Raw genomic sequence first — 72,089 nt, forward strand, 5'->3', positions numbered from 1 at the left:
TGGGGCTGGATTCACAAAGAACCTGCGCCCTAAGTTACGGCGGCGTAGCGTACATCTGCCGGCGTAAGCGCGCCGAATTCAAATTCTGAAGAGGTGGGCGTGTTTTATGCAAATAAAACATGACCCCACGTAAATTACGTTTCTCACGAACGGCGCATGCGCCGTCCGTGAACGTATCCCAGTGCGCATGCTCCTAATCACGTCGCAAATAGTCAATGCTTTCGACGTGGACGTAATTTACGCAAAGCGAACGACTTATGCAAACAACGTAAAATTTTAAAAATTTGACGCGGGAACGACGTCCATACTTTTTTTTCCACAAAAAAAACGACGTCCATACTTAACATTGGCTATGCCATATATAGCAGGAGTAACGTTACGCCGGAAAAAGCCTTACGAAAACTACGTAAAAAAATCCGCCGGGCGCACGTTTCTGAATCGGCGTATTCAGCTCATTTGCATATTCTACGATGAAATCGACGGCTGCGCCACCTAGCGGCCAGCGTAAATATGCAACTAAGATACGACGGCGTAAGAGACTTACGCCAGTCGGATCTTAGCCTAATTTTGGCGTATCTTGCTTTCTGAATACAGAAAGAAGATACGCCGGCGCAGCTTTGAATCTACACGGCGTATCAATAGATACGCCGGCGTAAATTCTTGCTGAATCTAGCCCAGTGTGTATACTGGCCCAGATTCAAGAAGCAATTGCGCCTGTGTAACCATAGGTTACACAGCGCAATTGCTTACTTGCTCCGGCGTTACGAATGCTCCTGATTCAGGAACATCGTAACGCCGACTGCAGCCTAAAATCTGCGTGGCATAAGGCTCTTATGCCACGCATATTTTAGGCTGCATTCTTGCGATGACCGCTAGGGGGCGCTCCCATTGTGCTCAGTGTATAGTATGCAAATTGCATACTAACACCGATTCACAATGTTGCGCGAGCCCTGCGTACGCAAGTTACTTCGTTTCCGTACGGCGTGTTTAGCGTAAGGCTGCCCCTTCTAATAGTAGGGGCAGCCAATGCTAAAGTATACCCGTCGTTCCCGCGTCGTGAAATTTGAATTTCACGTCGTTTGCGTAAGTGATTTGTGAATGCCGCTGGACGCCATTCACATTCACTTGGAAGCAAATGACGTCCTTGCGACGTCATTTGCCGCAATGCACGTCGGGAAAGTTTCCCGACGGAGCATGCGCTCTACGCTCGGCGCGGGAGCGCGCCTAATTTAAATGATTCCCGCCCCCTACGGGATCATTTAAATTGCGTGCTGTAGCGCCAGGCAATTTTGCCGGCGCGCCCGCGCAATTCTGCTCCGTGAATCAAGGGCAGCAGAGCAAATTTGCGGGGGTGCAGGGCAAAATCGTTGCCCTGCGCCTCCGCAAAAAAAGCGCAAATCTCTTTGAATCCGGCCCGGGCCACTGTATATATCTTTGTTTACTTGCAACTTCAACGTTATACTTTTTTTTTTTCTGTTTTTTACAGTTACCTTTAACTTTATTTTCATTTAGCCTACAAATACAATTTTATAGCCGGGCACACTTTGCTAGTAGTTAAAATAATGTGCATTATGGAAATGAAGTCACTGTAATAGTACAGAACATGTTCTCTAGAGACCCATCCAAGTGAAAGCAATTAGGAGCCCATCCAGAATCAACACTTCAAGAGCTTCTACAGTCATCTGTAAATCACTAATTGCACCCAAACAATTCTGTTCTATGTTATTTCTCTTGGTGCATTACTAAGCAGTAAACCTGGAAGGGCAATAATAGCATTCAGTTTACTTGTTTGGAAATATATTTGCCTTCATAATTATGTCTGCCAAAGAGAATATAACAAACAATGACAAATACGGTTTTATTTTTGGTTTAGCTTAATAAAAAATCATACTGTAATTATATTGTGTAAGATCGGCCCTTCTCAACCAATAGGGTTCCTCCAGAGGTTCCAAGGGATTCCTTGAGCAATTTCTGCATTTAAAGCGGGAGTTCACCCGGAAATGTTTTTTAACATTAGATTAATGCTCGTTTTGTGAAGGGGAATCGGGTGTTTTTTTTTAAATTGAAGCAGTACTTACCGTTTTAGAGAGCGATCTTCTCCGCCGCTTCCGGGTATGGTCTTCGGGACTGGGCGTTCCTATTTGATCGACAGGCTTCCGACGGTCGCATCCATCGCGTCACGAGTAGCCGAAAGAAGCCGAACGTCGGTGCGGCTCTATACGGCGCCTGCGCACTGACGTTCGGCTACTTTCGGAAAATCGTGACGCGCTGTATGCGACCGTCGGAAGCCTGTCAATCAAATAGGAACACCCAGTCCCGCAGCCCATACCCGGAAGCGGCGGAGAAGATCGCTCTCTAAAACGGTAAGTACAGCTTCGATTTAAAAACAAAAACACCAGATTCTGCTTCCCAAAATGAGTCTCAATCTAATGTTAAAAATTTAGTTTTTGGGTGAACCTCCACTTTAAGATAAACAACCATTGTCATTAACCACTTAAGACCCGGACCATTATGCAGGTAAACGACCTGGCCCCTTTTTGAGATTCGGCACTGCGTCACTTTAACTGACAATTGCGTGGTCGTGCGATGTGGCTCCCAAACAAAATTGACGTCCTTTTTTCCCCACAAACAGAGCTTTCTTTTGGTGGTATTTGATCACCTCTGTGGTTTTTATTTTTTGCGCTATAAATGAAAATAGAGCGACAATTTTGGAAAAAAAACAATATTTTTAACTTTTTGCTGTAATAAATATCCCCCAAAAATATATAAAAAAAAACATTTTTTTCCTCAGTTTAGGCCGATACGTATTCTTCTACTTATTTCTGTTAAAAAAAATAAACGCAAAAAGCGTTTATTGATTGGTTTGTGCAAAACTTATAACGTTTACAAAATAGGGGATAGTTTTATGGCATTTTTATTAATAATATTTTTTTACTAGTAATGACGGCGATCAGCGATTTTTTTTTTCGTGACTGCGACATCATGGTGGACACATTTTCACAGCGAAAAGTGCTATAAAAATGCACTGATTACTGTGAAAATGACAATGGCAGTGAAGTGAAGGGGTTAGCCAGGAGGGGGCGCTAAGGGGTTAAGTGTGCCCTAAGGGAGTGATTCTTACTGTAGGAGGGCGGGGTTGGACGTGTGACATCACTGATCATCGTTCCCTATATCAGGGAACAGACGATCAGTGTCACTGCCACAGAGAAGAACGGGGAAGGTGTGTTTACACTCCCCGTTCCTCAGCTCCTGTGACCTGATCGCGGGGAACCGTTCTTCACAGTGGCAGTGGCAGTGTCATTGATCGTCTGTTCCCTGATATAGGGAAAAACGATCAATGACGTCACACGTCCAGCCCCCCCCCTACAGTTAGAAACACATATGAGGTCACACTTAACCCCTACAGCGCACCCTAGTGGTTAACTCCTAAACTGCAATTGAAATTTTCCCAGTAATCAATGCATTTTTATAGCACTTTTTGCTGTGAAAATGACAATGGTCCCAAAAATGCGTTAAAATTGTCCGATGTGTCCGCCATATTGTCGCAGTTATGAAAAAAATCGCTGATCCCCGCCATTAGTAGTAAAAAAATAATTATTAATAAAAATGCCATAAAACTATCCCCTATTTTGTAAACGCTATAAATTTTGCTCACACGTGTCGGGACACAGCTGCCATTGTTGACTTCATTTTGTAGAGGCACATTCCGGGGCTGTCATGTTTAGTTTACGTCTTGAGTAATGCCGCGTACACATGATAATTTTTCAGCATGAAAGAAAACGTTGTTTTTCAGCATGTCTAAAAAACAACGTTTTCCCAACTTCATCATTAAAACGATGTTGCCTACACACCATCGTTTTAAAAAAATGATCTAGCAAAGCACGGTGACGTACAACACGTACGACGGCACTATAAAGGGGAAGTTCCATTCGCCTTGGGGCTGCTTTAACTGATTCCGTGTTAGTAAAAGACGTTTTGCGCTTTTCTGTCTGTTACAGCGTGATGAATGTGCTTACTCCATTCAAAACGGTAGTTTTACCAGAACGAGCGCTCCCGTCTCATAACTTGCTTCTGAGCATGCGCAGGTTTTTTACGTCGTTTTAGCCCACACACGATCATTTTTTACAACCCGAAAAACGTCATTTTTTAAAATGATGTTAAAAAATGCAGCATGTTAGAAAAAAAATTTTGTCGTTTTTCAGAAACTGAAAAACGATGTGCAGCCCACACACGATCATTTGAAATGAAGTTTTTTAAAAACAAATAGGTAGATTCAGGTAGATGGGCGCATATTTGGGCCGGCGTAACGCAACGTATTTGCGCTACGCCGGCATAAGCCGGAGAGCAAAGTTGATGATTCACAAAGCATTTGCGCGCCAATGTGCGCCGGCCGAACCTAAAGTTGGAGGCTTAAGCCGGTGTAAGTGGAAGTGGGTGTGAACTTATGCAAATGATTGTCTGAGCGTGGTGCAGTGGCTTACGCCCGGCCTAACTGCAACGAAGCATGCGCAGTGATGTCTAAGCCGGATCGCTTTCTTGTGCTCATGCGCGCATCTAGGTCGGCCGACGGCCGAACTTCCCGTTGTACGCCGGCCTATTGGCTTGCGTCGAGCTCATAAATACGCCCAGACATGCGTCCGTCCGACGCAAAATTACATCTTGTTTCCCCCCCCCTGAGCGTGGTAATTTTGCCCCTTGCTTGTTTATTTTCCTGTATGATGGCTGCTTCCGTGGCTGCTCCTGTCAGCAAGAGGAAAAAAAAATGTACTGCCCAGGAGAGGGCTATCATCATCGCAGGGATGGAGGAGTTTGATAAGTTCCTCCATGGACCTGAAACTCGCAATACCACCCGTGCCAGGAAGCAGGAGATCCTGGAAACGATAGCCACTAGGGTCAATGCCCTTGGCAATGTCACCCGTATTGCAAAAGACATCAACAAAAAAATAAATGACATGCGGCTTCGTGTGCGGGAGAAGCTGGCCACAATAAACAAGCACCGGACTGGCACTGGGGGTGGACCACCCTGTGATGTAGAGCTGACCCCGGAGGATGAGCGGATCGCCTGGTGTCTGCATAGGGAGCAGGTGGAGGGTGTTGAGGGGTTTGATTCCCGGCAAGAGGTCTTGAGGACAGGTAAGTGTGTTTTATATTTCCTATCTGGTGTGTAGCATGTGTGGGTGGGGGAAGGGAACATGTGACAAGTGTGTGGGTCCCCCAACATGTGACTGCTTTATGTTATCCACAGATGTGCAGGAAGGGGCGGGCACATCTGGTGTCGGTGGCTGTCCCACCACATCGTCCGAGGAGCCTCATGAAGACCCCCAAGATGCTGTGGTGGAGGGGACTGTCCACACCACTCCTATAGAGGTGGTTTTGGATGAGTCTGTGGACCTTAGCCAGATTGGCATTATTATAGAGGAGTCCATGTTGATGGTTGGGCCCTCTGACACCTCCACCCCCATGATAGTAAGCCCCTCTCCATCACCCACCAGCAGGGCAACCACCTCCAGGGGCTCCCCATACACCAGCTCAGTCACCTCTTCTGGCCCCAGGAAGGCGACCAGTAAGACGAGGGGTGTAGTGGTCAATGTACAGGACCAGATAGCACCGGGATCAAAGCCTGCAGACCCGACATATGGGGGATATCGCCGGGCATCTGCAGAAGATTGCTGAGGATGCTGGTCAACTGAGGGAGACAGTTCAGGAGGTGAGCTGTAACAGCTCGGCAGTAGCCACCTGCATGGTTGACCTGCAGGCCACCACTGCCAACCTTGTCACCAAAGTGGATTTTTTGTTTTTGCTCAGGTGATGAGCTTTTTATGTTTTGTTTTTGCTCAGGTGATGAGTTCCTTTCATTTGTGCAAGCACACGGTGAGGAGTGCTGCTACAGTGTGACTGGTGTGTGAATGGGGGGGGGGGGTGTCACTCCTGCTGGCAAAGGGGTGTCACCCTCTGCCGTGTGAAAGGTGTATGAATGTACAGTGACATAATTGGAGCCTTGGCGTGGCGTTGCTGCTCCAAAGTCCCGTGCGGTGTACTTTGGTCTAATCCAATTAGACGAGGATGTGATGTGTCTGTGCTAGGGACCACAGTGGTGTGCATGCATGCATTCTCATTGTGCCATGATTAATGTGTGTTTTTAACGTGAAAAGATGTCTTCTGTGAGGCGTCTTCTGATTTCTGCTCCCACAGCAGACGGGTTATCCTCAGTTAAGGGGTCAGGTCATCACGTATGTCAATCTGCAGGCCCTTTCTCATGGCGTAGTTGTGCAGATCAAATGCAACATGCACCGATAGTCTGGCACACAAAGTTTGGGGAATACAACAGGGTACCCCCGGACTTATCCAGGCATCGGAAACGGGACTTCAGGAGGCCAAAGGTGCGTTCCACCACTCCACGGGTATGTGCATGTGCTTCATTGTATCTTCTCTCTCCTGGGGTTTGGGGAGTCCGGTATGGAGTCATAAGATGGGGTCCAAGTGCATATGCAGAGTCACCTGGAAGGGAAAAGACAGGAGGATGTCAGTCATGCATGTGCCCCTCGTGATGTCTGCATCATGGGGGGGCAGTCATGCCTGACACCCATGTCACTCACAAACCAGCCAGCTGTCCCCATACACGTTCTGTTCAAATTCTGTTGGGATGGGGCTTTGATAGTATATGTAGCTGTCATGGCTGGATCCTGGGTGTTTGGCACGGACGTGCCATATGAGGCATTGGGCATCGGCTATCACCTGTACGTTGATGGAATGCCAATGCTTCCGATTGCGGTATATGTGCTCTGTGTCACGGGGGGGCCGTAGTGCCAGATGTGTGCAATCAATGGCCCCCACGGTGCGTGGGAATCTGACAATTCTGTAGAAATCCTCCATTGCCTTCTGCTGCAGATGCTGCTGGGTGGGTCTGATGATTTGGTTGGCCATGCGTCTGAGGATTGCGGGGACAACCTGGCGCACACATCTGCTCATGGTGGATTGTGACATCCCAGACAAGACACCACTTGTGCGCTGAAAAGATCCACTGGCAAGGAAATGCAGTGTTGCTAATACCTTGACCAGTGGCTGCACTGCATGTGCACGATGTGTCTTGCTGGTGATGTCATCATGCAGGATTGTGGCTAAATCCTGGATAGCATCAGTGCTGAATCTGAAGATGCGATACACCTCTGATTCCCCCATGTCAAAGATGTTCATGCGCGTGCGGTATATCCGCTCCCGTGCCCTCCTACGAGTCCGTGGACCCATTAGTAGTGCAAGGAGCACGCCTGCCCCTGGCATGTTGGCACACAGACGTGTTGTCCTGCAAGTGTGGGTGCTCGGCTTGCTCAGCTCGTCCGTAACGCTGCTGCTGTAGCTGTTCTCCAGCTGACCTGTGTCCTGGTGCAAAGTTATTCCACCTTTTTGATGGAAAAACTTTAGGCCTGACGTAACACTTGCGCGCACCGGGCTTAGCCTACGTCGGGCGCACTTTCATTCGCGAATCGCCGTATCTCCGTAATTTGCATATTTAAATAGGAAATCAATGCGAGCGGAAGATGCGTCGTGCCTAAATATGCGCCCAAGTTAGGCCGGCTTAGAAAAGTTGCGTCGGTCGGAGAAAGCCTACTTTCAGGCGTATCTTGTTCAGTGGGTACGGAACAAAAGCGCGCCGGCGCATATTTTACACCTACGCCGCGTATCTGTAGATAAGCCAGCCTAACTCTTACTGAATCTACCTAAAAGTTTTTTTCATGCTGAAAAATGATCGTGTGTACGCGGCATGAGTCTCTTGAACAAGCATGAACCCCGTGGAGGTTCGGCAAACTCAATCTGCGTACATTTGCTTCACGTCCAAGCTGTTTCGCAAGGGAGCAGTAAGTGAAGGGGGAAACCGATACTGACGCTGTATGAAAGAAGCATGGAAGCCTGGTGGTAAAACAATGTATAGTTAGAACTTTTGCTGACAGGTTGTTTAATTGTTCTCTGGAAAACACAAGGAGCACAATGCCACAAGCCTAATAATACACAAACATAAGCTGGGCATCTGTAGGGCCGAGGGGCTAATTATAGCACAGCTGTCCTTCTATGTGTAAGGTGAACCAACACATGGCAAGGACACAAATCATCACTCCATACAGATATTACATGCATATAGCTACAAACAGTGGCCCAGATTCAAGAAGCAATTGCGCCCATGTAACCATAAGTTACACGGCGCAATTGCTTACTTGCTCTGGTGTAACGAATGCTCCTGATTCAGGAACCTTGTTACACCGACTGCAGCCTAAAATCTGCGCGGCATAAGGCTCTTATGCCACGCAGATTTTAGGCTGCATTCTTGCGTGGGCCGCTAGGGGGCGCTCCCATTGTGATCAGCGTGTAGTATGCAAATTGCATACTACCACTGATTCACAAACTTGCGCGGGCCCTGCGCAAGCTAGGTACGGAGTTTCCGTACGGCAACTTTAGCGCAAGGCTGCCCCTTCTAATAGTAGGGGCAGCCAATGCTAAAGTATATCCGCCGCTCCCGCGACGTGAAATTTTCATTTCACGTCGTTTGCGTAAGCGATTCGTGAATGGCGCTGGACGCCATTCACGTTCACTTTGAAGCAAATGACGTCCTTGCGACGTCATTTGCCGCAATGCACGTCGGGAAAGTTTCCCGACGGAGCATGCGCTGTACGCTCGGCGCGAGAGCGCGCCTAATTTAAATGATTCCCGCCCCCGGCGGGATCATTTACATTGCGCGCGCTTACGCCGGGCAATTTTGCCCGGCGCCCTCGCAATTTACGGAGCTACTGCTCCGTGAATCGAGGGCAGCGCAAAATATTTGCGGGGGCGCAGGGCAAAATCGTTGCCCTGCTCCCCCGCAAATATTGCGCAAATGTACCTGAATCTGGGCCATTGTAACATAAGAGGACCTGTTCTATTCCAGGTAGGTTTTGCTACTAAAGGACAACCTATCCACTTCACGATTATATATGTTGGCACTTTGAAGAGGGATATCTCTGTTATGGCAGCAGATAGCTGCCATAACCCAGGTATTCATCTCTTCAGGCGGAGGTCCGGTTTACGATAATGGTGGTCTTAGAGCGGATTCGCCGTGAGATCACCGTTATCAGCGGCGGGCTCCCCTCCCGCCGCTCTCCCGTGCCCTCCGCCACTTACCGGAGCCGTCGGCAGAGGCGATCGGGTCCTCTCTTGTGCTGATTATGGATACGAGTAAGGGCAAGATGGCCCCCACACGTCTGCATACCATAGCAGGGCGGAAGCAACATTAAAACGTCACTTCCGCCCTCTTCAAGGGACTTTTTTTTGTAATTTTTTTCAAATGACAACATTTGTTATTGCATTTTAGTCTAAATATAAAAATCTTTTTTGACCCCAGATCTCATATTTAAGGGGACCTGTCATGCTTTTTTCTATTACAAGGGATGTTTACATTCCTTATAATAGGAATACAGCGTAAAAACAAATTAAATAAAGTAAAATAAATAATAAAAAAGCGTGTGCGCAGAAGCGAACGCATACGCGAGCAGCGCCTGCATATGATAACGGTATTCAAACCACACATGTGAGGTATCGCCGTGATCGTAACTCAAAACATGTAACCTGTAGAATTTTTTTTAAACGTCGCCTACGGAAATTTTTAAGAGTAAAAGTTTGACGCCATTCCACAAGCGGGCGCAATTTTGAAGCGTGACATGTTAGGTATCAGTTTACTTGGCGTAACATTATCTTTCACAATATAAAAAAAATTGGGCTAACGTTACTGTTGTCTTATTTTTTTAATTCAAAATAGTGTATTTTTTCCAAAAAAAAAAGTGTGGGCCAAATTCTCAAAAGAGATACGCAGACTTAACTCCATTTTTCTAATTTTACACGGCGCGTATATTTGCGCGCGATCGTCAAAACGACTTAAGCAAAGATTTCCGTATTTTCAGCCGTACTTAAATTAGTTACACCTGCGCATTCCCGGGCGCAAATTACGCTAGGCTCGCCGCTGTTTTTGATAGGCAAAGATGCAAATGAGGGAGTTAGGGCGATTCTCAGAATTAAGTGTGTGTGCCGTATTTTCCGCCCTGTGCGCACCTGTTAGTTTTTCTGACTAAATTTCCACATTATAAAACCAGCCCTAATTTTACACATGCTGTGGAAGGGTTTGCAGAAGGTAGTGACTAGAGGTTACAGCTCTAGTTGTGAAGGTTGTTGTTTAAAAATGCCAGGACCAGCAATGATTTTGACGGCACTTGCTGCCTTACAGGCACAAAGGAGGAGGAGGGCACAGAGGAGGAGGATGAGGGCACAGGCGCGTGTTTATCGGCCACGCCGTGATATTTGGCAAATGCCAGCTTATGAGGTCATCGGCAACTACCGATTTGATAGGGAGGCCATCCTGGAGATCACCCAACTCCTTCATGAGGATCTAATCGCCCCAACCCTACGTTCCCATGCCCTGACACCTCTTGAAAAAGTTATGGCAACCCTCCATTTTTTATCGAGTGGCTCATTCCAGCGAGCATCTGGAGGTGTGGCTGGGATGGTGCAGTCAACCATGAGTAAATGTCTACATCAGGTGGTCCCTGCCATACTGCGGCGCATGAGCCACCAGTTTGTCATGCCCACCCAGGAGGACCAGCGTGTGCAAGCAATGACAGACTTTTACAATATTGCTGGCTTTCCTAAGATCATCGGGGCGATTGACTGCACCCATGTGGCACTACAGCCCCCCCATGATACTGAACACCTGTTCAGAAACAGGAAAGGCTGGCATTCGATCAATGTCCAGATGATCGTAGATGCACATGGCCTCATCTGGCACGTTTGTGCCAAGTTTCCCGGCTCGTGCCATGATAGTTTCATCCTAAGGCAGACCAAGATCTACAGAGACTTTGAGATGAACGTGTATGGAGACAGCTGGCTGATTGGTGAGTGACATTGGTGTCAGGTATGCCCCCCCCATGATGCAGACATCACAAGGGGCACATGCATGACTAATATCCTCCTGTCTTTTCCCTTACAGGTGACTCAGGATATGCATTGGGACCCCACCTGATGACCCCCTTTAGGAACCCCCAAACACCCGGAGAACGAAAATTCAATGAGGTGCACAGCCAGACCCGGGCTATAGTAGAGCGGACTTTTGGCCTGCTAAAGTCAAGATTCAGATGCCTGGACAAGACTGGGGGTACACTATTGTATTCCCCAGACTTTGTATGCAAAATTATTGGGGCATGTTGCATACTGCACAATTTTGCATTAAGAAGGGGCATGCATGTGGAGATATCTCCTGACCTAACCCCCCACCCAGGCAACCCCCCCCCCCCAAACCCCTCTACCCGGTCTGCTGAGGGCCAGGCAATCAGGAGACAACTGTCTGAAGGCATCTTTGCCCAGTAAATGCATCCTAATGATATTTTTGTTTTTGATTTGCCAAGACCAAATCACAGAGATTATGTGACCTTTAAATCTTTATTTTGCTAAATAAATGCACATTACTTATATGCCAAAGAGAATGTTTATTTTTATTTACAAAACGCACATTAATTAACTCACAATGAGAATGCATGAATGCACGTCACTGTGGTCCCTAGCACAGACACATCACATGCACATTGAATTGGATTAGATCCAAGTACCCCCCCCCCTTTGGTACTTGGTAGCAGAAACGCCCCGCCACGGCTCCAATTATGTCACTGTGCATTCATACACCATTCAGGAACCTAGGATGACTTCTCCCTGGTCCTGGGGATCCCTACTCCACCAAAACTGAGGGTGACACCCTTATGTTTTCAGGAATGCCATCCCCCCACATTCACACATCATTCACACACATATACCAAATCATAAGTACAGTGTAAAAAAAAAAAAAGTACCCCTGCAAATTAGGGATGTTGCCGAGTGCTCCTTCTGGGCTGCCCACGGGCACGGGCACGGTCACGAGGACGGCCACGGGGACGGCCACGGCCGACTGGGGGATCTTCACGGGGGGGGTCTGTGCAGGGGAGGGAGTATTTTCAGGGGGGGGGGACTGTGCAGGGGAGGGAGTATTTTCAGGGCGGGGGGACTGTACAGGGGAGGAAGCAGCCTCCCCTGGTGTCTGTCCTCCTGCTGGCCTTCCCTCCAAGGCAACGGCTATCCTTGTCAGACAGGAAGTTATGTCAGCCGTATTGGCCTGCACAGCCCGGGTATTGGCCTGCACAGCCTGGGTGAGGGCAGTCACCTCCTGGGCCACACCTGTTGTGGCGTTCCTCAGGTCCCACAAACAGGTGATGACCCCCACGGAGTTGGTGGCCACGTCACCCAGTGACTCCCTCATTGCACCCAGGCTGCGCTCCACCTTGCTCATAGTTTTTTGTATTGCAGACAGACTGCGGGTCTGCCGGACATTGTCCCTCAACAGACTGACCGGCAGACGCACCAACCCCCCCCTGTTTTCAGGGGTCGGCATCCTACTTGCCCCTGAGGCTTGTGGCCTTGGAGGAGGAGTTGGAGTGAGCCATGGGTGCTGCTGCATGTTGGAGGAGGGTTGGAAGGGGCGACCCATGATGGTGGCCTGACTTCTGGGCGCCTGTGGGGTTCCCTCAGGGGATGATTCAAAGGTCATATCTTGGCCCATCATTATTTCCTGCCCAATCAGAATATTGTCATCTTCCTCCCCCTCATCCTCCTCCCACTCAACATCCAAATTAGGGGAGTTGTGGGCACTCCCCTCCCATGGCGAATCCTGCCCTTCTTGGGACTCTGCATGAGCCTGTCTTGGGGGTGGTGCAGCAGCCTGCCCTGATGGGCCTGCAACCTCCTGACCTGATGGGCCAGCAACCTCCTGACCTGATGGGGCTGCCACCTCCTGGGCTGATGGGGCTGCCACCTCCTGGGCTGATGGGGCTGCCACCTCCTGGGCTGATGGGGCTGCCACCTCCTGGGCTGATGGGGCTGCCACCTCCTGGGCTGATGGGGCTGCCACCTCCTGGGCTGATGGGGCTGCCACCTCCTGGGCTGATGGGGCTGCAACCTCCTGGCCATCTGGGGAGGACACAAAACAATCACAGGTTGTTGGATCCATACACTTGGCACATCTTCCCTTCCCCCACCCACACATGCTAATCACCAGATAGAAATTCCAAAAAATTACCTGTCCTCATAAGAGGATCATTGTCAAAGCCAGGCAGGCCCACCACCTGCTGTGGGTGGAAACACTGGGCCACTGCCCATTCCTCCTCACTCATCCTGACTGGGCAGGGTCCCCCTCCTCCAGTGCCCCTGGTATGGGCATGCAGCGTTGCCAGCTTGTTCCGGGACACGCTCCTCAAGTCATTTATTTTTTTTTGAACTCCAGCGATGGTCCCGGGCCCCCCCCCCCCCCCCGCCGCATTGATCCGATCGGTGATCTTTTGAAGGATCTCCTTCCTCCTGGCCGGGGTGGTGGTGTGGCTCTCAGGGCCATGGAGAAATCGCCCAAATTTAATGACGCCCTGAGCAAGTATATGCTTCTCTGCCGGTGTAAAATTTAGCTTCCTGCGCTTGGGAGCCATGACAGACAACACCCAGCAACAGGGAACTCACCCAAAAAACAAACAACAATACACACACACACACCAAAGAAAATACAAACAAGCAAAATTAAATAATATACAGACAGCTACTATAAATTCAAAAACAAACTGGCAAAAAAGGAAAACAAAAAATATAAACAAAACCCAAAAAAAAATATTATGAAAAACAAACAGGCAAACAATCAAAACAAAAAACAAATTAGCAAAAACAAACACCAACTATACCCTCCAACTCCACAAACACTTTTCTCACAAAACAATCTTACCAACAAACACTGACAAACGTTCAAAGCAGAAGCAACTTGCTTTAGGAAGGGAACACAGGGAAATACTTTTGCAATTGAAGTGTGTTTGACTGGGGCTATTTAGACACAGGGCGATCTTCAAACTAAGTACGCTTGGCCTTTTACCTATCTCACTGATTGCGCTGACCAAAGTTCTGCACATGCGCATTGAGGTCCAGATTCGTGCGCGCATGCGCAGTACGGCCGGCACTTCATTTGCATGGGGTCACGGCTCATTACAATGAAGCACGCCCACTTCATTCCCACTTGCCATAACCACGCCTTACGCATTGAAACTTAAGTTTAGGATGGCGCAGTTTTGTGCGCAAATGCACTGAGAATACGGTAGTTACGACACCAACTTAGGGCGCCGTAACTTAAATGACATAAGTTAGATAATCCTAAATTTACACATGGTTTTGAGAATTTGGCCCTGTGCTTGTAAGTCCGCTGTGCAAATACGGTGTGACAAAAAGTATTGAAATGACCGACATTTTATTCTCTAGGGCAGGGATCTTCAAACTACGGCCCTCCAGCTGTGGTGGAACTATACTTCCCATGAGGCATTGCAACATACTGACATTCACAGACATGACTAGGCATGATGGGAATTGTAGTTCCTGAACAACTGGAGGGCCGTAGTTTGAAGACGCCTGCTCTAGGGCGTTAGAAAAATGCCCTCCTAGAACTGGAAGCCATCGCTGTAGCCGTCTTTTGACTATATTGTGGGTGGGAAGCGGTTAATTAAAATGATTGCACCATGTGACAAAACTCTGTACAGTGTATCTGAAGTCAAAGCTAAAAAAAAATAGGTAATGGATAAAACAACTGGCTAAGGTAACAAGCTTTCTGTGTCCTGTTGGAGAGATTTGCATTCACTTGTTGTAATGGAGACACAAGAGGAAATGTGAAGAAATCTTTCCAAACTGATGGGACTCTCTCTTACATAGTTGTTCCCATTGGAAGATTCACCTTCACCTCTTGTTCTGATGGCAACTCTAAATTTACGGCTTTCTTATCACTTTCTGTCCCAGTGACAATGATCACCTGGATCTCCCCAATGGGGACATGGGGCCAGATTCTCGTAGTTTTCCCGCGGCTGTAGCGTAAGCCATTTACACTACGCCGCCGCAACTTACTGGAGCAAGTGCCATATTCCTCAAGCACTTGCTCCGTAGTTTGCGGCGGCGTAGTGTAAAAGGCCCGCGTAATTCAAAGGGGGCGGCTTATATTTAAATTAAGCGCGCCCCCGTGCCGATCGAACTGCGCATGCGCCGGGCTAAAAATAGCCCAGTGCGCATGCTCCAGTTCTCGACGAAAAACGTCAATGGCGCCGACGTGTGCGTCATTGACGTAAAGTCGTATTCAAGAACGACTTACGAAAACGACGTTCCCGGCGGGAAAAGACGGCGCGGACCCGACGCCATACTTAACATGGCATACGTCGGACTGGCGTAAGGTTACCCCTCATATAGCAGGGGTAACCTTACGCTTATGCAAACGACGTACGCGACGGTGACGCGGCACGATTTCGTATCAGGCTCATTTGCATAAACAAATGAGACCTGACCTGAACGTAAACGCCACCTAGCGGCCGGCGGCGTATTACATTTAAGATCCGACAGTGTAAGTGACTTACACCTGTCAGATCTACAGCGTATCTATGCGAAAATGATTCTAGGAATCACTCGCATAGATACACGGGTCAAAAAACAGAGATACGACGGAGTTTCCTGAGATGCTCCATTGTAACTCTTCTGAGAATATGGCCCAAAGGCAGTCTAGTAATGAACTAAGGTTCAGGCTGAACCCACATGATAGCATGCCGCCGGCCCATAAAGCCACCAGCCCATTGTGGTCAAGTTGCCATATTTGGACAATGTCATTGGTCAACGCCGGACAATAATAACTCAATAATGTCACCAGCATCTCTGCCTCTTTGTTATGTGTGGCTGTAGAGTCAGAGATTTCACAACCACAGCTGACCGGGCCTGCGGCCTGCTATCATGCGACAGTTTCCCTCGATTTTGGGCAAACAGGGTTTGGGCCCAAACCTCAGCGCATCAATCCTATATATGGGTTCTCACCATTCCACAATATTACCAAAGCTAAAAAAATATTTTACATACACTTTAAATTTAAAATATATCTATTTCTCTATCACCAGGTTCCACATCAATGCTATAAAGATGGGTCGTGTTAACAGTCTTGGTCCTGAAAATAGCCAGCCAAAACCTGCCACTGTGAAGATCATTTTGGCCAAACATGACAACAACAACAACAGCTACAAGAAATGTCTAAAGGTATCTGAGGCCAAACAAGATCATGAACGTATCATGAAAGCTAAGGTCGAATCTCACTTCTCCTCCAAGTCTCAAACTTTGGACATCCAGAATGGGAATCCACATGAGTTCCACGGAGCACAGACCGACATTCATGTTTCTACAAGAACATCCCATGATGTGGTGACTGAGAAGATGATTGGGGTCCTAAAGGTTTCAAATGTTAAAAGCAGAACATTGTCAACTTCCAAGTCCAAAGGCCAGAAGGAGCTTTTCCATTTCTGGTCAACCAAGGTTAATGGTCAAGAAGATCCCGATCGAGAAATATCAACAGTTAAGCCAAGACTAAAGAGAGAGAACAAAAATGATACAGTAAAACATTCAAGTGGCAGTCCAGCCCCAAGATGTGATGGTGATACAATAGTTCCTGCAATGACATCTCTGAAGAGGAAGAAGAGGGATGAGATTTTCTCTGCCGGTGCTGCAAGACATATTGACGATCATGTTATTTCCATGAGTAATCAGGTATCTCAAAAAACAATTATTTTTACATGTATAGTGGTTTTAAAAATCACTTTAGGGGTAAAGTGTGTGTATATATACACCGATCAGCCACACCATTATGACCACCCACCTAATGTTGAGTAAGTCCCCCTTTTGCCAACAAAACAGCCCTGACCCATTGAAGTATGAACTCCAAAGTTACATCCAAATAAATGGCAGGAACCAAGATTTCCCAGACAAAGCATCATACTCCCTCCACTGGCTTGTGTTTTTCCTATACTACATCCTGGTACCAACTCTTCCCTAGGTAAGTGACATACATGCCCAGCCATCTACATGATGTAAAAGAATCTGATTCATTAGACCATGCCACCTTCTTCCATTGCTCTGTAGTCTAGTTTTGATGCTTAAGCAGTGGTGGCTGGTGCCCGAAATTATTTGGGGGGCGCAAACAAACTGGAAAAAAAAAACATAAATTGCAGCCACTGTGCCCGTCAAACGCAGCTACTGTGCCCATCAATTGCCGCCACCGTGCCATCAAGCGCAGCCACCATGCCCATCAAACACAGCCACTGTGCCCATCAAGTGCAGCCACTATGCCCATCAAACACAGCCACTGTGCCCATCAAACGCAGCCACTGTGCCAATTAAACGCAGCCACTGTACCCTTCAAATGCAGCCACTGTGCCCATCAAACGCAGCCACTGTGCCCATCAAACGCAGCCACTGTGCCCATTAAACACAGCCACTGCCCTTCAAATGCAGCCACTGTGCCATCAAATGCAGCCAGTGCGCATCCCCCGCCCACCCGGCACTTACCTGTCGATGGAGCAGCGGGTCACGATCATCCACGCTCCTCTATGTCTTCTCCCGTCCTCTGCTATTATCGGCGTCCAATAACAGCACTTGTCATTTCAGCCAGTCAGGTGCCAGGTAACAGACCCGAGCACCTGATTGGCTGAGAGGCGGTTCAGTGTTAACACAACGCTGAGTGAACAGCAAACGTACAGCATGGCCTACAGCTCTAATCAGATGCTTCCAAAAAATCCCCCGCCGCTGTAATTCAGGTGCCCGGCGCACGAAAAGGTCTGCGGCTACGCAGCCCCATACACAACAAACCGAGATTTGTTCAATGTTTTTTTAACACCTTTATATCAGAACCAACATTAAAGTGGAGGTTCACCCTATAAAAAATTTCTAACACTGCATCCAGCACCGTGCTGCATATAAAATGTCACTGACCTTTATTTTTTTTCCCCGTAGATATCTTTTAGCCGTGGAATTCACCGCGGCTTCCGGGTAGGGAATCCAGTGGGAGTGGGCGTTCCTATTGACATGCCAATCAATTGGCATGCTAAACGACAGCGCACACAGCGCACACTTCCCGAAAGAAGCTCGGGTCGGCTCGGCTCTATTCGGGATTCCGCGGGATTCCGACGATCCGTCTAAGTTCAAAAAATCATTTCGCGCAAAGCACGGCGGGAAATTTCTAAACGGAGCATGCGCAGTTCAATCGGCGCGGGGACGCGCTTCATTTAAATGAATCACGCCCCCTAATTGCAGATTTGAATTCCGCCACCAGAAATACACTACGCCGCCATAACTTTCGGCGCGCAATCTTTCAAGATTCGAACCAAAGCCGGAAAAGTTACGGCGGCGTAGCGTATCTCTGATACGCTGCGCCGATCCATTTCTATGTGGATCTGGCCCTAACTATGTAATTTTAAGATTGTTCAGATTATTAGGAGTAGGCTAGGACTAACTGAACAATGCGAAAATGAATCTATGATTTTACATTTTGACCATGGATACACTGTTAAAAATTAGACCTCTTATCAAAAGTTGCTCCTAAATCAGGCATCATGTTCTCTCGGCAATATAATAATAATAATTCTCTCTCAATACTTTGACCTGTTTTGCAGACCACGTTGGAAAAGCTGTCTGTACAGGAAATTGTTCATAAAATCACAGTTACATCCAGAAACTGCTTAGAGAAATTAAGAGCAATATGGATCTGGCTTTGCCACAACATCAGTAAGTATCTATTACCTGTATTACATTATGAGTAGAGGCATCTCGGTGAAAGACAGGGTCGTACACAGTTTTATTTCACATTAGAAACTTATGCCGCGTACACACGCCCGTTTTTCATGATGAGAAAAATGCAATTTTTTAAATTGGTCGTGAAAGACGGTCGTATGTACGCTCCAGAGCAAAAAAAAAAAAATTAGAACCTGCTCTATTTTTTCTCGTCGCTTTTTAAAACGGTCGTGTGTACGCTTTTGCGAGGGGGAAAAAATGCGAATGCTCAGAAGAAAGTTATGAGACAATAGCACTCGTTCCACTCGTTCTGGTAAAACTAGCGTTCGTAATGGAGATGGCGCATTCGTCACGCTGTAACAGACTGAAAAGCACGAAGACTGAAAAGCGCGAATCGTCTCTCACCAAACTTTTACTAACACGCGGTAACACGAAATTAGCAAAAGCAGCCTAAAGGGTGGCGCCATTCGAATGGAACTTCCCCTTTATTTTTTTTTTAATTATAACATTTTTTATTGTTGATTGCATATATAAAGTATAAAAAGTGGTACACCAATTTGCATAGAGTTAACATACTACATACGCAAGCATACATTCCCCCCCCCCCCCCCCCCGTATCTCTGTGTTATTATGATTGAGTAAAAAAGCCTCTTAAATTCCAAATTGTTTTCCCTTATATCCGCCCTCCCCCCCATCGCCCCCCCAACCCTCGCCCACCCCTCCACCCTCCCATCACACCTTGAACCAGTTTTTTTTTTTTTTAGGTTAATTTGTTTCATTTAGATAAATCCTCTCCATGTAGGGGTGTCCAATAGCTGGTTAAAATATATATTTATTTTGGAAGACTTCCTCTTCTTATATAGAACAACCCGTTATGTCTAGCCAGGGTTTCCACATCCTCACATATTTTCTATAGTTGCCCTGTCTAGTGAGTGTCACTCTCTCGCTCCAGATCATTGTAAAGGAACTTCCCCTTTATAGTGCCGTCGTACGTGTTGTACGTCACCACGCTTTTCTCAGCATTTTTTTTTCATGAACGTGTGTATGCAAGGCAGGCTTAAGAGGAATCACAACAAATCACGTCATGTTTTGTTACATGACATGAATAACGCTCGTGTGTAAGAATTTTGGGACCATTTTGAAGCACAGAGGCTTCTGGGAATTGTCTGCTATACTTTTTTCTGTTATGGTTCAGACTTATTCAGCATGGTTTATATTTAAGGGAATACATTTTATTTTCAATTACGTTTTATAGGTAATGCTATAGGAAACTTGCTTTGCAGTGCTATACAAAGGTTGCACTTTACTGCTCATTCTCACAATGCAAGTCTGTGAGTCAGTTGACTCACTAAAAACAATGCACTCCCTTTGGGGCTGATATCTTATCTCAACAGATGTTGAAGCTCAAAGTGAAGGTTCACCCGGAAATGAAAATTTTTAACATTAGATTCATGCTCATTTTGTCAAGGGGAATCGGGTAGTATTTTTAAAATCAAAGCAGTACTTACCATTTTAGAGATACATCTTCGCTGCCGCTTCCGGGTATGGGCTGCGGGACTGGGCGTTCCTATTTGATTGACAGTCTTCCGACAGGTTTCCGACGGTCGCATCTATCGCGTCACGATTTTCCGAAAGTAGCCGAACGTCGGTACGCAGGCGCAGTATAGAGCCGCGCCGATGTTCGGCTTCTTTCGGCTACTCGTGACGCGATAGATGCGACCGTCGGAAGCCTGTCAATCAAATAGGAACGCCCAGTCCCGAAGACCCATACCCCGAAGCGGCAGCGAAGATGTATCTCCAAAACGGTAAGTACAGCTTCGATTTTAAAAATACTACCCGATTCACCTTGACAAAGTGAGCATCAATCTAATGTTAAAAAATTTTTTTAGGGTGAACTCCCTCTTTAAAGCCCTGTATACACGGGCTGAATATGTCAGGAGACAACAATCAACGGCCAACATTCGGCCTGTGTGTATGTTGGTGTGTTCGACAGAAGCCAGGCATTTGGCCAGCTTCTGTCGGATGTGCATGCTTCTGTCGGAAAACCAGCAGCCGACCAACTCCTGGTCAGTGTTCTTAGCCAATGACAGCGGGGGAGATAGCTGAACGGACCTCGCATTGGCAGTACAGCGGCTCTGACTGGTGCTGACAGTTTATTTCATTCAACCCTTAGGGTTGAAGTAAAAAAACAACGATTAAGCTAAATACCTGAAAACTATTTATTTTATCCATAAATTGACCCCCCCCTCCAAATCAGTCAATACCACAGAAACATCATCATAAACATGTCCACAGATATACAATGAGTTACATACCGATACCACCATAAACATGTCCATAAATATACAATGAGTACCATACCGATACCACCATACACTTGTCCACAGATATACAATGAGTACCATACTGATACCACCATACGCATGTCCATAAATATACAATGAGTACCGTACTGACACCACCATAAACATGTCCATAGATATACAATGAGTACCATATAGATAACACCATAAGCATGTCTACTAATATACAATTTGTACCATACCGATACCACCATAAACATGTCTACAGATATACAATGAGTACCATACTGATACCACCATAAATAGGCCCATAGACATACAATGCGTACCATACCGATACTACCATAAACATGTCCACAGATATACTATCAGTTCTGTACTGACACCATTAGAAACATGTCCAAAGTTATAACAATGAGAACCATACTGACACCGACATAAACACCATACATATACTGTTATCATACCTGGACATTTTTGGAAATCAGTGGGCCTAAAAATAGGGGGGGGACAGAAGGTGAAGTAGTGGATGGAGTAGGTGGTGGGGTTAAAAGTGGGGTACCCAGTGAACCTAAATTGTACATAATAGGCTGAAGGACACTGACATCAGTTCAGGAGTGCCGCAGTATTGTTGAGCCTTGTGCCTTCTCCAATGATATTGACCTGAAGCCTATGCTCCTTTTACTCACTCCATATTGAGAGTATCTTCTTCTCTTCCTCCCATGCACTCCTATTAATTCATTTGTGTGTTCTGTTTCATGCCCTCCCTCGTCATTCCTCTCCACCCTCATGTCAGCAATCAGTCTGCCAGGAAGGCAATGTTACTTGTGGTGTTCCCTCTTTCCTCTCAGTTTGCAGTGTTCTGTTCTAGAAAGAAGGTGGACGGTGACAGAGCCATCCATTTTCATGGTGTGGGAGGGCTGGCCACCAGAACCAGAACGACTGATAAATGCATCATGCGGCCAGGCTGCCTGCACCATGGAAACACATTATTCTGTGGTCCAGCCACCTAGTCTGGATAATGTGACTACTTTCCTGCTCCTCCTATGAGCATTGTTTATTCACACTTGTTTTCAATGATGAAAGCCTTACTTCAAAAACGAATTCTTGGTGTTAAAGTCCCAAAAGAAAGCCATTAGATTTATACTGTATATATATTGGGCTAGATTCAGGTAGCCGGGCACATTGTTACGGCGGCGTAGCGTATCGTATTTACGCTACGCCGCCGTAAATCAGAGAGGCACGTGCTGTATTCACAAAGCACTTGCCTCCAAAGTTACGGCGGCGTAGCGTAAATGGGGCCGGCGTAAGCGCGCCTAATTCAAATGAGTATGAGGGGGGCGTTTTATGTAAATGGGTGGTGACCCGACGTGATTGACGTTTTTTACAAACGGCGCATGCGCCGTCCGTGTACATATCCCAGTGTGCATTGCTCCAAAGTACACCGCAAGGACGTATTGGTTTCGACGTGAACGTAAATTACGTCCAGCCCTATTCGCGAACGACTTACGCAAACGACGTAAAAAATTCAAAATTTGACGCGGTAACGACGTCCATACTTAACATTGCGTACGCCTCATAGAAGCAGGAGCAACGTTACACCGGAAAAGCCTTACGCAAACGACGTAAAAAAATTCCGCCGGGCGCACGTACGTTTGTGAATCGGCGTATCTAGGTCATTTGCATATTCTACGCCGAAAACTACGGAAGCGCCACCTAGCGGCCAGCTTAAATATGTCAGCGGAGGAAGCCTATTTTTTCACCGTATCTGCCTTTGAGAATCGGCGTAAAGATACGACGGTGCAGATTTGAAATTACGGCAGCGTATCTGGAGATACGCCGCCGTATGTTGTTGCTGAATCTAGCCCATTGTATACAAGCTTCTTTATAATTTCCAGAGTACCTAAAAAATTCTTAGCAAATTGCTTAGCAAAGGAAAAAGACAACCAATAGATTTCAGGTAACAACCTTAAACTTTCTGAGGCCACTTCTCTTAAAAGAGCTTAGCTACTGCAGTCAGGCAGTGACACTGGGCATCTCCAAGGACCATTAGGACAAAGAAGTTAAATGATTTCACTGTTCATGTCTCCGATGATTGTCTTTTAATAGGTTACGACATTGAAGGATTCCTTGGGCGCTCTCCAAAGCTATACAGAGTAGAAGATGTCCTGGAGTCCAGAAAAGGCGTGTGTGCCGGTTACGCAGGACTGTGCAAAGCAATGTGCAGGTTTGCTACTGATCTTCATAATGAGTATTTCTGGTTTGGTAACAACAGTGGAAGAAACTGAGTTGCTTTTCCGGAGGCCAACACTGACCCTGATCCTCAAATGCCTCCCATTCATGTGGTTGTATTTAAGATTTGTTATCAGAAGAGGCGTTTTGCTAATATAGTAACCCCTTTCCCCCTGGAGGTTTGTGGGGATCCCCAGATGTTAGGTAGGCTGACATTTAAAACGTACCCCAGGGGTGAGTTCATGGTGAATAGCAAGGGGCTTCAGGCATTGGGTACCAGTCACGTTAACCAAATCAACTGAGTTTATTCAGCAGCATTTCTAGGGAAAGGGTAAAGGTTTAGGGCAGGGGTGCCTCATGGGTCACATGTGGCCCACGGAGCCCTTTGATGTGGCCTTTGACCTCCTGCTCTGGGATGGCGATTTGCTACCCCAGAGCATCAGCATTGTGCATGGAGCCTGCTCCACTCATTGTGGGTCACGACCGGTTACCAAGTCGCTTAAGTGGCCCTCACTCTTCAAAAGGTTGGGCAACCCAGCTCCAGGGCATCAGATACCCAAAGTTCTGTCCCACACAGACTCCGGTCTCCACTCTCAGCTTTACAAAATATAAGCCTTTAAGCCGAGAGTTTCTGAAATTTAGCGATACCTTTTCTGGTGAGTAGAGGACCCTATCCATAGTCCCAAGTGAGTTAACAGTCCTCTGTGAGAGTCCAGCTTTACAGGACACCTCCTCCACCAGAGCTTGCTTGCTTTTCCCTTTTCAAGACACGACAGCCTTAGCCATAAACCCCGGTCTTGTCTCAAGAACATGTGTTGGCCCTCCCTAGGCAGCCAGCCTAGGAGGACAGCCAAACTGACAGCACACCTCCCCAAGCCCAAGAATAGAGATAAAGACCTTCTCCCTGCAGAGTTAAGCCACATATTTATACCTTTCCCCTGCATGCATAATGGATACTAAAACTCCCATTGATTGGCCAGGTATAGACAAAAATATTCCTAATCCAGCACTATTGCCCTCCCCTCTGTATTACCGGAGGCATTCCTTAATAGCAGACAGTCAGGAGTAAGCAATCAGGCTGGAGTTCAGGAAGCCTAGCTAAGACAGAACCATCCATAAACTGAGCACTAACTGCATAGAGGTAGGCAGTAATAAACTTGATAAGACATAATTACTTAAGGCAGGGTGGCTAAACTGATAAGTGTCTTTTACCACATGACGCAACGTTTGGGATATTAACAACAAGGATGCCCATGAATAAGTCACGTGTCCAGTGACGATACGCGTGGGGGAGGAGCCTAAGTGACGCGATTGATGGGAGATTCGTCCCAGTGAGGAGATCGCAAAGCACTGAGCGGCGTTTGACTCTACAGCTGAGCCTGATTGACCTGAAGTGTATCGTGAGTGCAATCGCTGTATTGCAGTTATCTATTTATCTTTTTCAAACGTTATTTGCACCATTTTGGTTTCTCTTTCTCCCTTTATGAGCGGTATTTGTCCTGAAGGAAGATACAAACCTAGGGGGTGAAGTGTGCACACATTGAATTGCCTATTATAGGATTCCTCATCACAGGATCGGTTTGCTTTTTTCCATAGTGATTGTGCAGTGTGTTTTTCCATGGAGGTTTTATGCTGACCTATAAACGGTATTTTTGGCAATAGCACTTATCATCCCTTCAATTATATTCATTATTAATGTTTATTTGCACCTTGATACCCCTTATTTGAATTATTTGGGGATCTCTTATGCACTATTGTTTTATAACAAGTTAATATTAGCGCAGCACCATTTTTTTCTTTATTTCACGTTTGGTTTTGTACACCTTTTTGTGTTTGCAGCAGTATTATTTATTTATTTGTTATTTATGGATTTTTTTGGATCATTTTAGTAGTAGCGCTGTAGTACCACTTTGACACGATGCCTGTGGAGGGACTCTCTAGGTCAGTGGTCTCCAAAGTGCTGCCCTGGGGACAGATGCGGCCCTTTGCTTTACCTAGCACTTGAGGCATTATCCCTGCCCCTAACACCAACAATGGGGCATAATTTCTACCAGTGACACCAACAAGACTGACACCAAGGATGGGGCATTATTCCTGCCACTGATACCAACAATGGGGCACTATTCCTCCCACTGACGCCAACTATTTCTCCCCCTAATACCAAAGATGGGGCATTTTCTACTCCCACTGGGCACAGTCCGGCCCCCCTAAAGTCTGAAGGACAGTAAACGGGCCATTTGTTTAGAAAGTTTTTAGACCCCTGCTCTGGGTCATGGAATAGCTAGTAATAATTAGTCAGAGTGAACATTAGTCAAACATTTTGCTTCTCATCCAATGCTGATGCATGTTCCTGACACTCAGAGCCGAGGAAGCTACCCAGATGAGAAGCAAAACGTTTTCAACATTACAGCAAAGGTCCAGTTGAAGGTGAATAATTATTACTAGATACAGTAATGAGGACATTTTTGCAATAGCTAAAAGGGTTTGTTAACCCACTAGGTTAAAATTACATAATCCTCACTATGTATTAATGTAATGTGCCCTGTGTCTATGCCTTATAAAAATAATGCTGCAATATATACCTGTTTCAGAGCTTTGATCGGCAGTCACGTGATCCGTCATCTCTCTCCTCTCTCGGCCTGACAGCTGCAGTGGGCGGGGCCAAGGATCCCCCGCAGGAGGGGAAGAGGAGAGAGGTGGCCTTGCGCGCTCCAGCTGTAATGCGAGAGAAAAAAGAGATGGCGGATCACTTGACCGCCGATCGGCGCTATGAAACAGGTATATTTTTAGAAGGCATAGACACAGGGCACATTACATTAAAGAGGAGTTCCACCCAAAAGTGGAACTTCCGTGTGACGGTAATAGAATGATATCCCCGTCAAACATTCCCTTCTTCCCATAAAGAAAATCACCCAATATTCCACAAGGAGGAATATTCCTGGAATCGCCCAATAAGCCACACATGAGCCAAAGCTTACTGCTGGAACAAGACACTTTAATGGCAGCATGCTGCTAGGTATATATGCAGTTTACAAGCTAAATCCTCAATCAAAGAACTATGAAATCTCCACCCCCTTTCCACACACAGTGGGGGCTCTCATACAGATTATAGGCAGACACTTTGGCGCCGACTCTGAAGACACATTTCTTTAGATAATGACATCAGTGAAGGTAATTACTAGTTGTAACAGAATACGTTATCTAGACAGCTTGGCCCCGCATATAGAAGAGGTAATTACCACAATGAAGCAATCTGAATAATTAACATGAGCCCCTTCTAATCACAGTAAACAGTAAACACAGGGCTTCTTCACACAACACACTAGATCAATTACCCTTTAACATACACAGCATTACTAGCAGGGAGAATTAACTGAAGCATATCCTTCACATTCCGCTTAATCCACTCCTCGCCCCCTTACATGCCACATTTGGCATGTAATTTTCTTGGGGGGAGGAGAGAGGGGGCTTAAGGAGGAGTGGGACTTCCTGTCCCACTTCCTCCTTCCGCCAAGGGGCCACTAAGGCGATACGTCATATAGCCTTTTAGCGGCCCCTCCTTGTAGGCGATCACCTGGGACTCGTGACAGGTCCCAGGCGATCGCCTGTCCAATCAGGGAGCGATGCGCCATTCGCTCATGCGCAGTGAGTGCCCGGCTGTGAAGCCGAAAGCTGTCACAGCCGGGTGCCCACAGTTGTAGTGGAAGCGCCTGCGGTGAAGGGGGGGACTGGAACGAAGCTCCCAGCGGCACGTCGCTGGACCGTGAAACAGGTAAGTGTATGTTTATTAAAAGCCAGCAGCTACACTTTTTGTAGCTGCTGACTTTTAATAAACATAAAAAAAAGACTGGAACACCCCTTTAATACATAGAGAGTAATTTTAACCATAATTTGAGCAGCAGGAGGGGAGGGTGGTGGGGAGCAGAGCAGCATACGGAGCTGAAAGGCAGGGAGGGAGGGGGAGAGAGCACAGGGGAGACAGAGGAGAGCTGTGGATGACTGAGGCACGTAAACTGACCACGGTGTCAGGGTTCAGCAGCCATGATACACTGTGGTCAGTGTACAGGGGGGAGGGTATAGCCAGGCAGGATCAGACAGGGAATTGGAGGTGATAGAGGGGTCCAAATGACACAGCACAAGCACTGTGCTGTGTAACATGCTTTAAGGGAACAAGATTTTTCTTTATTTTTTTCTTTGGGGTTAACAAAGACTTTAACATATAGGCCTGACAAGTATATACAGCAATGACTAAACTGAGAATATGAGAATAGAAATGGAATCAGCCTACACTTTAAAACAAAGGAATATTATTCTATTCTTATTAATAGAATGTGTTCTTTAATGATGCCTGCTTGACATCTGACACAAAGTTTGCACTGTCGGGGCTCAGTTTTCCAAAATCACAGTACATGCCGTATATCGGGGAGTCATGATGTTATTGTACAGGATAGATTTGGCCCCGTACCAAGTTTGGCTAATTAACTGAATGGCATCGGCGCAGGAGGCGGCCTCACAGAGACTGTGTGGGTTACACATGTAATTAGCAAACATTGTTAAAGGATCACTGAACTCAAAGAGAAAAGAAAAAGTTGCATTATGCAAACGGAGTACTACTAAGAATAGTCATAACACTGTATGCCCAAGTCTATTTGCATCTGCAGATTAAATCTGACATTTAGGCACAGCCTACTGCTGGCTGCAACTGTAAGCAAAAGCGGTAAAACATGTCATTTGGAGAAGCACCTCCTAACCCCCTGCAGTCACAGCTAGACAGTGGCCTCCCTCCTCCCAGGTCTCCAGCCAGTTGCTGATCCCCTTACTTTCCACAGTTCCTCCCAAAGTGCCACCCAACCTGCCATAGTGGCCCGTGGTGCCAGTCAACCTCCCACAGTGCCCCTAGGCCCACAGAGAGCCCTCAGCACCCACAGTGCCCCCTACCTCCAGCAGTGGCCAGGGCTGTCTTAATGCATGGGCACCCCCTGGGCACTAGGGTGACCACATGTACCGGATTGCCCGGGACAGTCCCGCATTTTGCAGGTCTGTCCCGGGCACCTTCATTCCAGGACAATACAGTGTCCCGGAATGAAAACTGACACAGCTACCCCCCCCTCAGGCCAATCTGATGCCCCCAAAAAAGGCCACCACCACATCACTGCTTTACTCACTGACAGTACTTGTCCTGGCTGGGAATGTCTGGAGGAGCACAATCCCTCCCCCTGCTTGTGATTGGAGAAATCATAAATCCCGCCTCTTGTGTCCAATCACTGTGCTGTGATTCGTTATAGCACAAGCTGATTTTTGGTAAGGGGAGTGTCCCTGAATGGTAGTTTGGAAATGTGGTCACCCTACTGGTCACTGCTCAGGGGCCCCAGGTGCATGGGGACCAATGATAATCTTGCAGTACATCATATTTTCCAACTGTCCCAGATCTGCCGGGACAGTCACGATTTTTACAGCTGTCCTGGGATGGCAGTGTCCCAGGAAGCATCCCAGAACCTGTACTTTGCCCTCCTGATCCCAGTATTGTGCCCTTCTGACCCCCCCCCCTGTACTGTGTGTGCCCTTCTGCCTCCCCCTGTACGGTGCCCTTAGTATTGATTAGACTTCGATTTATGGCATGTTTTCTTATTGTTTAAAATAGATTTTTTTGAAAGTACTAATAAATATATGTTTAATTCTATCAACTATTTATACTTTTTTAATTCTTGAGAGAAGGTGCATAAATATGGGCAGGTTGGTAGGGGAAATCCAAATATTTTTTTTATTTAGTTACTCCCGAAAATTCGTTTTTATGTATTTTGTTTTTCGTTAGGAATTGCATTAGTCCGAAAATCTGAATGAATTAAGGTCGAATCTTTCATTGAAGGCTTATGGTGTCTGTCGAAATGTTCAAGAAAGATTCGACGGAGCAGCGAGACTGTACGACAACGCGATTGTACATTTCAGTCGAATGTTCCGCTCACAAGCTATAGAAGAATTCTAATGTTGTATGTTGTATTAAAACCCATCTCTTCTGAGGTCAAGGGGTTCCTTACCCATGAAATGGATACAGCGCCCAGAGGCGATTCAGTTCGCATGTGTTGCGCTTTACAAGTCTCTCTCTCTCTCTCTCTCTTGTATGGCACTAGTAATAATTATATTTATTAATTATTATTACTAGTCAACCAACATTAGAATTCTTCTATAGCTTATGGGCCGAGCATTTGACCGGAAATGTACGATTGCGGCGTTGTACAGTTTAGCTGCCCTGTCGAATCTTCTTAGAACTTTCGACAGACACCATAAACTTCAATGACAGATTCAACATTTGTATGTTTTTCGATGCTTTGTCGAATCTTCGTCGTTCATGTTGAATTGTCAAGTTAGTTCTAGCTATTTTACTGCTCCTCCTCTTTGGTTACAATCAGCCAATAACATTCATCATCATCATTATTTTTATTTTACTTCCCTCACCCAATTCCAGCAGGGATCTTTTCTCTCTATGTCAAATCTTTTCTCTCTATAATGTCAAATCTTTCCTCTCTATGTAGAATAATCTTGGACTAATAGAGTTAAGGTTAGGCCGGGTACACACGGGCAAACATGTACGATGAAACCGGTCCGTCGGACCGTTTTCACCGTACATGCCTGCCCGGGGACTTCTGTACGATGGCTGTACTAACCATCGTACAGAAGTCCGCGCGTAAACAATACGCGGGGCGTGTGCGCGCCGTCGCCGCGACGATGACGCGGCGACGTGGGCGGGCCTGCCTTTTAAATGCTTCCACGCATGCGTCAAAGTCATTCGACGCATGCGAGGGACGGCGGGCGCTCGGACATGTACGGTAGGTCTGTACTGACGACCATACATGTCCGAGCGGGCAGGATTCCAGCGGACGGTTTTAAAACAAGTCCAGGAATATTTGCCCGCTGGGAAAAGGCCCGGCGGGCAAATGTTTGCTGGAATTCTGCCCGCTCGCGCCTACACACGACCGAACATGTATGCTGAAACTGGTCCGCGGACCAGTTTCAGCATACATGTTTGGTCGTGTGTATGGGGCCTTAGACACACTTGACCACAGGTTTGATAGACACAGATTGTTATTGTCAGCATCTCCTATCTATATCAAACTGTTGTCGCAACGAAAACTAAAATAAAGCATTTTTTATGTCGGATCTTTTGGTTTTCGTATTCTGCGCATTTGTTTTTGTTTGTTAAAACGATAACAAAAATACCTGAAAATCGGACGAAAACGAATGCACATGTCTAGTCGTGTGTACAAGGCATGATGGTCAGGGTGAGTCCATAAGAGGTCCTCGGTTATTACAATCCTTTACAGCTATCTCTTTATAGAATTTAGACTGTATTTGTTTAGTGGTCTTACAATGGAAATCATTTTCTTCCCCTCAGGGAAATAGGTATCCAGTGCTTGGAGATCACAGGGTTTAGCCGCGGTGCAGAAAACAGCAACAATGACTCCTTCCATCGTACCAAGTCTAATCATATGTGGAATGCAGTGGAGTTGGCTGGACAGTGGTACCTACTAGATGCCTGCTGGGGGGCTGGAACCGTCGACTTCGAGAAAGGGGTTTTCATACCAAGGTCAGCATAACTAAACTATGTTGTATAAAGAAAATAAGACACATCTCTCCGTTTTGATTGGGGTATCAAACAGGAGATCTTCCTACTAGCAGAACAGTTGTGACAGCTGAAGGCAGATTTTTAGCCAAGTTACTGTTGTCACCAACCAGAAGTCCCCCCATATAGTGTTTTCGTAAGGAGCATCCGCCAAAAGACAGGTGATACTATTTGGTGAATACTACATTTAGAACGCACTCTGGTCAGTTTTGCTTTTTTCTTTATTTTGCTCTCCAGGACTTTTCCAGAGCCTCTCCAAGTCTATGGAACTCCTTACCCCAATCTATCCGTCTATCTCCTTCTCTATTAGCTTTTAGAGGATCCCTGAAAACCCTCCTCTTTTAGAGAAGCCTACCCTTCCCACACCTAACTGTATTTTCATTTTGTCCATCTGATCATCCCTCACAGCTAACTACCCTTTGTTCCACTTGACCCTCCCTTCTAGATTGTAAGCTCTAAGGAGCAGGGCCCTCTGATCCCTCCTGTATTGATTTGTATTGTGACTGTACTGTCTTCCCTGATGTAAAGCGCTGCGCAAACAGTTGGCGCTATATAAATCCTGTATAATAATAATATAGAACCAATTATCATTTTTTTAGTTCTAAGTAATTTCTTTGAAATTTAGTAATGATATCAAGAAAAACTGTAAAATGGATCCCCTGTAGCCAGCTACAATAGATCACCCTAAGAACAATGGACCAACCACAACAAAATCTCCCCCCAGCAACAATAGACTCCCGGCAGCATCAACAGATCTCCGCACAGCCAGAATTAATAGACTCTCTGGGGCAGATCCACGTACATTTAGATAGGCGCAGCGTATCAGAGATACGCTACGCCGCTGTAACTTACTTTTGAATTCTTTGAATCCACAAAAAATTCGCGCCGTAAATTATCTCTCGGCGCGTAATTCAAATCGGCGGGGGCGTGATTCATTTAAATGAAGCGCGTCCCCGCGCCGAATGAACTGCGCATGCTCCGTTTCGAAATTTCCCGCCGTGCATTGCGCGAAATGACGTCGCAACAACGTAATTTTTTTAACTTAGACGTGAATTACGTCCATCCCTATTCACCGACGACTTACGCGGATAAAAATAATAATTCAAATTTCGACGCGGGAATGACGGCCATACTTAACATGGCAAGTCTATCTATACGCCGCAAAATAGCAGCTTTAACTATACGCCGGAAAAAGCCGACTAGAGACGACGTAAGAGAATACGACGGCCACGCGTACGTTCGTGGATTGTCGGAAAAAGCTAATTAGCATACCCGAGGCGGAAAACGATGCAAACTCCACCCAGCGGACGCCGAAGTATTGCATCTACGATCCGAAGGCGTACGAAGCCGTACGCCTGTCGGATCGAACCCAGATGCCATCGTATCTTGGTTTGAGGATTCAAACTAAAGATACGACGCAGGAAATTTGAAAGTACGCCGGAGTATCAGTAGATACGCCGGCGTACTCTCTCTCTGGATCTGGCCCTCTGGCTGCCATCAACAATAGACCCCTCTCCCAACAGTAGACTTCTTTAAGCAACAACTGACCCCCCCCCAGCAACATAAGACACCCCTTGCAACAATAGGTCCCCCCCAGCAGTGAGCATCAATACCCTGCAGCACACCCCAGCACCCCTTGCCATTACATACAATCAGTCCAGGAGGTGCCGGAACTGCGTTCCCCCGCGTTTCCGCTGAAAAAAAGCCCTATATAATAATACTGTATATATATATACCGTATTTATCGGGGTAAAGCGTGCACCGCCGTATAGCGCGCACCCCCAACCTAGAAGGGAAATTTGAGGAAAAAAGAAAATACTTACAGTTTGAATGCCCCTCGTCGGTGTCTTGCCCGGCGTCCATCGGCGGCCTTGTCGTCCGTCTGCGGCCTCGGTAGTGTCCTCCCTGCTTCTCCCGCGCTGTTTCTGAGCCGATCCCCGCTTCCCGCGCTGTGTTTGAACGCCGCCGCCGACATATACCGAGTGTACTGCGCTCGGTATATGTCGGCGGCAAGGTTCAAACACAGCGCGGGAAGCGGGTATCGGCGTATATCGCGCACCCACGATTTTCCCCTTATTTTAAGGGGAAAAAAGTGCGCGGTATACGCTGATAAATACATATATATATATATATATATATATATATATATATATATATATATGTATACAGCATTTGTCTCTTCTACTATACTACAAACGTTCTACTAAAAAATACTATACCTAGATAAAGAGAAAATTCACTTTCCTTTATTTCTCCATTTCCCACAGCTATGATGATTTCTTCTTCCTCACGGACCCTGAGGATTTCATCAACACTCATTGGCCGGATGACCCCAACTGGCAGTTGCTCCAATCTGTGGTCTCGTTTGAAGATTTCGAGCAGAGAATCTTCAAAACGTCCGAGTTCTTCAGGCTTCGCCTCTTCACCATCTCACCAAATGTTTTCTACCTCTCAACAGGTATGACATCACAAGGGGAACAAATTGTGCTAAGTGGAAAATTGCTGGAATCCCGGGGCTGGCATATCAAAGGAACATTAGCAGCATGGGTTTGGAAAGTGTTGGAAAAGCTAAGGCCAAATTCTTTGCATAATCTCTGCTTCAACCAATGTGTTTTATTGAGAAAGTTTGGAGTTAAAGTATACTGTAATTCAAGGCAAAAACTTTTTTTGTCTACTATTATCATTGAAAATGAAAGTACGGTAAAACCTTGGATGGCAAGCATAATTTTTTCCGGAAGCATGCTTATGCAATGCATGAACCTATCTATGGTGATTAGAATGGTGCAGGAGAGAGGGGGCGGCGCTCCTGCGCCCTTTATGGATGCACCGCCACTGCCAGTGACCCTTGTGTCTCCACTAATGCCTGAGCTGCTGTGCCCCCCCCTGTGACTCTTCATCCCCTGTGCACCCCAGCAACCCTACTGTCTCCACTAACCCTGAGCTGCCATGCCCCCGTGACTCTGCATCCCCTGTGCACCCCTTGTGTCTCCACTAACTCCTGAGCTACCATGTCCTCCGTGACTCTGTGCCGCCCAGCGACCCTTGTGTCTCTACTAACTCCTAAGCTGCCGTGCCCCCCATGACTCTGCATCCCCTGTGCACCCCCATGACTCTGCATCCCCTGTGCCCCCCATGACTCTGCATCTCCTGAGCTGCCATGCCCCCAATTACCGTGTGTCCCCTGTACACCCCAGCGACCCTTGTGTCTCCACTAACTTTTGAGCTGCCGTGCCCATTGTGACTCTGTGCCACTGTGCACCCCAGTGACCCCTGTGTCTCCACTAACTTTTGAGCTGCCATGCCCATCGTGACTCTGCATCTCCCTGTGCACCCCTAGTGTCTCCACTAACTCCTGAGCTGACGTGCCCCCAATTACTGTGTGTCCCCTGTACACCCCAGCGACCCTTGTGTCTCCACTAACTTTTGAGCTGCCGTTCCCATTGTGACTCTGTGCCACTGTGCACCCCAGTGACCCTTGTGTTTCCACTAACTTTTGAGCTGCCGTGCCCCCCATGACTCTGCATCCCCTGTACACCCCTAGTGTCTCCACTAACTCCTGAGCTGCCGTGCCCCCAATTACTGTGTGTCCCCTGTACACCCCAGTGACCCCTGTGTCTCCACTAACTTTTGAGCTGCCATGCCCATCGTGACTCTGCATCTCCCTGTGCACCCCTAGTGTCTCCACTAACTCCTGAGCTGACGTGCCCCCAATTACTGTGTGTCCCCTGTACACCCCAGCGACCCTTGTGTCTCCACTAACTTTTGAGCTGCCGTGCCCATTGTGACTCTGTGCCACTGTGCACCCCAGTGACCCTTGTGTTTCCACTAACTTTTGAGCTGCCGTGCCCCCCATGACTCTGCATCCCCTGTACACCCCTAGTGTCTCCACTAACTCCTGAGCTGCCGTGCCCCCAATTACTGTGTGTCCCCTGTACACCCCAGTGACCCTTGTGTCTCCACTAACTTTTGAGCTGCCGTGCCCATTGTGACTCTGTGCCACTGTGCACCCCAGTGACCCTTATGTCTCCACTAACTTTTGAGCTGCCATGCCCATCGTGACTCTGCATCTCCCTGTGCACCCCTAGTGTCTCCACTAACTCCTGAGCTGCCGTGCCCCCAATTACTGTGTGTCCCCTGTACACCCCAGTGACCCTTGTGTCTCCACTAACTTTTGAGCTGCCGTGCCCATTGTGACTCTGTGCCACTGTGCACCCCAGTGACCCTTATGTCTCCACTAACTTTTGAGCTGCCATGCCCATCGTGACTCTGCATCTCCCTGTGCACCCCTAGTGTCTCCACTAACTCCTGAGCTGCCGTGCCCCCAATTACTGTGTGTCCCCTGTACACCCCAGTGACCCTTGTGTCTCCACTAACTTTTGAGCTGCCGTGCCCATTGTGACTCTGTGCCACTGTGCACCCCAGTGACCCTTGTGTCTCCACTAACTTTTGAGCTGCCATGCCCATCGTGACTCTGCATCTCCCTGTGCACCCCTAGTGTCTCCACTAACTCCTGAGCTGCCGTGCCCCCAATTACTGTGTGTGCCCTGTACACCCCAGCGTCCCTTGTGTCTCCTCTAACTTTTGAGCTGCCGTGCCCATTGTGACTCTGTGCCACTGTGCACCCCAGTGACCCTTGTGTCTCCACTAACTTTTGAGCTGCCATGCCCATCGTGACTCTGCATCTCCCTGTGCACCCCTAGTGTCTCCACTAACTCCTGAGCTGCCGTGCCCCCAATTACTGTGTGTCCCCTGTACACCCCAGCGTCCCTTGTGTCTCCACTAACTTTTGAGCTGCCGTGCCCATTTTGACTCTGCGCCACTGTGCACCCCAGTGACCCTTGTGTCTTCACTAACTTTTGAGCTGCCGTGCCCATCGTGACTCTGCCTCTCCCTGTGCGCCCCTAGTGTCTCCACTAACTCCTGAGCTGCCGTGCCCCCCATGAATCTGTGTCCTCTTTGCATCCCAGTAACCCCTGCGTTGCCATGCCTCTTGTGACCCTGCGCACTCCAGGGATCCCAGCACTTCTGTGCCTCTGGTGACTCTGTGACCCTGTGTGACTTCAAATCAGGGACAGTCCCTCCAAATTAGGGACAGTCTCTCCAAATCAGGGACAGTCCCTCCAAATTAGGGACAGTCTCTCCAAATTGGGGACAGTCTCTCCAAATCAGGGACAGTCTCTCCAAATCCGGAACAGTCTCTCCAAATCAGGGACAGTCCCTCAAAATCAGGGACAGTCTCTCCAAATCAGGGACAGTCTCTCCAAATCAAGGACAGTCTCTCCAAATCAGGGACAGTCTCTCCAAATCAGGGACAGTCTCTCCAAATCAGGGACAGTCTCTCCAAATCAGGGACAGTCTCTCCAAATCAGGGACAGTCTCTCCAAATCAAGGGCAGTCTCTCCAAATCAAGGGCAGTCTCTCCAAATCAGGGACAGTCTCTCCAAATCAGGGACGGTCTCTCCAAATCAGGGACAGTCTCTCCAAATCAGGGACAGTCTCTCCAAATCAGGGACAGTCTCTCCAATTCAGGGACAGTTGGGAGCTATGTAAACAGTACAAGAGCTCTTGGCATTATGCTGTTGGAACAAGCGTCCTGTTTATTAGTTGGAAAATCAACATTTCGAGAATTTCACCCAACAGAAGATCTGGCAATTAGCCAGGTAACCCTCGGCCTCTAAATGTAACATTCGTTATTCTAACAACTGACAGGACTTTCTGGAATAACCGTCCTACCAACTCTATTTCCCGGCAGACCGTCTTGGTAAAAATGAATGCAAATGTTATATTTTTGCTGCCGATAAAGACTTATGTAACCTTTTGAGAGGCTTACTTGAGTGGGGAGAGCACATATCGCTCCCTCGCTCTCGGAATAATGTAAGCTTGTTGATGAAACACCCACAAGCTCTCCAAGCAGATTGTTTTCTCCTCAGCCTTCTGTTTTATAATTGGATTTTTTTTTTGGTTTTGTTTAAATTGGCCGAGCATGTTACGTGAGATACAACAGAATGGATCGAGCATATCCAGCAGAGAGGGCTAAATGAGTTAAACAGACTTTGCAAGAGATGGAGGGGAGAGCAGCGGGCTGTGTTCTGGAATTACTCTGTACAGTGTGGCTCCAAACTTTCTTTACGGAAGACTGAGGGCCAGATTCTGGTAGATCGGCGTATCTTTGCGCAGGCGTAACGTATCCGATTTACGTTACGCCTCCGCAACTTAGACGGGCAAGTGCTGTATTCTCAAAGCACTTGCTCCGTAAGTTGCGGTGGCGTAGCGTAAATAGGCCGGCGTAAGCCCGCCTAATTCAAATTTGGAAGAGGGGGGCGTGTTTTATGTAAATAACTTGTGACCCGACGTGATTGACGTTTTTCACGAACGGCGCATGCGCCGTCCGTGGAATATCCCAGTGTGAATTGCTCCAAAGTACGCCGCAAGGACGTATTGGTTTCGACCTGAACCTAAATGACGTCCAGCCCCATTCACGGACGACTTACGCAAACGACGTAAAATATTCAAAATTTGACGCGGGAACGACGTCCATACTTAACATTGGTACGCCGCATGTACGCCACCATATAGCAGGGGTAACTTTACGCCGGGAAAAGCCTAACGTAAACGGCGTATCTGTACTGCGTCGGCCGGGCGTACGTTCGTGAATTCGCGTATTTAGCTGATTTACATATTTCTAGGCGTAAATCAGCGTACACGCCCCTAGCGGCCAGCGTAAATATGCAGTTAAGATCCGACGGCGTAACAGACTTACGCCGGTCGGATCTAATAGAAATCTATGCGTAATTGGTTCTAAGAATCAGACGCATAGATACGACCGCTCAGACTCAGAGATACGCCGTCGTATCTCTTTTGAGAATCTGGCCCTTAAAGTCTATCTAAAGCCAAACTTTTAGGGAATTTGAAAGCATTTTTTGTTTTGTTTTTTCTCTGCTGTTGCTCACTTTTGGGTCGATATAGCAGGTTGGTAAATTTGATATATGGCACCAGATTAAAACAAGATGCAAATAAACATGTTGCAAAATAATTACCTACCCATAAATCTAATAGTGTTCTCCACCCAAATCCAAAAACGTAATCCACCTGTTTAACCACTTCGACTTTATACGGCCGCAGGGTGGATCTTAATTGCCGGGAGGATGTCTATATACGGCCTCTGGCCTCCAGCCACTGGGGGGCGCGCGAGTGCCGCCGACGGCGGCGCACGCGTGCCCGCCGCATCACTCAGATACCGATGCGCGTGCCTGGCAGCCGCGATGTCCGCCAGGCACCCGCGATCGGCGGTTACAGAGACAAGGACATGGATCTGTGTGTGTAAACACACAGATCCACGTCCTGTCAGGGAGAGAGGAGACCGATCTGTGTCTTGTACATAGGGACACAGATCGGTCACCTCCCCCAGTCAGTGCCCTTCCCCCACAGTTAGAAACACTATGCAGGGCACACATTTAACCCCTTCCTCACCCCCTAGTGTTAACCCCTTCCCTGCCAGTCACATTTATACAGTAATTAGTGCATATGTATAGCACTGATCGCAGTATAAATGTGAATGGTGCCAAAAATGTGTCAAAAGTGTCCGATGTGTCCGCCATAATGTCGCAGTGCCGATAAAAATCACAGATCGCCGACATTACTAGTAATAAAATAAATAATAATTCTGTCCCCTATTTTGTAGGCGCTATAACTTTTGCGCAAACCATTCGCTTATTGCGATTTTTTTTTTTTTTTACCAAAAATATGTAGAAGAATACGTATCAGCCTAGACTGAGAATTTTTTTTTTTTTTTTTTTTTTTAATTGGGCTATTTATTATAGCAACAAGTAAAACATATTGATATTTTTTTTCAAAATTGACACTTTTTTTTGTTTATAGGAAAATGATAATTGTTTTTAATTGTATTCAGCCCCCTTTACCCCTAACTAAAATCTAGTGGAACCAATTGCCTTCAGAAGTCACCTAATTAATACATAATGTAATTGACTCTCAGTATAAATACAGCTGTTCTGTGAAGCCCTCAGAGGTTTGTTAGAGAACCTTAGTGGAAAAAAATAGCATCATGAAGGCCAAAGAACACACCAGACAGGTCAGGGATAAAGTTGTGGAGAAGTGAAAAGCAGGGTTAGGTTATAAAAGAATACCCCAAGCTTTGAACATCTCACAGAGCACTGTTCAATCCATCATCCGAAAATGGAAAGAGTATGGCACAACTGCAAACCGACCAAGACATGGCCGTCCACCTAAACTGACCGGCCGGGTAAGGAGAGCATTCATCAGAGAAGCAGCCAAGAGGCTCATGGTAACTCTGGAGGAGCTGCAGAGATCCACAGCTCAGGAGGGAGAATCTGTCCACAGGACAACTATTAGTCGTGCTCTCCACAGATCTGCCCTTTATGGAAGAGAGGTAAGAAGAAAGACATTGGTGAAAGAAAACCATAAGAATTCCCATTTGCAGTTTGTGAGAAGCCATGTGGGGGACACAGCAAAAATGTGGAAGAAGGTGCTCTGGTCAGATGAGACCAAAATTGAACTTTATGGCTTAAAAGCAAAACGCTATGGGCCAGATTCACATACAATTGCGGCGGCGTAACGTATCGCATTTACGTTACACCGCCGCAAGTTTTACGGGCAAGTGCTTGATTCACAAAGCACTTGCCTGTAAACTTGCGGCGTCGTAGCGCAAATCCCTCTGGCGCAAGCCCGCCTAATTCAAATGGGGCGCAGATCATTTAAATTAGGCGCGTTCCCGCGCCGAACGTACTGCGCATGCTCCGTTTTGAAATTTCCCGCTGTGCTTTGCGCGAAATGACGTCACACCGACGTGATTTTTTGAACGTCGACGTGAGTTACGTCCTTTCCTATTCACGGACGACTTACGCAAAAAAATTTTCAAATTTGACGCGGGAACGACGGTCATACTTTAACATGGTAAGTCTAAATATAAGCCAAAAAATAGCTGCTGTAACTATACGCCGGGAAAAGCCGACTAGCGACGACGTAAGAGAATGCGACGGCCGCGCGTACCTTCGTGAATCGCCGGAAAAAGCTAATTAGCATACCCGACGCGGAAAACGACGCAAACTCCACCCAGCGGGCGCCGAAGTATTGCACCTACGATCCGAAGGCGTACGAAGCCGTACGCCTGTCGGATCGAAGCCAGAAGCCATTGTATCTTGGTTTGAGGATTCAAACTAAAGATACGACGCGGCAAATTTGAAAGTACGCCGGCTTATCAGTAGATACTCCGGCGTACTTCTTCTGTGAATCTGGCCCTATATGTGGGGGGAAAACTAACACTGTACATCACCCTGAACACACCATCCCCACCGTGAAACATGGTGGTGGCAGTGTCATATTGTGGAGATGCTTTTCTTCAGCAGGGACAGGGAAGCTGGTCAGAGTTGATGGGAAGATGGATGGAGCCAAATACAGGGCAATCTTAAAAGAAAACCTGTTAGAGTCCAGCAGGAACAGCAAGGGATACAGACATTTGGTCTCAAAAGAGGGACATCTGAGGAGCAATTAGGGACCGGGGGATTTGGTCTCAAATGAGGGGACATCTGAAGATCAACAAAGGTCAGAGGGATTTGGTCTAGAAAGAGGGACAACCGAGGATCAACGAGGGTGAGAGGGATTTGGTCTCAGAAGAGGAATATCTGAGGATCAACGAGGGACAGGGGGATTTGATCCCAAAAGAGGGACATCTGGATCAATGAGGGACGGGGGATAATGTCTTAAAGAAGGGACATCTGAAGATCAGAGAAAGGGGGACTTGGTCTCAAAAGAGCGAGATCTGAGGATCAACGAGGGACAAGGGCTGTTTGGACTCAAAGGAGGAATATCTGAAGATTAACAAGGGTCAGAGGGATTTGGTCTTCAATAAGGGACATCTGATATTAATAAGGGACAGAGGGATTGGTCCCAAAAGATGGATAGGCCCTGCAAATGAGAGACAGTTGGGAACATTGGGCTAGATTCATAGAGAGTTACGCCGGCGTATCAGTAGATACGCCGGCGTAACTCTGAATCTACGCCATCGTAAATGTAAGCGTATTCTGGAAACCAGATACGCTTAAATTAGGCTAAGATACGAGCGGCGTCTCCTACGCCGTTGTATCTTAGGGTGCATATTTACGCTGGCCGCTAGGTGGCGCTTCCGCTGATTTCCGCGTAGAATATGCAAATGAGCTAGATACACCGATTCAGAAACGTACGGGTGCCCGGCGGATTTTTTTACGCCGTTTGCGTAAGGCTTTTTCCGGCGTAAGGTTATGCCTGCTATATGAGGCATAGCCAATGTTAAGTATGGACGTCGGGACATCGACAAATTTTACGTTGTTTACGTTGTTTGCGTAAGTCGTTTGCCAATAGGGATTAGCGTAAATTACGTTCACGTCAAAAGCATTGACTATTTGCGACGTGATTACGAGCATGCGCACTGGGATACGTTCACGGACGGCGCATGCGCCGTTCGTTAGAGACGTCTTTTACGTGAGGTCATGTTTTATTTACATAAAACACGCCCACCTCTCCACAATTTGAATTCGGCGCGCTTACGCCGGCAGATTTACGCTACGCCGCCGTAACTTAGGGCGCAGGTTCTTTGTGAATCCAGCCCCAGCCTCACTAAGTTACAGCGGCGTAGCGTATCTGAGATACGCTACGCCCGCACAAACTTACGGCGGGCTATCTGAATCTAGCCCTATGGGTATTCTGACAGCAACGGGAGAAGCAGCTGTCAGGATACAATAGCCAGCAGGGGAGATTCCTCCATCCTCGGTGTTTAGATATATTTATTATCCCAGCATGGAGAAATCCTAACATGCATGTCTAGCCTTAGTTAGATAAAAGCTAGATGCATTTCTCAGAAGACGAATCAGCATTGTGTCTTGGTCTGTGCCCCTGGCAGCTTGGTTTTCATAGTGGCTGTCAATGCCCTCCCTGCGGAGGAGGGTGTACAGAGGCGATAAGTACACACCAACCCGGACATGCCTTTCTGCCAGGAACATAATCCTCCCATAATCCTTCTTTATATTGCGTACAAGAGACACGCATAAAACTCTTTTCTATTATAACTGTATGTCATGAGGCTTCACACAGATAAGTAACATTAGGGGAAGACAGATTATACCTACGTATACGGACGGACCTACGGACATGTACAAGGAAATCTTTCCTGTTGCCGCTATTTCTGTTGTGTCATTTTATCTAGCTACTGTTTGATGTTATAATGTATTTTAAGCAGAACTAAATTGCATCTGAGCACCGCAACAATAGTATACATACAAAGCACAAAGTCTCCCTGTACATAATGAAAGTCTATACACCCTGGTATATAAAGGGGTAAAGTGTATTTCCCCTTTTGCAGCCAGATTAGGAGAACACCTAGAGCAGTGGTGGCTGGTGCTCCAAATTTTTGGGGGGCGCAAACAAACGGAAAAAAAAACATCAATTGCAGCCTCACTGTACCCATAAATTGCCGCCACTGTGCCCATCAAACGCAGCCACTGTGCCATAAAATTGTCGCGGCTTTTGAAAAAATGGACGGCCGCGATTCTGCATGTCTTAGGATAAGGTAAGGGAACAGCGAGTCTGGCATGTAATGGGGCACAGTCTGGCATGTAATGGGGCACAGTCTGCCATGTAATGGGGAACAGTCTGGCATGTAATGGGGCACAGTCTGACATGTAATGGGGCACAGTCTGACATGTAATGGGGCACAGTCTGGCATGTAATGGGGCACAGTCTGGCATGTAATGGGGCACAGTCTGGCATGTAATGGTGGCACCTTGAGGCGAGGCATGACTAGTAGGAAGGGGGTAGTCTTATACGGCGAGTATATCTCAAAACCAACATTTTGGCTGGAAAATTAGGGGGTCGTCTTATACGCCCAGTCGTCTTATACGCCGGCAAATACGGTACATACTGTACGTAGGACACGCACATGTATGTAAACGGCAATTGTGCCACGCATGCGAGATATCGCCACCAACGTCAAAATGACAGCAGTAATTCTAATGCCGTGTACACATGATCATAAATTCCGCCAAGAAAAGTGTGAGCTTTTGGTCGGAAATTCCGACCGTATGTAGGCTCCATCGGAATTTTTCTATCGGAATTTCCGCCAAGAAAAATTTGAGAGCTGGTTCTCAAATTTTCCGACAAGAAAAGTTCTTGGAGGAAATTCCGATCGTCTGTATGCAATTCCAACGCACCAAAAACCATGCATGCTCGGAATAAAGTCGACGCATGTTCGGAAGCATTGAACTTGATTTTTCCCGGCTCGTCGTAGTGTTGTACATCACCCCATTCGTGACGGTCGGAATTTGGTGTGACCGTGTGGTGTGACCGTGTAAAAACACAAACCTTTACAACCCCTTTGAGACTAGTTACGATGTTTTTTTTTCCGGCCGGGAGCCAAGTCAAGGATTAGAAATTCATTCTTTCACATTAGATTTGACAAAAAATTCCCATCCATTATTTTCACTAGCTCTGGTCCAAAAAAATTGTTGAATTGTCTCCTTTAACTCCTACATAATCATACAAATGTTCTGAAAATTAAAATTTTCTAGATGTGTAGGACCAGCCTTATGCCGTGTACACACGATCATTTTTCGGCATGAAAAAAAACGTCATTTTTCAGCATGTAGAAAAAACTACCTTTTTCCAGCTTCATCATTAAAACGACGTTGCCCACACATCATAATTTTTAAAAAATGCTCTAGCAAAGTGCGGTGACGTACAACACGTACAACGGCACTATAAAGGGGAAATTCCATGCAAATTACGCCACCCTTGGGGCTCTTTAGCTGATTCCGTGTTAGTAAAAAATGATTTGCGTTTTTTTGTCTGTTACAGCGTGATGAATGTGCTTACTCCATTATGAACGGTAGTTTTACCAGAACGAGCGCTCCCGTCTCATAGCTTGCTTCTGAGCATACGCAGGTTTTTAATGTAGTTTTAGCCCACACACGATTATTTTTTACAACCCGAAAAACGACATTGTTTAAAACATTGTTAAAAAATGCAGCATGTTCGAAAAAACATTTTGTCGTTTTTCAGAACCCGAAAAATGATGTGAAGCCCACACACGATAATTTTAAATTACATTTTTTAAAAACAACGGCCCGGATTCACGTAGATGCGCGTAACTTTGTGCGGGCGTAACGTATCCTATTTACGTTACGCCTCCGCAACTTTTACAGGCAAGTGCGGTATTCTCAAAAGAAAGTTGCGGCGGCGTAGCGTAAATAGGCCGGCGTAAGCCCGCCTAATTCAAATTGTGAAGAGGTGGGCGTGTGTTATGTAAATTAACCATGACCCAACGTGATTGACGTTTTTAACGAACGGCGACATATCCTAGTGTGCATTGCTCCAAATACGCCGCAAGGACGTATTGGTTTTGACGTGAACGTAAATTACGTCCAGCCCCATTCATGGACGACTTACGCAAACAACGTAAAATATTCAAAATTCGACGCAGGAACGACGTCCATACTTAACATTGGTACACCGCATGTACGCCACCATATAGCAGGGGTAACTTTACGCCAGGAAAAGCCCAACGTAAACAGCGTATCTGTACTGCGTCGGCCAGGCGTATGTTCGTGAATTTGCGTATCTAGCTGATTTACATATTTCTAGGCGTAAATCAGCGAATGCGCCCCTAGCGGCCAGCGTAAATATGCAGTTAAGATCCGACGGCGTAAGAGACTTACGCCGGTCGGATCTAATAGAAATCTATGCGTAACTGATTCTATGAATCAGGCGCATAGATACGACCGCTCAGACTCAGAGATACGACGGCGTATCTGGAGATACGCCGTCGTATCTCCTTTGAGAATCTGGGCCAACGTTTTTTTCATGCCGAAAAATTATTGTGTGTACGCGGCATTAGAGTTATGCCCCATATACACGATCGAAATTTCCGATTTACTTTATCCATCGGATTTTCCGATCGTGTGTAGCCCCATCTGAGTTTTTTCATCGTAAATTCTGATTAATTCCATCGGAGTTTAGGTATAGAACATGTTCTATGGGCCAAATCCTCAAAAGAGATACGACGGAGTAACTGCTGTTACTCCGTCGTATCCCTGGTCCTAACTATGGAACTGATCCACAGAATCAGTTTTCCATAGTTAGGCAGAAGATCCGACATGTGTAAGGGACTTACACTGCCGGATCTTAGGATGCAGTACCGCATCCGCCGCTGGGGGCATTTCGTGTCGAAATGCCGCCTCGGGTATACAAATTAGCACTTACGGAGATCCACGAAGCTTTTCTGCTTCGTTTTTTCTCCGTAAGTATTAAGTTGCATACGCAAAATTAGGGCTGCTTTTACATGGTGTAAAGTTAGTACACCATGTAAAAGCAGACCCTTCTGTCTAGCGACACGTTTTTTTTTCGAATTTGAATTTTTTTTTTTGCGACGTATCTTTTTTTTTTTCCGACGCAACTTTATTGACCCGTCGCAATCCACAAACCCCGGCGTTACGTAATTTCGCGCTATGCACGTTGGGAAAATGACGTCACGAGCATGCGCAGTACGGCCGGCGCGGGAGCGCGCCTCATTTAAATGGGATTCGCCCCCATGAAATGAGGAACGCCTTGCGCCGGCGGAATTTAAGTTACACAGCCAGAAATTTCTAGGTAAGTGCTTTGTGGATCGGGCACTTAGGTAGAAATTTTAAGGCAGTGTAACTTAAATTAGAATTTCGCCGTTACGCCGGGTCTTTGTGGATTTGGCCCTATATTTCTCCAATGGAATTCCGATGTGATTTGGTCAGGCAAAAGCCTGATCGTGTGTACACGGCATTGGTGAAATTAAATACCTTTTCATTTTCATTTTTCATTTACAGAAAACGGTGAAGTTAAAGTGTCACTAGGCTGTGTATCTCCACTGGAATTTAGCTACAAGATCTTCAAGCTTTTGAACAACAGCAGAAGTCAGGTGGACAAATCCTTTGGGATACTCACAGTCCATGAATCTAGCATGACCCTACACTTTTATCCGCCATCAGCTGGCCAGTTTGAGCTGATGGTATTTGCAAAACCCAGTGAAGCCAAAGATCCCTACAAGTGGGTTTGTTCCTACCAAATTGATTGCCCACAACCAAAACATCCGCTTGGGCTGCCTGAAAACCCTTTTCATTTTTGGGGGCTACATCCGGGATCAAAAGACTTGGGAGTAACCAATTGTAGCCTCAGGGAAGACCTGATTTTTGCAGAAAACGGTGGTTTGACTTTTACTTTTGAGACATCCAGACCCCTGTTGGCCATGTTCCAGCTAATCCAACCAGAACTCTCGGAAACGTTCAGTAAGAAATGTCTGGTTTCCCAAAGACAAGACAACCAACTGGGATGCCATCTTTTATTACCTTTTTGGGGATATTACAGACTGTCTTTATTTGTGAAAGGCCAGGAAGGAGACAACTTCCAAAATGCCGCCAACATGTTCATCAACTGCAAGAATCCAATTAACCACAATGAACTGTTCCCGCCCAACCTCAGCGTTCACTGCGGCCCTGGAACCAACTCTAAGCAAAATGGTCTCACCAGCCCCAGTCATGTTTGTCCCATTATAAACACAACTACCGGGAAGTGCAACATCACCTTCCATACCCTGTGGGACTTGGAGATTTTGACTTCTCTGGAAAATAATAGACCCAATAACAGTTTGCATTCCTTGGACCGATACTGTTTCATAACACACCTAGAACATAAGATAAGTCTGACTGTCCATCTGCCAGAGTCAGGACATTATAAGCTCAGCATTTTTACAAAAAGGAAGGAAAACGAGGATTATTGCCACGCCTGTGATTATGTCATTCAATGTGCGTCCACTAATCGCTTACTCCCTTTCCCCAAAGTTTACAACGCTTGGGGTCATGGCTGTATCTTACTGCAGCCAAGATACGGACTCCTCCATGCGGAAAGTTGGGAGAACTTTAGATTGAAGATCCCTGGAGCTTGTAAGGTTCTTGTTATCGGGCCTGTAAAGACAGAACTGACGCTGACAAAAAATAAGATCTGGGAGGGGAAGGTTTTCACTGGCACTCCAGGGACACTCCTAAAAATAGCAGTGAAGTTCACACCAAATGCCACCACAATGGACATTGTGATGTCATTTAAGACCCAGATTATATTAGACAATGAGTCCTCAGGGTAAGAAATAAAAGCATGTGTCTATTATTCATGAGGACTAAATGGATGGTATTGAACTTTGTAGTGCTAAGGTGCTGGGTTAGGTTCTTCTCAAGGGCACTAACTGCATGGAGTTTGTATGATGTTTTTGTGTGCGTCCTGTTTCTTTTTTTACCTCAGAGAATAGGTAAGGGAACTCCCCCCCGCAGCTTGGTCAGTCCTTTTCTCCACCCCCTACCCACCCCTGAGCACCATCGCTTGCTTCCAACCTCTAGCCACCTCCCAGTTACCAACCCATCAATATAGGGTGACCAGACATCCCAGGTTTCCGGTGACAGTCCACGGATTGAGGACACTGTGCCCGGACCAAGTCTGTCCCCGTTTTGTCCCCGGATTGGATTTGAGCAGGGGCTGGGGCAATTTCAAAGACAGTCAGTGCAGAATAAAAAAAAAAAAATCTGAATTACACCATTCCATTATCTGTGCCCTTTCTGATGATCATGTGCTGGTCGGAGTGGAGGGAATATTTCTTCAGTTTCGGGCAAATGCCCATTCAGCTTCGCTCGCATGTTCTTCTGCCTTGACTCAAGTCCCGGGCCGCCTGCCTGTTTATCTCCTTGCCTTCCCTGGTGGAGTGATCTTCCTCCGCTCCCCATCCAGTAGTAGCCGGGAGTAGTGGCAGCGGCGATGGACAGAGAGTCACTGATTGCCACCATTACTAGTAAAATAAAAATTAAATATGTCCCCGGATTTCATTTTAAAAATCTGATCACCTTACTTTAATGCCGCGTACACACGGTCGTTTTTCGGCATGACAAAAAATGTAGTTTTTCCAACTTCATTATTAAAAACAATGTTGCCCACACACTATAGTTTTTGAAAAATGATGAACAAAGTGCGGTGATGTACAACACGTACGACGGCACTGAAGGGGAAGTTCTATTGGCCTTTGGGCTGCTTTTAGCTGATTCCTTGTTAGGAAAAGACGATTCACGCTTTTTTGTCTGTTGCAGTGTGATGAATGTGCTTACTCCATTATGAATGGTAGTTTTACCTGAACGAGCGCTCCCGTATCATAACTCGCTTCTGGGCATGCACGGGTTTAAAACGTCGTTTTAGCCCACACAAGATCATTTTTTACAACACGAAAAACGACATTTTAAAAAACGACGTTAAAAAATGCATCCTGTTAGAATTTTTTTTTTTTTTCGTTTTTCAGAAGCCGAAAAACGATGTGAAGCCCACACACGATGATTTTAAATGACGTTTTTAAAAACGACTTTTTTTTTCATGCTGAAAAACGACCGTGTGTACGCAGCATAAGAGTACAGAACCAAGTATCATTTTGTGGTGCTAAATAATTTGTATGGGATTTGTTAAAGATAACAAGAAAAGCAGTAAAATGGATCCTCTGGAGCCAGCAACAATAGATTCCTCCCCCCAGCAGCAATAGAGCCCCCTAGTAATAGATACCCCCCAGCATCAATAGACCCCACCCCAGAAACAATAGATGCCCCCAGTTATAGATACTCCCCAGCAACACTAGACCCACCCTAGCAACAATAGATCCTCTACACAACATTATACCCCCCCCCCCATTAACAATGGGCTTCCCCTTACAAAATACCACCCCAACAATGGGATTCCCCTTACAAAATACCACCCCAACAATAGACCCCCAGCAACAACAACAAATTTCCCAGCAGCCAGCAACAATAGACCATCCAGAAGCCAGCAACAATAGTTCTCTCCCTCAACAATCGCCCCCCCACCCCAACCCAGCAACAATAGACCTCCTCAACAACAGGAGACCCCTCACAAATATATATTTCTGCCAGCATCAATAGACCGTCCAGCATACCCCAGTATCCTTTGCCATTACATACATTCAGTGCTGAAGGTGCCGGAACTGCGTTACCCCATGTTCCCACAAAAAAAGCACTGGTGCTTCCAATCTCAAAGTACGGTGATAAAAGCATTGCCCCTACTGTGTGTGGACACATCCCTAGATTGTGAGCTCCTTTGGAGTCAGGAAGAGATGTGAGTGGATCAATGCTCTCTGTAAGGCACCGTGGAAAAAGTGTCATTGCTACATTAAAAAATGTTGTATTTTTGGAAAAAAATGTAAATGTAAATTATTCTATTAAAAAAGATTCTTTGAAAAAAAATAAAAGATTCTTTTGTATGTGAATTATACAATTGTTTAGTATGCCACTTTACCCTGTTGGAATCCCAGAATAAGATTCCCACCAAATTAGTCAATGGGTTCAACATTGGCCTGTGGCTATGATGTACAGCACGATGCCTAGGTCAGGAACTATAGATGACTTTCCGATTCTCTTAAGGCAAGCCTGCCTTGCGGGACTTGGTTAGAGCACAATGCTTAAGTCCCTGACCGGATAGCACCAGAAAACGTGACAAACGAGGTAGTCTTGCAGCTTCATCAGGCAGAAGACAGCAGCTACCGTGTTTTCCTGAAAATAAGCCCGGGTCTTATATTAATTTTGGCAACAAAAGACACAGTAGGGCTTATTTTCGGGGTAGGTCTTACCATGTAATGTGCCGTCTTCTCTCCCCCTCTCTCTCCCTGCCTCACAGGAATCCCCAGTGTGAACCGAGTTAAAATGCTTGTAAAATCCTATAATCCACTCTATTACAGTATAACATAATGTGCAACATGTGCGGTTCTGTAATATAATTGTGCCAAATACCTTATACCTGTTATAGCGCCTTTCTGCGCTTCTTTGACCCGCCTAACTTCCCTGCAATTATATTACAGAAACACACACACATTCTACATTATATACTGTAATAGAGTGGATTATAGGATTTTACAAGCATTTTAAACTAGGGCTTATTTTCAGGGTATGGATTTTATTGCAGCCCACCTGGAAAATAACGCTAATAGGTGGATTCAGAAAGACTTAGGCCGGCGTATCAGTAGATACGCCGGCCTAAGTCTGAATTTGCACCGGCGCAAATTTAAACGTATTCTGGAAACCAGATACGCTTAAATTAGGCTCAGATACGAGCGGCGTAAGTGTCTTCAAAAGTGTAATTTTTAGGCTGACCGCTAGGTGGCGCTTCCATTGCGGTCGGCGTAGAATATGTAAATCACTAGATACGCCTATTCACGAACGTACGCCCGGCCGACGCAGTACAGATACGCCGTTTACGTAACGCATTATCAGGCCTAAAGTTATTCCATCAAATAGCTGGAATAGTAATGTTAAGTATGGCCGTCGTTCCCGCGTCTAAATTCGAAAAATTGACGTCGTTTGCGTAAGTCGTCCGTGAATAGGGATTTACGTCATTTACGTCCACGTCGAAAGCAATAGGACCGTGCGGCGTACTTTTCCGCAATGCATACTGGGTTATGTAGGCGGACGGCGCATGCGCCATTCGTAAAATACGTCAATCACGTAAGGTCACCCCCCATTACCATAAAACACGCCCCCTCAGCTAAATTTGAATTAGGCGCCATTACGCCCGCCCGATTTACGCTACGCCGCCGTAACTTAGCAGGCAAGTACTTTGTGAATCATGTACTTGCCTCGCTAACTTACGGCGGCGTAGTGTAAACACGATACACTACACCGCCGCAAAGTTAGGGCGGGCTTTCTGAATCCAGCTATAAGTCTTATTTTCGGGGTAGGTCTTATTTTCAGGGAAACACGGTAGCAGCATAGTAGCCACATAGTAGCAGATAATCACCTTAACATTGATTATTATTTACATGCTCGTATGATCTTTCAATGCTGTAAGTGCATTTGTTTTTAACCTTCTCAATAAACCAAGCAGTATTACGCTATGTACATCTCTCTCTTCATTGGTATACTTTATGCCATGGTAACCTGGTAATCGGAGGAGAAGGAAGGAGACAGTCCCATCCATTGATGCAGGATAAACACCTTGCTGTTTTAAATTGTATTGCTGGTGAGTGGGGACCCAGGAGGGGAACACGGAGTGGCACTATAATCCTCACAAGCAAGAAATAACTACGTTTGCCACTTCATCTGCATGGATGGACTCTCACTTATGATTGCACAATTATGAACTTTATGATTGCTCAAGCACTTCATATAATATCCATTGAGAGACGGTCTGTTATGCCCCTCACTACACGTGACTGATGTGTATTCGGGCACACTGATAACTCTTCTCATACTAATGCATTCCAGTAGGCGCAGAATCCTTATGAACTTTTATTAGCACAAGACAGAGTAAAACTGTAATAGATACAAACAGATTACAATTAATAAACAATAATACAATTAGAGCCTCCCTATCTATCTATCTAGAGAGACAAAGTTGCACGTACCGTAGATGCATCGATATGGCTGACGTGAGAAAGAACTCAGCAGACATGTGCTTGCTTGGAAGGAAAAATGGAAAAGAAGGCTGTGGAGGTGCTGCAAAGCCTCATGGGATAGAAATACGGAAGCTTGCATGGACCAAATTAATGAACTATTCTAGCTGACTATATTAACATAGAACAGGTGCAATTAAACAGAAAGTCCACTAGATGGCAGCATTGATTTAATTCAAACTAAAGTCAAAACTATGAAGACGATGAGCCTTATGAATGAAGGCATGACACTCCTCGCCTGGTTTCCCACGGATACCACACATCATGGCACTCCGGAGGAGAGTAACAAAACAAGTTCGGAAACAGGTCTGAGGAAAAGTTTAGGCTGGCCTTGCCTAATGACTTTGAGTTCAACTTTCCTGACGTGTCCATCTTCACTGGGAAACACTTGGGTTATCAGACCCAAAGGCCACTCGTTTCTCCTTGATTGAGAGTCTTTCATGAGAACAATGGCACCAGGCTCTAAGTTGGGCTTGCTGTCTTGCCATTTGTTCCTGGTCTGTAGATTAGACAAGTATTGTTTCTTCCATTTGTTCCAAAAGGTGTCAGCTAACACTTGTACTCTTTTCCATTGACATCTGTATAAGTCCTTTGGGTCGAGATTGACAGAAGGAGCTGTGATCACCTCGACTTTCTGAGTGAGCAAAGTGGAAGGTGTAAGCAGGAAAGGATCTTCAGGATCGTTGGGTATAGATGTCAAGGGTCTGGCATTCATTATAGCTGATACTTCAGCCATGAAGGTTGTCAGAGTCTCATGTGTGAGTTTTGAAGTTCCCAATTGTAGAAACATTGAATCTAGGATTCTTCGAGCTATACCAATCATACGCTCCCAGGCACCTCCCATGTGAGAAGAGTGTGGGGGGTTAAATGTCCATGTACAACCCTGTTCTGAAAGGTATCTCTCAACATATTCTGTGTCAAGGTTTGAAGTGATATTCAATTCTTTGCAAGCTCCAACAAAGTTGGTTCCTCTATCAGAGCGTATGTGCTTGACAGGGCCTCTAATAGAGATGAAACGTCTCAGGGCATTGATGAAGCTGGATGTGTCTAAGGACTCAATTACTTCTATGTGTACAGCTCTGATGCACATGCAAGTAAACATGACAGCCCAGCGTTTGCTGTTGGCACTGCCTCCTCTGGTTTGACGTGTGATGACAGCCCAAGGCCCAAACACATCAAGACCGACGTTTGTGAAAGGGGGTTCTGTACTGAGACGGTCTGCAGGAAGGTTGGCCATTTTCTGGGTTTGGAAAATACCACGAAGCTTACGACAGGTGATACATTTGAAAATGGTTTTACTCACAAGTCTCTTGGCTCCCACTATCCAGAGTCCAGCCACACGCAAAGCTCCTTCCGTGAACAAACGTCCTTGATGTTTTGTCTGTGTGTGGTAGTGTTCCACAAGTAAAGAAGCAACATGGTTATTTGGTATTATGACAGGATTGCTTTCACCAGTATCAAGTCCTGCATTTGAAATGCGCCCTCCAACTCTTAACAGTCCTTCATTGTCTATAAAGGGGTTGAGTTTCCTTAGAGGACAGTTCTTTGGAATGCTCTTGTTATATTGAAGACATTCTAGTGTTAGTGCATAAGTCTCTTGTTGGATACAGCGGATGATTACATTTTTTGCTTCTGTGAGCTCATCTACTGTATATGGTTTGTGGCAATAATGCCAACCTTTGCAACAACTTGGTCTTGTAGGGGTGTCTTTAAAGGATCTGGCTATGTGAACCAAGAAAGCTGTAGCTCTTTGTAAGGATTTCCAAGTGGAGAACTTATCGAAGCGCTTGGATCTCAACAGTTGGTTAGAAATTGTTGTATGTAGTGTGGAAACCTGAGGACGGATGTCTGAGTCAGATTCAGGTTCTAACAGTTCATAAGTCTCCCTTTGTGGAGTGGTAGGCACTGACTTGTACAGGAAGGGTGGTCCTGTGAGCCATGTAGTGTCTTTGAGACGGGATGCTGGCACAGACCTTGTGGCATGATCTGCTGGGTTATGATCAGTTGAGACATAACGCCACTGGGTGGGCTGTGTAGACTTCCTGATCCTTAGGACTCTGTTGTGCACATAGACATAGAATCTCCTACTTTCGTTGTAAATGTAGCCCAACACTACCTTGCTGTCTGTGTAAAACTCTGTATCCTCGAGTTCTATATCCATCTCAGATGTAATAAGTTCTGCTAGTTCTACTGCTAATACAGCAGCACACAGTTCCAATCTTGGAATGGTGGTTTCAGGACATGGTGCTAGCTTGGCCTTGCCCATAACGAACCCAATATGAATTTGGCCCTCGATGTCTACTGACTTGAGGTAGGTTACTGCTCCTATTGCTTTGACTGAAGCATCGCAGAATACACATAACTTTCTAGACTGAACCCTTTCAGGAGGAAAGTGGGTGTATGGTCTATGTATGTGTAGGTTAGATAAAGTCTTTAAAGAGTCTCTCCATGTTACCCATAATGTCTCTTTCTCAGGAGGTAGTGGAGAATCCCAATCACATGTGTCTGCAGTAAGCTCTCTAAGCATAATCTTACCTTGGACGGTCACCGGTGCTGCGAACCCGAGTGGATCATACAGGCTGTTGATGGTGGATAGGACACCTCGCCGAGTGAAGGGTTTTGGCTCTTGGTCGACCTGAAAGGTAAGGGTGTCAGTCTTGAGGTCCCAGTTGAGTCCTAGGCTGCGTTGCATAGGAAGGGAGTCTGTAGCTAAGTCCAGATCTTTGAAGTCACTGGCATAATCTTGAGAAGGGAAGGCCTCCATGACGACCTTGCTGTTTGATGCTATCTTATGCAGTCTAAGATTTGAAGAGGCAAGTGTGCTTTGAGTCCTCTTGAGTAGACTTATAGCAGCTTCAGGTGAAGAAAGTGATTTCAGACCATCATCTACATAAAAGTCTCTTTCAATAAACTGTGTAACGTCTTTCTCACCTTCTTGAGCGGATAGCTTAAGTCCGTAGATGGCAACAGCAGGGGATGGACTGTTACCAAAAACGTGCACTTTCATGCGGTATTCTGTAATGTCTTTAGTAGGGTCATTGTCTTTGAACCATAGGAATCTCAAGAAGTTCCTGTGTTCTTCCTTGACTTGGAAGCTGTGAAACATTTGCTGTATGTCTGCAACTATGGCAACTGCTTCCTTGCGGAACCTGATGAGAACACCAAGAAGTGTGTTGTTGAGATCTGGTCCCTTTAGGAGGACATCATTTAGTGAGACCCCTTCGTGCTGAGAGCTGGAGTCAAACACTACCCGGATTTTACCTGGCTTCTTGGGGTGGTAGACACCGAAGATTGGTAGGTACCAGCACTCTTCTTTGTCTTTTAAAGGTGGGGCTATCTTAGCATGGTCATCCTCAAACATCTTACTCATGAATGAGAAGAAATGCCCTTTCATTTCTGGCTTTCTTTGAAGATTGCGTTTAAGGGAAGAAAAGCGCTTTAAAGCTTGTTCTCTGTTGTTAGCAAGGCAGGGTCTCTGTGCTTTGAAAGGCAGGGGTGCTACCCAGCTGTTTTCATTGTTTTTGTGGAATCCCTGTCTCATTATTTCCAAGAAGATATGATCTTCAATTGATGGGGCAAGTTGGTGAGTTTCTTTAGTCCCTTGGAAAACTGAGCATCCTAAACGATCTCTGTCTTCATCACAAAGAAGATTAGCGGTGTAAGGGTTGGAATGAATTACACTGGCAGGCTTCTCTCTTACGAGGAATCTGTTGGTACAAGGCTGAAATAAGGATGGACGCCCACCCTCTAGTGTCTTTGTAAAGAGAGAGTTCACGCTGGTTGGTTTGTGAACACTCCCTAGGCATACGTTGCCTATGATGACCCATCCGAGATCTAGCTTCTGGGCATAGGGGGAGTTGTGGGGACCATTGATTTGTTTTCTCACCTTGTGAACTCTGATGATGTCCCTCCCAAGGAGAAGTGCTATCTCAGCCTGGGGATCCAGTTCAGGGATGAGGTGTGCTATGCCCTTCAGATGTCTGTGATGAAGTGCCACCTCTGGTGTAGGGATCTCCTCTCTTTCAGTTGGGAACTGATTGCACTCGATTAGAGTTGGCAGAGGCAGGGTTGTCTGACCATCAAAGGATTCGATTTGGTAACCGATGGCTCTTCTCCCAGTTTCTTCACTTACCCCTGTACAAGTCTTGAGTAAGTATGAAGAGTTTGCTTCCTTGATTTTGAAGGTGTCAAAGAAGGTTGAGCTGGCGAGTGATCTGTTGCTTTGATCGTCCAGGATCACGTATAGCTTCACTGCTTTTTCTCTGTGGCCTGTGGGGTAAACTGTAACAAGACAAATCTTGGAGCAGGATTTGTTAGACGAACCTTCTCCACATACTTGGGTGCACTGGGGTGTAACTACAGGAGGTACTGTGTCTTGTTGCTCCTCGCCGTGCTCTTCCACCTGGAGTGAGGGGGTAAGAGTCCATGGCGCTGGCCCTGGATGTAGAGCTGTGTTGTGTTCTGTGCTGTTACACTCAGAGCAGTTGATGCTCACCTTACAGTCTTTACCGATGTGTGAAGTTGATGCGCAGCACCTGTAACAAATTCTGTTTTCTTTGAGGAAGGTTCTGCGATCTTGGAGAGTCTTTTCTCTAAAACCTCTGCACTTTGACAATGAATGAGGCTTCTTGTGAAGAGGGCACTCTCTGCTTGGATTCTCAGCTGGAGATACACTTGTTTTGCGTACTGCAACAGGTGTGACTTTGAAGTTGCGGGTTAGAGCAGGCTTACTTGGCCTAGGGAGAGCAGAGTCAGATGATGAGATGTCAAAACTAGGATCATTTTTAACCTTTGCTTGATGGCGAATAAAGTCCACAAAATAAGAGAATGGTGGGAAGGGAACGTTGTGCCTTTGCTTGTAGTTGGAGCCTCGTGTAATCCAGGTTTCTTGAAGGCTGTAAGGTAGCTTCTGCACTATAGGGTTAACACCACGGGCTGTGTCCAGAAAGGCAAGGCCTGGCAAGTCTCCTTCTGATTTGGCTATTTGGAGTTCTGTCACTAGGTCACTCAATTCTCTCAGCTTCTGGTAGCCTTTGTTAGAAATCTTGGGAAAGTCCTCTATTCTTTTAAAAAGAGAGTTTTCTAGAACTTCTGGGGAACCGTAACATTCATCAATCCTCTCCCATATCATGCTCAGCCCTTTGGTTGGGTAATTGATGTTAATGTCTCTGATTCTCCTTGCATGCTCTGATGACTCATTCCCCAGTGATTGGACTAAGAGATCGGCTTCCTCACTTGCTTTAAAACCAAGATCCCTAATTGCATTTCTGAAGGACGAACGCCATGCTCTATAACTTTCAGGGCGATCGTTAAACTTTGCAAGTCCTTTTGCTAACAGTTCACGTCGTGCTAAGAGCTTGAAGAAATCTGACATACCTTGATCGTTGTGTGAGTAGCCAGGGGGCGCTTTGTTGTGCCAGGAACTTGTGGAGTAGATGCGGTCATCAGAGATGCTGTCGCTGGGTCTTTTAACTTGTTGTTCTTCATTTTCGACTTGGTCAACTGTGGCGTAGTGCTTTGATAGCCTGGATGCAGAATGTGCTGAAAACTGACTAAGTGCAGGTTTACTTTCTTGCTTGATATAAGGCGTGTGAATGGCGGGAGTTGATTCCGCTCTTGGCGCTGTAAGCGGGCAGTTGTCTGGTTTGGCGTGTCGCCGCACATATTCTGAGGTACGCTCTGTACTGTCATGAGGAACGGATTCTTCCCCTAGCACGTTGCTGTGCCGCTCACTGGTGGGCTTTGCAAGTTCTTCTAGGATGTCTGCCTCGGCTGCAGCAGCCGCTGACTCCTTCTCTGCAGCTAGTTTCTCTAATGCAGTTTCCATGCGTAACTTCTCTAATGCAGTTTCCATGCGTAACTTCTCAGATTCAGTTTCCATGCGTAACTTATCTAATTTGATTTGCATCTCTTTTTCAGCAAACCTAGCCTTTACTTCGGCCTCTTTTGCTGCAAAGTCAGCTTTCACCTTGGCAGATTCTGCCTTTGCGCGGGCAATGGCGATTGTTTCACTTTTCACTGACCTCCTTGAGCTCGTGGAGTAAACTTCTGACCTTGTCACGAGGTGCTCTGACTTTGTCTGCGACATGATGTCTAGCTGTATATGGGAGCTGCTAACTCTGATGTCTCTTTGGGGTTCTATGTGGAAGCTGTGCTTAGAAGCCTTGGTTTCTATGGCGTTCTGTATGCTGGCCGTGCTTAGAAACCTTTGTTTTGCTGGAAGTTCTGTATGCTAGCCATGTTTAGAAGCCTACGTTTTACTGTTATGCCCCTCACTACACGTGACTGATGTGTATTCGGGCACACTGATAACTCTTCTCATACTAATGCATTCCAGTAGGCGCAGAATCCTTATGAACTTTTATTAGCACAAGACAGAGTAAAACTGTAATAGATACAAACAGATTACAATTAATAAACAATAATACAATTAGAGCCTCCCTATCTATCTATCTAGAGAGACAAAGTTGCACGTACCGTAGATGCATCGATATGGCTGACGTGAGAAAGAACTCAGCAGACATGTGCTTGCTTGGAAGGAAAAATGGAAAAGAAGGCTGTGGAGGTGCTGCAAAGCCTCATGGGATAGAAATACGGAAGCTTGCATGGACCAAATTAATGAACTATTCTAGCTGACTATATTAACATAGAACAGGTGCAATTAAACAGAAAGTCCACTAGATGGCAGCATTGATTTAATTCAAACTAAAGTCAAAACTATGAAGACGATGAGCCTTATGAATGAAGGCATGACACGGTCACTCTCACATGTCATGCAAATTGGATGCAGCGAAAACCCTATCCAATTCGCACATATGTGAACCCGGCCTTACAATCCTTTTTCAGATAAGTACCGTGGCACCCGGGCCCCATAGTCATTACATCAACTGCTTTGTCTGTAGGCCTTCGCCTTGTTGGAAGGAACATCCCAAAACATTGCATGACTGTAGAAGAAACAATTGAGTACTATCCGTGATACTTTTTTTTATTTGCACACACATGCAATTTTTCAGGACAAGCTTTCGGGTCGTGCCCCCTTTATCAAGGTCTAAGCAGTACTGTTTAGACCTTGATGAAGTGGGCACACCCAGTGGTGTATTTAGGTTTTGTACTACCCTAAGCTAGACTAAAGTCAGGCACCACCCCACCCCCATCTAATTATTTTTTTTTTTTTTACTTTTACACTGTTGCTTATTTTTAATTTTTGTAACTCTTAGGCCGGGTACTAACGAGCAAACATGTACGATGAAACCGGTCCATCTTCACCGTACATGTCTGCCAGAGGGCTTCTGTACGATGGCTGTACTAACCATCGTACAGAAGTCTGCGCGTAAACAATACGCGGGGCGTGTCATTTAAAGGCTTCCACGCATGCGTCAAAGTCATTCGACGCATGCGAGGGACGGCGGGCGCTCGGACATGTACGGTAGGTCTGTACTGACGACCGTACATGTCCGAGCGGGCAGGATTCCAGCGGACGGTTTTAAAACACGTCCAGGAATATTTGTCTGCTGGGAAAAGGCCCGGCGGGCAAATGTTTGCTGGAATTCGGCCCGCTCGCGCCTACACACGACCAAACATGTATGCTGAAACTGGTCCGCGGAGCAGTTTCAGCATACATGTTTGGTCGTGTGTACGGGGCCTTATACCCATGTAAACATCCTTGTGACAGCAATAGGCATGTGACAGGTCCTCTTTATGGAGAGATCTGGAGTCTATGAGACCTCAAATCCCTCCTCTGCACTTAAAACAGGGTTTTCAAACTCAATTTAGTTGAGGGCCGCATCAGTATTATGGTTGCCCTCAAAGGGCCGGTTGTATTTGTAAGAGTACATACATTTATCCAGGGCTTTTCTTTTCTTAGAATTGGTGCAGGAACTCGACCACAAATTGCACTACCAGTGGGGGGATCTTAAAGGAGCAATAAATACCAGGAATGTGTTATGTGCAGAGTATAGGGGTGTGCTATGTACAGAGTGCAAAGTTCAGGGGGTGCAATGTGTACAGAGTGCAGGGTTGAGGAGTGTGCTATCCACAGTGTGCAGGGTTCTGCACCCCTAGGTGCAAAGGCCACATGAAATGGCCTAGTGGGCCGGATTCGGCCCGCGGACCTTGTGTTTGACACCTGTGACTTAAAAGCATTCAAAACTCCAATCTGTGTTTTGGAATGCTTTTGATTCTTAAAAACTGGCGCTGATGGTCTTCAAATAGGCGGAGGTGATGTCATCGCTTCTGGTTTACTGTTATGAAGAGCCGATCAAAGCCAATCCTGGTGTCCTGTCGAGAAATGCCCCCTATCTAGAAATGCCCCGGTGGAACTGTGCATGCGCCGAAGCCCCAGAAGAAACTGAGTTTACGATCAGCTGTTGTCTCACGTTGCCGAGGCACGTTCATGTAGCCTGAGGGGCGGCTACTTACATGAAGGGGGGAATTTTTATCGATGGCCAAGCAAAGCTGCAAAGGAAATCTTTATCTACTATTCTTTCTGGACACTAGTGGGCCGTGTTTAGTCAATTGAAGGGCGGCTTTTTCTATTTTAGATAAAGATTTATTTTGTAGTTTTGTTCCACCCCCCAACACTGCCCATCATTTAAATATCTGTCCCCTTCATGTATCTATCCGCCCCTCTCCTACATGAACATGCCTTCGGCAACGCGACTCAACAGCTGATCGTCAACTCGGCTCCATGCGGCGCATGCGCTCTTCCACCCGGGCACTATTCGATAGCCAGGCACTTCTCGACAGAACACCGGCTTTGCTTGGCTGTCCAGCCAGCAGGATGGGAGAGCCCAAGAGAGGGCAGGGGGAGGGGGGTGTCCCCTCAGCTGCTTGAGCGACTAGTAAGCTGCTTCAATTGCTATTCCAAGAGAGCCAAATACCGGCTCTAAAAAACGATATCGGGGTGATGCCTGCAGCTGCAATCATCATCCTGGGAAAAAACACCAAAAGAGCAGCCTCTGCCCTTCTGCCTGTGTCGGCGCCGCCACCCTGAAAAATGCTGCCCAGGGCAAACGCCTTGTTTGCCTCGCAGTAGATACGCTCCTGGGCACACCCCAAAAGCTGCTCCTGAAAAATTGTATGTTAGTGCAATTAAAAAATGTATCACAGACAGGCTCGTCGCGACAAGGCAAGCAAACCAAGCAATTGCTTGGGGCTCCGAGCTTTCCTGGGCCCTTTCTGCGCTTCCTACAAATGTTGCAGCCGCCTGAGCGCTCTATAGAGAGCCCTTAGACGGCTGCAGCACTGCTGCCTCTCTCGTCACTTCTTCCCCTTCCCTGTAGCGTGGCCGAGCTCCATTTCCTTCCTCCTGTCAGTCCACCCGGGTACCGTGTGGTACAGGAGATTCAGTTTCCTGTTCCTGGCTGGACTAAACACTGAACACTGAGTGCTTACTTCCTTTCAGTTCGGCCGGGAACAGGAAACTGAATATCCTGCCGCGCGGTACGGTAGGGGGGGAGTAAAAAGAACATAGGGAGAGAGGGAGGGAGGGGGGGAGTAAAAAGAACATGGGGGTAAAAAGAACATAGGGAGGGGGGGAGTGGAGTAAGAAGGACACAGGGAGGGGGAGGGGAGAGTAGGAAGGACACGGGGGGGGAGTAAAACGAACATGGGGGAGTAAAAAAAACATAGGGAGGGGAGAGTAAAAAAAAACATGGGGAGGGTGGGGGGAGTAAGAAGGACACAGGGAGGGGGAGGGGAGTAAGAAGGACACAGGGATATGCAACATAAGTATTTGCACTATAAACCTTTTTTATTTATATAAAGTGTGGGTGAACTTAAATTGTATCGCTATATGCTTTGGTTTCTGTAGGCTTTGCGTGCGTGCGTGCGTGCGGGGGGGTTGGGATGGATCTCCATGTCCATTTTGCTTGGGGCCCCCAAATTCCTTTAAACGGCCCTGCACAGACAGTACACAATTGTTTCTGTTGCAGGTGCACTAAGGCTAGATTTACACCTATGCATTTTTAGTGCTTTTTGCATTTTGCAGATTTGCACTACAGAATGTGTTCCATAGGAAACCATGGTAAATGGACTGTAGTGCAAATCTGAAAAATGCAAAAAGCACTAAAAATGCATAGGTGTGAATCCAGCCACATAGGGCTACATTCACCTCAAGCATGAATGTGGAAGAAAACTGTTGCAGAAACATGCAGGCATGTCAATCAAGGTGAACAGGTCTTGGCGTCTTTGGTCAAGAACACACAGAGATTTGTTTTTTATGTCATTGACCAACACATGCAGAATTTTCATCCATGCGAAATTAGAAGACAAAAATCCTCGACACAAAAATAATGATAAAAACAAAATTAAAGATTGGCATCAGAAGCCGAGTTTTCCCGGGGATGTTTTCCTTGTTAATGAGTTTCCTTTGAATATTTAAATGCAGCGGAGATTAAAAGGCAGATAGAACTTCAAAGAGGGAGAGATAAGAAAGATAGCAAACACAATCCCCTAACCCTTTCTGAGTAGGAGAAAGGCAGTAAACTGTTTTTGTGAAGTGGAACGAAACGGAAAAAAGAAGCGGGAAACAGTATGGAGTAAATTTTTGTTAAATTTTAGGTTTTTACATTTTACATGGTTTTATATCTAATTTTAACTATATAAAATAAAGATATGTAGGCGCCTGTTTAGGCAGTTTCCAGCCCAGGTGATCACTGCAGACCTCCATGTATGCCACACGTGGGTGGGTTCAAAATCCCACTACCCGATACCTCTTATCCATATTTTTGACGACCCCTCTTCATGCCCGAAACACATTCTCTTGTAGGACATTGCATTTCCACATGGTTTCAGATTAAGGCTCAGCAGGTCCAACCATACACCTGGGACAGACCTCCATGTCTATCACATGTGCACAGATGGCAGGGTTCGAAACCCCACTACGCTATCCCCCTGAGCTGTATTCTTGACAACCACTCTTCATGCCTGGACGGGGGGCTCAGGTCACTTAGTTCATGTTCCATTAAGTCAGGGCTCGACAAATCCCGGGCGCCAGGTCGCCATGGCGACTAGAAATGGTGTCCTGGCGACTTGGCTTGGAAGGTGGGCAAGGCGCCATCTGGTGGTGAGCCATTGGTATTACAAGTTATTACCACCAGATGTGTGAACTGGCGCCATCTGGTGGTGGCCGTTGGTATTACAAGTTAAGCATTACAAGTTAAACAGCAATTCTAATGTAATTTTTCACTGCCATCTTCTTCCCTCTAATTAGAACCCCCAAACATTATATATATTTTTTATCCTAACACCCTAGAGAATAAAATGGCGATCGTTGCAATACTTTCTGTCACGCCGTATTTGCGCAGCGGTCTTACAAGCGCACTTTTTTGGGAATAAATTCCACTTTTTTTAATTAAAAAATAAGACAACAGTAAAGTTATCCCCATTTTTTTTATATTATGAAAGATAATGTTACGCCGAGTAAATTGATACCCAACATGTCACGCTTTAAAATGACGTCCGCTCGTGGAATGCCGACAAACTTTTACCCTTTAAAATCTTCATAGGCGACGTTTAAAAAAATCTACAGGTTGCATGTTTTGAGTTACAGAGGAGGACTAGGGCTAGAATTATTGCTCTCGCTCTACCAATCGCGGCGATACCTCACATGTGTGGTTTGAACACCGTTTACATATGCGGGCGCTGCTCACGTATGTGTTTGCTTCTGCGCGCAAGCTCGTCGGGACGGGGCGCGTTTTCTGGCTCCTAACTTTTTTAGCTGGCTCCTAGATTCCAAGCAAATTTGTCAAACCCTGCTTTAAGTGGTCTATCTCTCACCATCAGGAGGGGAATCCTCTTCCCTTAACCAACACCAGCTCCTAGGGGGATCAGGATTGTACTAATTACTTCAGGTTCCACTCCCCTACTATTGGCTGCACTTTACAAAAAAAATCTCTTAGCCTTCCAGTTTAGAATATTATGAGTTTGCAGCAGGGATGGACTGGCCATTGGGACTACAGGGAGTTTCCCGGTGGGCCGATGGCTCAGTGGGCCGGCTTCAGTGACAGCGGACCCCTGCCCCCCTCCGCTCCTCTGTCTCTCCCTCCCCGCAGAGCTCACCTCCTCTTCCTCCCCGCAGTGCTCACCTGGGGGAACAGAGAATCAGGGGGAGGACCAGAGGAACATGGGGGAGGGGACAGACAGCTGACTCAACAGCTATGGCCCGGGAGTTTCTCACTTCTTCCTAAACTTGTCCCATAAGGGGGACACCGAACTGATTCTTTGCCCCGGGTGAAATAATGTCTTCTTCACTGGTACTGCCTATAAGAGTACCAGTACCAACCAATCTACTCTAATAAAGTAGAATGGCTAGTGGCTAATGAAGGGGGAGAGGGGGTGCGGGAGTTGTCCGGCCCGCCATGGGAGAGACAAGTCAAAGTGGGCCAGTCTGGATGAAGTCCAGGGCCAAATTTTTGTCCCAGTCCAGCCCTGGTTTGCAGTGCTATTTTCTGAGTCATGTACCCACTGTAAAGGCTAAGACGTGAAGCACCCTCCTAGCGTAGGTGCTAAGCAAATTTAGCTATGGCTCCTTTGTAATCAAGGCAGAAGTGATTGTTTAGTTTGGCCTGTTCTGGGTCTCACAGGTTGGGAGTTTGTTTGCTTCCCCCTGCCAGTCTAGAAGAAGCTTTCAGAGCATACGGTGGGAGATTCTGGACAATCCCTGGAGTGAAAGTTTCCAGAAGGTAGCCGGGAGGTGGATAAATAGTGTGAGATACTGGAAAGCATGTTCCTTCTCCCCAGGAGGGTTCCAGAGCTGCCAGCAGCCCATGAACTGAACAACTGCTTAAGGAGGCTACAGAAGTGCAAGGATCTAAGGACCTTTGCTCAGAACTGAATGCAGAACCACACCACCAGGGATCCAGTCCTGAGAGGCCCATCTTGGCAGCTATCCTGGGTACTTGTGAATAGTGACTTTAAGCTGATCCCTGAGACTGTGTGCTGGACTCTGCACTGGGTACCAATAGTTACACACTGGTGCACGGTAGCCAGATGCCCAACATTTTCCCCTTAGACTATGGCTGTGGGCCCTTGACTTAACTTGACTTGCCATGTTTGGAGGAAGAAAAATGATAACTATGGGCCAGATTCACGTAGCCCGGGCGCAGCGTAACATAACCGAATTAGGTTACACCGCCGCAAATTTTCTGTCTAAGTGCCCGATCCACAAAGCACTTACCTGGAAATTTGCGGCGGTGTATCCTAAATCCGTCGGGACGTACTGCGCATGCTCCCGATGCAAATTTCCCGACGTGCTTTGCGCGAAATTACGACGCGCCGACGTTTTGTGAATCGCGACGTGAAAAAAAGACTTGCACCGGGAAAATTTTTTTTTAAAAAAAATTCAAAAGCGACGCGGGAAAGACGGGTATACTTTTACATGGTGGAGTAATTTTCCACTTTGTAAAAGGTGCCCTATCTTTGCGATGGCAAACTAACACTTGCGTGACGTAACGACGGGAAAAAAATTCGTGGATCGCCGTAACTGCTAATTTGCATACCTGACGCTGGTTTACGACGCAAACTCCCCCCAGCGGCGGCCGCGGTACTGCATCCTAAGATCCGACAGTGTAAAACTATTACACCTGTCGGATCTTAGAGATATCTATGCGTAACTGATTCTATTGATAGAAACAGGGATACGACGGCGTATCCCTTTTGTGAATCTGGCCCTACGACCCTAAGAACATCATCCCTACAGTCAAGCACGGAGGTAGAAACATTTAGGTAGATTCACAAAGAGTTAGGCCGGCTTATCAGTAGATAAGCCGACCTAACTCTGAATCTAACAGAGATACGCTTAAACAAAGCTAAGATAGGCCGGCTTGCGCCGTTCTATCTTAGCTTGCAATTTTTTGGGTGGCCGCTAGGTGGCGCTTCCATTGCGGCCGGCGTAGATTATGTAAATGAGCTTTTACGCCGATTCCCGAACGTATGCGAGCCCGCCGCAGTCGATTAACGTCGTTTCCGTAAGGCCTTAGACGGCCTAAAGTTATTCCACCTATGAGGTGGAATAACAATGTTAAAGTATGGCCGCCGTTCCCGCCGCGAGGTTCGAATTTTTTACGTCGTTTGCGTAAGTCGTCCGCGAATCGGGAGTTACGTCATTTACGTCCGCGTCGAAATCAATAGGCCCATACGGCGTACTTAGCCGCAATGCGCACTGGGAAATGTAGTCGCCCAGCGCATGCGCAGTGTCAAAAAATGTCAAAAAACGTGAGGTCAAGCCTCATTTCCATACAACACGCCCCCCTCCAAGTCATTTGAATTAGGCTCCCTTACGCCCGCTCGTTTGAGGCTACGCCGCCGTAGATTAGCAGGTAAGTGGTTTGAAAATCACTACTAGCCTAGTTAATTTACGGCGGTGTAGCCTAAACAGGCTAGGCCGTCCTAAATATAAGCCTTTCTACGTGAATCTACCTAATTATGCTTTGGGCCATGTATTGTAAAGTCTTGGATCTTCCCTCAGGCAGAACACTGAAGGTGGGTCATCGATGGGTCTTTCAGCATGACAATGACCCAAAACATACCGCCAAGGCAACAAAGGAGTGGCTCAAGAAGAAGCACATTAAGCACATGGAGTGGCCTAGCCAGTCTCGAAACCTTTATTCCTATAGAAAATTTACAGGGGGAGCTAAAACTTCAAGTTGCCAAGTGACAGCCAAGAAACCTTAAGGATTTAGAGAAGATGTGTAAAGAAGAGTGGACCAAAATTCCTTCTGAGATGTGAACACACCTGGTAACCAATTACAAGAAACGTCTTACCTCTGTGCTGGCCAACAAGGGTTTCTCCACCAAGTACTAAGTCATGTTTTGCATGGGGATCAAATATATATACTGAATATATACAGTTAGGGCCATATAAATTTGGACCCAGGCACAAGTTTCATACGTTTGGCTCTGTATGCCAAAAGAAAAAAATTTAAACGAAACAATCCAAATAAATTTGAAGTGCAGACTTTCAGCTTTAATTCAAGGGATTGAACATAAATATCAAGTTCAAATTTTAGGAACTGCAACCATTTTTATACCCAGCCCCCCCCCCCTTTTCAGGGGCTCAAATGTAAATCCTTTACTGGCAATGACGGCCTGAAGTCTGGAACCCATGGACATTACCAAAGACTGGGTTTGCTCCTTTCTGATGCTTTGCAGCTGTCTTCAGTTGTTTTTTGTTTGTGGATCTTTCTGCCTTTAGTTTTGCCTTCAGCAAGTTAAATGCTCAATTGGGTTGAGCTCAGGTAATTGACTCGACCATTGCAGAATATTCCACTTCTTTTCCTTCAAAAGCTCCTGGGTTGCTTTTGCAGTGTGTTTTTTGGATCATTGTCTGTACTGTAAAGCCCAGTACACATGGCCAGGAACCCCCATCGGGGAAAAAAAAACATTGGTTTCCAGACGGGATTCCTGGCAGGCTTGCCTTGAAAAGCCATGTATACACACGGCCACACAAAAACCCGCCATTCTTTTGAATGGCAAGAACGCAGTGACGTCATTGACTACGACGAGCTGGTGTCTCGTCACATTCGATTATGTCGCTGCCATCTTGCTACACCCCACACTGACGTTGTATGCTACCGCGCATGCGTCGAAGTGTTATGGCGCTGCTGTCAATCACATCCAGTGACGCGGCGCACCGAGGGGCGCGGTGTCCCATTGATCCAATTTAATTTAAATTTAATATAGCACCTGTACGAAAAAGTACACAGGTGCTACATACTCCCCCCACTTCAAATGACACTGTCCCCAGTGTCCTAAGGCATTCAAGCCTGAATGCCAGCCTGATATCTGCTAAACAGTAAAAGTAGGAAAAGAGAGAAAACATAATTGCAAACTTTAAATTACAAATATTAGTGTCCTTGAACACAACGGTAAGAACTATGGTATTACACAACATTACAATCACATACACAGCCCTATCTATCTACTCCGCCCATTCTCCGACAGCGTTGATAGTAGGTGGGTCCAATAACCTGCAGAGGAAATATAAAAAAAAACATACATACAAAATATATATACTCTGATATATTAATATTGTTACTATTTACAAATCTCCAAGGTCAGAATTGAAACTGCACCCTCCCATCAGAGAGTGAAATTTCACTTCCTCCCAGGGAGTTTAACCATAAGTGCTGAGCAATACTTTTTTTTTTTTTTTATAAATAAAACACAACATGTACATTTCAGTCCTGCAAGAAGAACTTTGCAGAACACTGCCCCTAGCGGTCAGTGCGCTGGTATCACACGGCAGTTCAAGTTCAATTCAAAAGATGTAGCAGCAAGAGGGAAATAAAAAAATAAAGCATTCCCTTTGCTGAGCCTTCTTTCGATGCTTTGAAGAAGTTGGCAAGGCCCCACTCTAACTGGCTGAACCCACCCCTGAAGTTCTTCACATATAAAAGAATGTGGATCCGGAAAGGCAGGAAAAGAACAAATGTGAGTGAGGGCGAGAACCCTTGTCCAAGAACTTCCTAAAAAGAGTAGGTCAGGTAGCACAGGCATGCGACCTACTTATAGAAACGCGGGTCTGGCAAGATAACAATGTCACCCTCTGCAGTCGTAGAGGTGACTGAAAATACCTTGTCTTCTCTTCCAGGACACTTAGCACAACCCGGTCACTGTAAATGTGCCGGCCCCAGCTCCACTCCCTGAGACAACGCTCAAATCGAGGGTTTAAATGGGCCAAGTTCAAGTCCGTGCTTTTAACGACCCGGGGTACTTTCAAATAAGCCCTGATAGCTTCATGGCTCCATGCCTCCCGCTCTTGGTCAACTTGATACAGAAGAGGGGATGGCACGTAGAGGTATTCATACCCATGGCTGGCAGCAACTTTCCTTATCACCAGGTGCTGCAACCTGGCCAAATTGGGCAGCGTGCGTGGGTCTCCGCGTCCCGGCAGCACAATAGCGTCTTCTAAGAGCAGGCACAGCAAGGGACATGGGGGCGGTGAGTGAAAGAACGGAAACTGACTCACCGTCTCCCCAGGTCAGCTGCGGGACGTCCTGAGACAATACTTCAGTCCCACGCGGTGCGCTCCGGATGGAGCGTTTCTTCCTCCTCAGTGACGACCCCAGTGATGTAATTCACCCGGTACTCCCGAGGAGTTTTAGCAGGTGGCTTCACGGTGAATAAGTAGGCCTGGCATTTCTGGCACCGAGCAAACGGCAGGATCCACACAGACAACTCCTCGCAACGAGGGCAAGACAATCCCAAAGTCTCAGATCCTGCGCTCGAGAGAAGAACAAACTGTCCTTCCGTGGACATCCAGATACCCGTGTCGGTCAGTGGCATTCCGGGTGAAGCAAACATGTTGGAGACTCCCGGTGAGGTGGTAGGGGGTCTCAACCGCTGAAAAAAAACAGCAAACGGCAGCGAGGGAGCGGACATCATGCACGTGGTCTCTCTCTCTCGCAGATGGGCATTGGTCTGCTGGCTTGGCGCAAAACTCTCACTATACATCTCACGCAGGGGTGGGTGACACGTCCCACTTGAAGAACTTGTCTGGACATGTTGCAGGCACGCACTCCGCTGCACGTACGCCCAGGCTTTGGCTGCTTGAGGTCAACTCCCTCGTTGCCACACAGTTCAAATACACATAACTCCTTTGCTCTCAATAAAATCTTTACTCACGATTTGGTTGCTAGAGGTAACAGCCGAATCCCGGACGAGCCCCCACGTGTAGCACTTACCCCCGGAGGAGCCGCTGGTTATATTTGGGATCGGCGTATTTAAGTTACCTCTATGTTGTCCAGGCCGTTGGTTGATGTTTTCAATGCTTTATTCTCTGGTCAAACACAACCAACATGTCAACTTGAGGTAGACAGGATAGGTTGATGAAAGAAGAATAACTTTACAGAATGAGGCTATGGATAAAGAAAGCAGTCCTGCCTCCTATAATTGCATTCTTCTCGTCGCCACTCTAGCCAGAGTGGGTAAAGTGCCCCCGGACAGACCTCTCTCACAGGCCTGGCAGCCAGAGCGTCACTTAAAGCTTCTGGGAAGGAACAAGTCTCTGCCACCGACTTGGCTCTAATTGAATTAGGGTGTTGAGGTGAGACCTCTGCCACAGGCCTAGCGCTTGGAAGTTTGATTGATAGAGCAAATCCTGCCAGTATGTATTTGGGGTCACCGACTGACAGTCTGAGTGCAACCTGTCAGTGTCCGGTCACCCAGATCCCCGGTGGTTCGTTCAAGCCCTATTGGATCACCTGCCTCCGGGTTCTCCTCAGACCGATCCCCCACCGAACAGCACCCAGCTTGGGATCTTCTCAATAGAACTGGGAACCCAGTAAGTCACTGGGGTCCCCTGGCAGCATCAGTTGCTCCGGGCTATGAGAGCCCAGAGCCAGGAACTCTGCGTAGCACGTGACTCCGGCCTGGTAGGCCATAGTGGTGGGGCCCGTGATGTGCGCACACCCTAAAGGTGGGTGCTGCACCTGGAACCAGGATAAAGCACTTGTACGAAAGTACACAGGCGCTACATAGGTAAATGAGAGATTGGAGGTCTTTTTGACCCCTGATCTCTCAAAAAAGAGGACCTATCATCTTAATTTCTATTACAAGGGATGTTTACATTCCTTCTTATAGGAATGAAAGTGATAAACGTCCCCCACACACGTCATGGTAATGAGCCAGAGACTTGCTGCATAAATCATGCAAAATAAAAATTGACTGTATATTTCCCTTCCCCACTGATGATCTAAATTTACATTAGACCTGCACGGAGAACTTTACTAAATTTTGCACGTGGTGTTCATACATTTTTAATTACATTTTAATTTTGAAGTAATTAATTGCACAGCAGAGACGGGATTGATAGCAAATTTGCAGCTTATGTCATCTATTGCCTTACATTAGGAACACAAGGGCTGGCATCCTTGATATGATATCACTTGGTGAGCTCCAGGAAGACCACTTACTATAATGTCCGTATTGAAAAATAAGTACTTGTATTAAGGCAGAAAATGAACTCTTGGAAAATGTTTAATATAAAAGGTTTGGCATAGAATCATGAAATTCCTGTATCCAATCCATCTTCCACCTCATGATAAACTCTGTAGAAGCCAAAGTGTTCAGCTTACATGGAGGGGGGGGGGGGCTAGCTTACGTCTATGCAGATACAGTATGAGGCACACAATAATTCAGCTCTATATTCATCATTAATACATCATTGAATGTTTTTTCTTTTCAAGCAGTGAAATACCTAAATCTACTTGGTACCAGCCTCTTGCAGTCATAGCTCGGCCTGTACAGCATAGCTTATACTGGGGGGCAGTGGCGGCTGGTGCTCAACATTTTTGGGGAGTGCAAACAAACTGAAATATTCAGAAAAAAAAAAACATCAATTGTAGCCCCACTGTACCATCAAATGCAGCCACTGTGCCCATCAATTGCCACCACCATGCCATCAAATGCAGCCACTGTGCCCATCAATAGCCACCACTGTGCCATCAAACACAGCCACTGTGCCATCAAATGCTCCCACTGTGCCATCAAATGCTGCCACTGTGGCCATCAATTGCCGCCACTGTGCCATCAAACGCAGCCACTGTGCCATCAAATGCTCCCACTGTGCCATCAAATGCTCCCACTGTGCCATCAAATGCTGCCACTGTGCCCATCAATTGCCGCCACTGTGCCCATCAATAGCCGCCACTGTGTCCATCAATAGCTGCCACTGTGCCATGAAACGCAGCCACTGTGCCATCAAACGCAGCCACTGTGCCATCAAATGCTGCCACTGTGCCATCAAACGCAGCCACTGTGCCCATAAATTTCCACCACTGTGCCATCAAATGTAGCCACTGTGCTCATCAATCGCTGCCACTGTGCCATCAAATGCAGTCACTGTGCCCAAATGCCCATCAATCGCTGTCACTGTGCCATCAAACGCAGCCACTGTGCCCATAAATTGCCACCTCTGTGCCATCAAACGCAGCCACTGTGCCCATCAATTTCCACCACTGTGCCATCAAATGCTCCCACTCAAATGCTGCCAGTGTGCCTGCCCGCCTGGTGTCTGCCCGACGCTTACCCTATCTCGTAGGGCAGTGGGTGATGGCAGCGGGCAGCGAGCGGTGTCCTCTACGCTCCTCAATGCCTTCTCCTGTCCTGTGCTATGATTGAACACCTGATAGGCGTCCACTCCAATCACAGCGTCTGTCATTTCAGCCAATCAGGTGATGGGTAACAGACCCGAGCACCTGAATGGCTGAGAGGCGGTTCAGTGTTAGAAAAGCGAATAGTCATTTGCTTTCCTAAGACAGCTGGGTGAACTGGGAGCGGCAAGCATGGCGCTCGCTGTTTACTTTTTTTGATGCCTATTAGAGCCTATGGCTCAAATAGGCATCTAAAAATAGGCAATCTAAAAATCACACGACACATACCTCGCACCAGGAGGGCCACGAGGCGAAAAAGGGCCCCCGTAAAATGGCGTCTGCCCCTTAAGTATCCTTCCCCAGCATGCCCAGCGGGGAGACCACTCCCACTGGGCTGTTCCTGAGGAAAGACACCCAATACACCATGGCTTGCCTTAGTTCCAACATTGGCCTGTGGTGGTATCGCCACCTACAGGCAAACAAAGGGAAATCCCTCCAAGCACAGCCATAGCCGGAACAGAGGCTGATTTTGCCTTAATTAACAAAGTCTGAGCTAAACTATCAGACACCCACTAAATTTGACATAGCGCCTGGTCATCAGGAGCAGGGCGCTACACTACATTCAAGGCATGCCTCTGGTGATAGGTGTCACCATGACCAGTATGCTTATGTCAGCTCTCAAT

General features: G+C 46.6%; 1 protein-coding gene across 1 annotated transcript; it reads left to right on the top strand.

Moving 5' to 3' along the window:
* The first annotated feature begins 15,989 nt into the window (after positions 1–15,989).
* LOC120924546 (kyphoscoliosis peptidase-like) lies at positions 15,990–47,304 on the top strand. Its single transcript, XM_040335513.1, has 6 exons — positions 15,990–16,626; positions 18,528–18,639; positions 23,058–23,175; positions 30,571–30,762; positions 33,066–33,256; positions 45,660–47,304. Exons 1-6 carry the CDS (start codon positions 16,009–16,011, stop codon positions 46,967–46,969), a joined length of 2,541 nt encoding a protein of 846 aa, XP_040191447.1. The 5' UTR covers positions 15,990–16,008; the 3' UTR covers positions 46,970–47,304.
* The last annotated feature ends 24,785 nt before the right edge of the window (positions 47,305–72,089 follow it).

Source organism: Rana temporaria, chromosome 1, assembly GCF_905171775.1.
Source record: "Rana temporaria chromosome 1, aRanTem1.1, whole genome shotgun sequence".
NCBI lineage: Eukaryota > Metazoa > Chordata > Amphibia > Anura > Ranidae > Rana > Rana temporaria.

Coding starts and splice junctions, on each gene's coding strand:
- LOC120924546 (XM_040335513.1), top strand. CDS start 16,009: ATGGGTCGTGTTAACAGTCTTGGTCCTGAAAATAGCCAGCCAAAACCT. Junction 18,640..23,057: donor CTGGCTTTGCCACAACATCA/GTAAGTATCTAT, acceptor GTCTTTTAATAG/GTTACGACATTGAAGGATTC. Junction 33,257..45,659: donor TGTTTTCTACCTCTCAACAG/GTATGACATCAC, acceptor TTTCATTTACAG/AAAACGGTGAAGTTAAAGTG.